This window comes from Passer domesticus, chromosome 13, assembly GCF_036417665.1.
Source record: "Passer domesticus isolate bPasDom1 chromosome 13, bPasDom1.hap1, whole genome shotgun sequence".
Lineage (NCBI taxonomy): Eukaryota > Metazoa > Chordata > Aves > Passeriformes > Passeridae > Passer > Passer domesticus.
The window spans coordinates 17,914,284-17,975,231 of record NC_087486.1 but is presented as its reverse complement, the minus strand read 5'-3'; the positions used below and the strand labels follow the sequence as shown (position 1 = coordinate 17,975,231).

The 60,948-nt window shown below is 52.4% G+C and overlaps 5 long non-coding RNA genes across 5 annotated transcripts; all 5 read left to right on the top strand.

The window, feature by feature from the left end:
* The first annotated feature begins 2,748 nt into the window (after positions 1-2,748).
* Positions 2,749-3,594, top strand: LOC135280404 (uncharacterized). Its single transcript, XR_010347347.1, has 3 exons — positions 2,749-2,850; positions 2,961-3,150; positions 3,425-3,594. It is a non-coding gene; the product is annotated as an uncharacterized LOC135280404 (long non-coding RNA).
* An 8,127-nt stretch (positions 3,595-11,721) lies between these two features.
* LOC135280296 (uncharacterized) lies at positions 11,722-13,360 on the top strand. The gene is made up of 3 exons (XR_010347306.1): positions 11,722-11,910; positions 12,185-12,268; positions 13,116-13,360. It is a non-coding gene; the product is annotated as an uncharacterized LOC135280296 (long non-coding RNA).
* An 11,190-nt stretch (positions 13,361-24,550) lies between these two features.
* On the top strand, positions 24,551-25,224 carry LOC135279857 (uncharacterized). The gene is made up of 2 exons (XR_010347025.1): positions 24,551-24,739; positions 25,014-25,224. It is a non-coding gene; the product is annotated as an uncharacterized LOC135279857 (long non-coding RNA).
* Positions 25,225-33,068: 7,844 nt separating this feature from the next.
* On the top strand, positions 33,069-33,988 carry LOC135279936 (uncharacterized). The gene is made up of 3 exons (XR_010347079.1): positions 33,069-33,199; positions 33,310-33,503; positions 33,778-33,988. It is a non-coding gene; the product is annotated as an uncharacterized LOC135279936 (long non-coding RNA).
* Positions 33,989-37,452: 3,464 nt separating this feature from the next.
* On the top strand, positions 37,453-38,331 carry LOC135279947 (uncharacterized). Its single transcript, XR_010347088.1, has 3 exons — positions 37,453-37,583; positions 37,694-37,887; positions 38,162-38,331. It is a non-coding gene; the product is annotated as an uncharacterized LOC135279947 (long non-coding RNA).
* Positions 38,332-60,948: the final 22,617 nt, after the last annotated feature.

Sequence of the window (60,948 nt, the reverse complement as noted above, 5' to 3'; positions counted from 1 at the left end):
CGAGGCTGGAGCTCCCTGGGGCTGCTGCCACGGCCACCCCACGGCTGGGGGTCCCTGTGCACAGGGGGTCCCACTGACACCACTGCTGGTGCAGGGCACTGCTGCTGCTCCTGGGCTGGGGCACAGCGGCGTCCCCAAGAGCTGAGCTGCCACCAGCACAGAGGGGGCTCTCACTGCACTGGCCCCTGCAGCCATGCCACCAAAGCAAGGCAGGAAACTTTCAGCCACCCTTCCTGCTGCAGCCACAGCCACTCCTGGCTCCAGAGCTGCCATCAGGCCACGGGGATGCAAAATCCACCTTCCCACTCTCAAGGCCATGGCAGCCTTGGCAACTATGGCACCTGCATCTGGGCTGCTGCAGGGGCTGATGTTTAAGCCTTGCAGCCTCCAAGGGCTCCGGGCTCTACTTCTGGGCCTGCCCTGCACTGCCCTGGGCCCGCATTGCTCAAGAGACAAAAGCCAAGCCAGGGGATCCTCATCCTGCCCAAATTGCTGAATTGACTGCACTCGTTAGGACCTTCTCCGCTTTCAAAGAACCTATTCATGTGATCACTGATTCGGCAGATGTCTATGGCCTAGTGCAGCAGTCCGAAAATTCCATTTTCAAAGGCATTTCTAACCCCAACTAGAGCATTTGCTTTCCCCTTTCATTTCTCTTTTGTCCCACAGACAACACCCACACTATATCATGTACACAAGGTCTCATACCACCCTTCCTGCATTTATAGTAGGCAATGCTAGAGCAGATGCCCCAGCAATGGTTGTCCAAACCTCCCTATGGAATGTTTCTGACCAGGCTAGGATCCGCCACCGCTTCTACCATCCAAACATTCCTGCACCGCTCAGCATCTTTAAAATTACCCAAGATCAGGCAAGACCCATGGCAAACACCTGCCCAAATTGTCAGCAACATGCCTTTGCTTCTGTCACAGCTGGAGTCAACCTAAGAGGACTAAAGAGTCTCCAGATCGGGCAATCACGCATCACACACCAAGCCCCTTTTGGGAGACTAAAATACAACCCCGTCTGAATTGACACCGACAACGCTGCGTTTTTCGCCTTTGCCCATGCTGGTGAGAAATCAAAAGGTGCTATAAAACGTTCCTTTTTAGCTTTTTCCACCTTCCCTGTTCCACAGGAAATGAAAACTGATCATGGTCCTGCTTATACCTCCCACTGATTCCAACCATTTTCTGACCAGTGGGCTATAAAACATGTCACAGCCATACCACACTCTGCCACAGGACACTCCATAGTCCAGAGGGCCCACTCTTCCATCCAAAGGATCCTTGATCAACAGAGACAGGGAGTCCACATATTATCTCCCATTGAGACACTGGCCAAGGCCCTTGATGTGCTCAACTTTTTCAACACCTCATTTATGGAGCCAACTCCCCCAGTCATCAGGCGATTGGCATTTAATTTCACTGCAGCCCAGTGAAAAGAAAAGCCACCTGTGTTGATCAAAGACCCTGAATCTAAAAAAATTATGGGCCCTTTCCCATTCATTACTTGGGGGAGAGGATGTGCTTGTGTCCCTACAGCAGCAGAGACATTGTATTCATTGTGTTGCTTATTTTATCCAGTTTTGCTCAACGCTTGCAAAAGTCCATGGCAGAAGCTTTCATTCTTGAAAACAAAAAGGGGGCACTTGTGGAGGCCCGGGGGCCTCTCATTGCAACTGTAATACCTTAGGGCAAAGGGGACCAAGGTGAAAGAGAGAAACCCCTCTGAATGCAGGGCTCTCACCCATGGCCACTTGCAGGCTCTTGCAATCTGCAGCTTTTGTTGCCATCACCCACTTCAACTGCCATTTTTTCCTTATAGCTACTCTCCAGAGAATGTTCTTCCCTCTCTTCTCCCCTGCAGGCCCTGGCTTCGCCCCTTCTCCCCCCCATATAAAACCCTCAGTCCCCAGCCTCATTTTCTCTCTGGCCCTGGACCCTCTTCCTCGCAATGCACAGCGTTTGGAGTTCCACACAAAGACCCGTCTCTGGCCTCGTTCATCAGCACTTGAAGCAAGTGTGCTCCGGCCTCTGGCAGTGCAGCTCGCTCACACGGGCTCACTGTGGACACGCCGCAATCACACAGTCATTGAGTGCAGCAGAGAACCTGGCCTCTAAAAGAAGTCATGAATCCCGCAGCCCACCCAAGCCAATGCCTTGCATGTCTTTACATTTTCCTTCTTTGCTCATCTCTCATGTCACTTTCCCCATTTCCTCTCTCTGGGACCTTGGCTTCACTCTCTCCTGCCTGCAGCTTCAGCCACATGTGTGACCCTGCTGGAAGAGCCTGACCCACAGGGAAGTGGGAGAGGACTCTCCGCCAGGAACTGAAGTGACAGAACAAGGGGGAATGAGATGAAACTGCAAGAGCTGGAATCCATTCCATGATGGGAAGAAGTTCTTTCCTGTCAGGGTGCTTGTCCCTGACACTGGGACCAGTGCAGAGAGGCTGTGCATACCCCATGCCAAGGAGCATCCAAGGCCACCTTGGACAGGGGCCGCAGCAACCTGCTCTGCTGGGAAGTTGCTCAGCTTGGAACCAGATGATCTTTAGGGTCCCTTCCAAGCCAAACCATTCAAGGATTTCATCATTCTACCATGCCCATCTCCCAGTGTGGCGCGGCCCTGAAACTTCTGTGACATCACAGCTCCCACAGTGTTCCAGGTGGAACGTCCAGCACCTGGAAACCAGCAGAGCAGACACTCTGCCTGCTGCCAGCGCTCAGTTGTCGCTCGCTCTGCGCTCTGCCCGTCAGCGCTGAGCTGTTGCTGCCGCCTGGGATTTTCCTGACGCCTGCTCTGGAGCGCCAATCCCAGCAGGATGAGCACTGCTGCTCCAGTGGAGGTACAGTGCCATTCCAGGGAAGGGGCAGCCTGCTTGAGCAGGCTGCAGCCACGTGGCAATGGATGGTGTGGGACAGGAAGCCCACTGTGAGATTTTGCTGTCTCTTGCAGACTGCCAGAAATGGTAGAGTGGAAATGGAAGTGGACATGGTGCTGGATGGGGAAGAAAGGATGGAGGTAGACACAGAAGAGCCACTTGAGGAGATGGAAGTCGAAGAGGAGGACAATATCGAGCAGATGGAAGTGGACGAGGAGGATGAGGAGGAGCCCATGGTCCTTGGATGAAGATGGAGCCCCACAAGTAAGACGGACAGATGCTCCCCATGCCCTGCCCACAGACACAGTGGCTGCCCTGACGCCAGGCTGGGGCTGGGCTGGATGGCCCCGCTCAGGGACACGCTGCCCGCAGGGGGCCTGGATTGTGCTGCCACAAGCACCAGCCCTGGCCTGCCCTGCACTTGCCTGGGGCCACAGCAGCCCTGCCAGCCCTGTCCCAGCTCCTGGGGGCCAGCTCCCAGCCCAGCTGGGCCCAGTGCTGGCAGCAGAGGCCAGCTTTGCTTCTTCCTTTCTTCCAGGCCTGATGCAGATGATGGCCACAGATATGACGCCTCTGTAAATATGTTTGAAAAGTGAGAAGAATTCTGTAAATATGGTCGTCGCTTAGAAGTTCTCTGTAAATATGTTTTGAAGACTGTTAGTCCATAGGATCCCAGGAAATATGAAAGGTGTTCTGGAAATCCTAGAATTTGCCGATCTTCAGCAAACAAATACTGCTTCTTTAGAAAACCTCACTTCTCTTTCTCATTCCTTCGTGCCGGGGTCGGCTGCCAGTGGTCTCTGCCCCAGCACGGGAAAAGGTGGTTCTGGGCAGGCCGCGCTTTCGAAGAAGGAGTCTGGACTCTTGCTTTTTGGTCTTCAGTTGACTTTATTGTTCCTTATCTCCAAAGTTTTTCTGTCTGTCCAGCCGAGGTCTGATCAGCAAGACAGCCAAGGGCACTCTCCCCCGCCCACGGGGTGGTTGTCTCTTTTCTAGTGAAAACTACATAGTAGATATTTACCTTTAATTTCCAATACTTTTCGCCCTTGTTGGCAAGTGCACTTTCTCTATGAACCAATGCACACATGCCAACATCATCCTGAACATGGATGCCAAGAAGAAGAAAGAAGAAGGACAGGGCACGCCCAAATTCCTCCACCTTGGGACTCCCGACCCATGCACAGAATTCTAAATCCCCCCTGTACAACATAGAAAACCCCCCTGTACAGTGCATTATAATTTCGTCCTTCACCCTGTGATTCCTACTACTGTGCTACTTAAACTTTTGTGGCCTGTAGTTCTTCATATAAGGTTGGCAATTTGCTCCATGAATTAAGATCGAATTTCCAGGTGTCTTTGGCTTCCTGCCAGGGTCTCCGAGCCCCTGCCAGGGCTTTGAGACATCCAGGACATCCAGAGAGATGCTCTGGGTTCCGACACTTTTGGGCACAGGAAGCATTTGCACAGTTGGGATTTCCACTTGTTCCGGGATCCCGGGGCTGGAGCTCCCTGGGGCTGCTGCCACGGCCACCCCGCGGCTGGGGGTCCCTGTGCACAGGGGGTCCCACTGACACCACTGCTGCCGCTGGGCACTGCTGCTGCTCCTGGGCTGGGGCACAGCCGCGTCCCCAAGAGCTGAGCTGTCACCAGCACAGAGGGGGCTCTCGCTGCACTGGCCCCTGCAGCCATGCCACCAAAGCAAGGCAGGAAACTTTCAGCCACCCTTCCTGCTGCAGCCACAGCCACTCCTGGCTCCAGAGCCGCCATCAGGCCACAGGGATGCAAAATCCACCTTCCCACTCTCAAGGCCTTGACAGCCTTGGCAACTATGGCACCTGCATCTGGGCTGCTGCAGGGGCTGATGTTTAAGCCTTGCAGCCTCCAAGGGCTCCGGGCTCTACTTCTGGGCCTGCCCTGCACTGCCCTGGGCCCGCATTGCTCAAGAGACAAAAGCCAAGCCAGGGGATCCTCATCCTGCCCAAATTGCTGAATTGACTGCACTCGTTAGGACCTTCTCCGCTTTCAAAGAACCTATTCATTTGATCACTGATTCGGCAGATGTCTAAGGCCTAGTGCAGCGGGCCGAAAATTCCATTTTCAAAGACATTTCTAACCCCAACTAGAGCATTTGCTTTCCCCTTTCATTTCTCTTTTGTCCCACAGACAACACCCACACTATATCATGTACACAAGGTCTCATACCACCCTTCCTGCATTTATAGTAGGCAATGCTAGAGCAGATGCCCCAGCAATGGTTGTCCAAACCTCCCTATGGAATGTTTTTGACCAGGCTAGGATCCGCCACCGCTTCTACCATCCAAACATTCCTGCACCGCTCAGCATCTTTAAAATTACCCAAGATCAGGCAAGACCCATGGCAAACACCTGCCCAAATTGTCAGCAACATGCCTTTGCTTCTGTCACAGCTGGAGTCAACCTAAGAGGACTAAAGAGTCTCCAGATCGGGCAATCACACATCACACACCAAGCCCCTTTTGGGAGACTAAAATACAACCCCGTCTGAATTGACACCGACAACGCTGCGTTTTTCGCCTTTGCCCATGCTGGTGAGAAATCAAAAGGTGCTATAAAACGTTCCTTTTTAGCTTTTTCCACCTTCCCTGTTCCACAGGAAATGAAAACTGATCATGGTCCTGCTTATACCTCCCACTGATTCCAACCATTTTCTGACCAGTGGGCTATAAAACATGTCACAGCCATACCACACTCTGCCACAGGACACTCCATAGTCCAGAGGGCCCACTCTTCCATCCAAAGGATCCTTGATCAACAGAGACAGGGAGTCCACATATTATCTCCCATTGAGACACTGGCCAAGGCCCTTGATGTGCTCAACTTTTTCAACACCTCATTTATGGAGCCAACTCCCCCAGTCATCAGGCGATTGGCATTTAATTTCACTGCAGCCCAGTGAAAAGAAAAGCCACCTGTGTTGATCAAAGACCCTGAATCTAAAAAAATTATGGGCCCTTTCCCATTCATTACTTGGGGGAGAGGATATGCTTGTGTCCCTACAGCAGCAGAGACATTGTATTCATTGTGTTGCTTATTTTATCCAGTTTTGCTCAACGCTTGCAAAAGTCCATGGCAGAAGCTTTCATTCTTGAAAACAAAAAGGGGGCACTTGTGGAGGCCCAGGGGCCTCTCATTGAAACTGTAATACCTTAGGGCAAAGGGGACCAAGGTGAAACAGAGAAACCCCTCTGAATGCAGGGCTCTCACCCATGGCCACTTGCAGCCTCTTGCAATCTGCAGCTTTTGTTGCCATCACCCACTTCAACTGCCATTTTTTCCTTATAGCTACTCTCCAGAGAATGTTCTTCCCTCTCTTGTCGCCTGCAGGCCCTGGCTTCGCCCCTTCTCCCCCCCATATAAAACCCTCAGTCCCCAGCCTCATTTTCTCTCTGGCCCTGGACCCTCTTCCTCGCAATGCACAGCGTTTGGAGTTCCACACAAAGACCCGTCTCTGGCCTCGTTCATCAGCACTTGAAGCAAGTGTGCTCCGGCCTCTGGCAGTGCAGCTCGCTCACACGGGCTCACTGTGGACACGCCGCAATCACACAGTCATTGAGTGCAGCAGAGAAGCTGGCCTCTAAAAGAAGTCATGAATCCCGCAGCCCACCCAACCCAATGCCTTGCATGTCTTTACATTTTCCTTCTTTGCTCATCTCTCATGTCACTTTCCCCATTTCCTCTCTCTGGGACCTTGGCTTCACTCTCTCCTGCCTGCAGCTTCAGCCCCATGTGTGACCCTGCAGGATCAGCCTGACCCACAGGGAAGTGGGAGAGGACTCTCCGCCAGGAACTGAAGTGACAGAACAAGGGGGAATGAGATGAAACTGCAAGAGCTGGAATCCATTCCATGATGGGAAGAAGTTCTTTCCTGTCAGGGTGCTTGTCCCTGACACTGGGACCAGTGCAGAGAGGCTGTGCATACCCCATGCCAAGGAGCATCCAAGGCCACCTTGGACAGGGGCCGCAGCAACCTGCTCTGCTGGGAAGTTGCTCAGCTTGGAACCAGATGATCTTTAGGGTCGCTTCCAAGCCAAACCATTCAAGGATTTCATCATTCTACCATGCCCATTTCCCAGTGTGGCGCGGCCCTGAAACTTCTGTGACATCACAGCTCCAACGGTGTACCAGGTGGAACGTCCAGCACCTGGAAACCAGCAGAGCAGACACTCTGCCTGCTGCCAGCGCTCAGTTGTCGCTCGCTCTGCGCTCTGCCCGTCAGCGCTCTCTTGCTGCTGCCGCCTGGGATTTTCCTGACGCCTGCTCTGGAGCGCCAATCCCAGCAGGATGAGCACTGCTGCTCCAGTGGAGGTACAGTGCCATTCCAGGGAGGGGGCAGCCTGCTTGAGCAGGCTGCAGCCACGTGGCAATGGATGGTGTGGGACAGGAAGCCCACTGTGAGATTTTGCTGTCTCTTGCAGACTGCCAGAGATGGTATAGAGGAAATGGAAGTGGACATGGTGCTGGATGGGGAAGAAAGGATGGAGGTAGACACAGAAGAGCCACTTGAGGAGATGGAAGTCGAAGAGGAGGACAATATCGAGCAGATGGAAGTGGACGAGGAGGATGAGGAGGAGCCCATGGTCCTTGGATGAAGATGGAGCCCCACAAGTAAGACGGGCAGATGCTCCCCATGCCCTGCCCACAGACACAGTGGCTGCCCTGACGCCAGGCTGGGGCTGGGCTGGATGGCCCCGCTCAGGGACACGCTGCCCGCAGGGGGCCTGGATTGTGCTGCCACAAGCACCAGCCCTGGCCTGCCCTGCACTTGCCTGGGGCCACAGCAGCCCTGCCAGCCCTGTCCCAGCTCCTGGGGGCCAGCTCCCAGCCCAGCTGGGCCCAGTGCTGGCAGCAGAGGCCAGCTTTGCTTCTTCCTTTCTTCCAGGCCTGATGCAGATGATGGCCACAGATATGACGCCTCTGTAAATATGTTTGAAAAGTGAGAAGAATTCTGTAAATATGTTCGTCGCTTAGAAGTTCTCTGTAAATATGTTTTGAAGACTGTTAGTCCATAGGATCCCAGGAAATATGAAAGGTGTTCTGGAAATCCTAGAATTTGCCGATCTTCAGCAAGTAAATACTGCTTCTTTAGAAAACCTCACTTCTCTTTCTCATTCCTTCGTGCCGGGGTCGGCTGCCAGTGGTCTCTGCCCCAGCACAGGAAAAGGTGGTTCTGGGCAGGCCGCGCTTTCGAAGAAGGAGTCTGGACTCTTGCTTTTTGGTCTTCAGTTGACTTTATTGTTCCTTATCTCCAAAGTTTTTCTGTCTGTCCAGCCGAGGTCTGATCAGCAAGACAGCCAAGGGCACTCTCCCCCGCCCACGGGGTGGTTGTCTCTTTTCTAGTGAAAACTACATAGTAGATATTTACCTTTAATTTCCAATACTTTTCGCCCTTGTTGGCAAGTGCACTTTCTCTATGAACCAATGCACACATGCCAACATCATCCTGAACATGGATGCCAAGAAGAAGAAAGAAGAAGGACAGGGCACGCCCAAATTCCTCCACCTTGGGACTCCCGACCCATGCACAGAATTCTAAATCCCCCCTGTACAACATAGAAAACCCCCCTGTACAGTGCATTATAATTTCGTCCTTCACCCTGTGATTCCTACTACTGTGCTACTTAAACTTTTGTGGCCTGTAGTTCTTCATATAAGGTTGGCAATTTGCTCCATGAATTAAGATCGAATTTCCAGGTGTCTTTGGCTTCCTGCCAGGGTCTCCGAGCCCCTGCCAGGGCTTTGAGACATCCAGGGCATCCAGAGAGATGCTCTGGGTTCCGACACTTTTGGGCACAGGAAGCATTTGCACAGTTGGGATTTCCACTTGTTCCGGGATCCCGGGCCTGGAGCTCCCTGGGGCTGCTGCCACGGCCACCCCACGGCTGGGGGTCCCTGTGCACAGGGGGTCCCACTGACACCACTGCTGGTGCAGGGCACTGCTGCTGCTCCTGGGCTGGGGCACAGCGGCGTCCCCAAGAGCTGAGCTGCCACCAGCACAGAGGGGGCTCTCACTGCACTGGCCCCTGCAGCCATGCCACCAAAGCAAGGCAGGAAACTTTCAGCCACCCTTCCTGCTGCAGCCACAGCCACTCCTGGCTCCAGAGCTGCCATCAGGCCACGGGGATGCAAAATCCACCTTCCCACTCTCAAGGCCATGGCAGCCTTGGCAACTATGGCACCTGCATCTGGGCTGCTGCAGGGGCTGATGTTTAAGCCTTGCAGCCTCCAAGGGCTCCGGGCTCTACTTCTGGGCCTGCCCTGCACTGCCCTGGGCCCGCATTGCTCAAGAGACAAAAGCCAAGCCAGGGGATCCTCATCCTGCCCAAATTGCTGAATTGACTGCACTCGTTAGGACCTTCTCCGCTTTCAAAGAACCTATTCATGTGATCACTGATTCGGCAGATGTCTATGGCCTAGTGCAGCAGTCCGAAAATTCCATTTTCAAAGGCATTTCTAACCCCAACTAGAGCATTTGCTTTCCCCTTTCATTTCTCTTTTGTCCCACAGACAACACCCACACTATATCATGTACACAAGGTCTCATACCACCCTTCCTGCATTTATAGTAGGCAATGCTAGAGCAGATGCCCCAGCAATGGTTGTCCAAACCTCCCTATGGAATGTTTCTGACCAGGCTAGGATCCGCCACCGCTTCTACCATCCAAACATTCCTGCACCGCTCAGCATCTTTAAAATTACCCAAGATCAGGCAAGACCCATGGCAAACACCTGCCCAAATTGTCAGCAACATGCCTTTGCTTCTGTCACAGCTGGAGTCAACCTAAGAGGACTAAAGAGTCTCCAGATCGGGCAATCACGCATCACACACCAAGCCCCTTTTGGGAGACTAAAATACAACCCCGTCTGAATTGACACCGACAACGCTGCGTTTTTCGCCTTTGCCCATGCTGGTGAGAAATCAAAAGGTGCTATAAAACGTTCCTTTTTAGCTTTTTCCACCTTCCCTGTTCCACAGGAAATGAAAACTGATCATGGTCCTGCTTATACCTCCCACTGATTCCAACCATTTTCTGACCAGTGGGCTATAAAACATGTCACAGCCATACCACACTCTGCCACAGGACACTCCATAGTCCAGAGGGCCCACTCTTCCATCCAAAGGATCCTTGATCAACAGAGACAGGGAGTCCACATATTATCTCCCATTGAGACACTGGCCAAGGCCCTTGATGTGCTCAACTTTTTCAACACCTCATTTATGGAGCCAACTCCCCCAGTCATCAGGCGATTGGCATTTAATTTCACTGCAGCCCAGTGAAAAGAAAAGCCACCTGTGTTGATCAAAGACCCTGAATCTAAAAAAATTATGGGCCCTTTCCCATTCATTACTTGGGGGAGAGGCTGTGCTTGTGTCCCTACAGCAGCAGAGACATTGTATTCATTGTGTTGCTTATTTTATCCAGTTTTGCTCAACGCTTGCAAAAGTCCATGGCAGAAGCTTTCATTCTTGAAAACAAAAAGGGGGCACTTGTGGAGGCCCGGGGGCCTCTCATTGCAACTGTAATACCTTAGGGCAAAGGGGACCAAGGTGAAAGAGAGAAACCCCTCTGAATGCAGGGCTCTCACCCATGGCCACTTGCAGGCTCTTGCAATCTGCAGCTTTTGTTGCCATCACCCACTTCAACTGCCATTTTTTCCTTATAGCTACTCTCCAGAGAATGTTCTTCCCTCTCTTCTCCCCAGCAGGCCCTGGCTTCGCCCCTTCTCCCCCCCATATAAAACCCTCAGTCCCCAGCCTCATTTTCTCTCTGGCCCTGGACCCTCTTCCTCGCAATGCACAGCGTTTGGAGTTCCACACAAAGACCCGTCTCTGGCCTCATTCATCAGCACTTGAAGCAAGTGTGCTCCGGCCTCTGGCAGTGCAGGTCGCTCACACGGGCTCACTGTGGACACGCCGCAATCACACAGTCATTGAGTGCAGCAGAGAAGCTGGCCTCTAAAAGAAGTCATGAATCCCACAGCCCACCCAACCCAATGCCTTGCATGTCTTTACATTTTCCTTCTTTGCTCATCTCTCATGTCACTTTCCCCATTTCCTCTCTCTGGGACCTTGGCTTCACTCTCTCCTGCCTGCAGCTTCAGCCACATGTGTGACCCTGCTGGAAGAGCCTGACCCACAGGGAAGTGGGAGAGGACTCTCCGCCAGGAACTGAAGTGACAGAACAAGGGGGAATGAGATGAAACTGCAAGAGCTGGAATCCATTCCATGATGGGAAGAAGTTCTTTCCTGTCAGGGTGCTTGTCCCTGACACTGGGACCAGTGCAGAGAGGCTGTGCATACCCCATGCCAAGGAGCATCCAAGGCCAGCTTGGACAGGGGCCGCAGCAACCTGCTCTGCTGGGAAGTTGCTCAGCTTGGAACCAGATGATCTTTAGGGTCCCTTCCAAGCCAAACCATTCAAGGATTTCATCATTCTACCATGCCCATCTCCCAGTGTGGCGCGGCCCTGAAACTTCTGTGACATCACAGCTCCCACAGTGTTCCAGGTGGAACGTCCAGCACCTGGAAACCAGCAGAGCAGACACTCTGCCTGCTGCCAGCGCTCAGTTGTCGCTCGCTCTGCGCTCTGCCCGTCAGCGCTGAGCTGTTGCTGCCGCCTGGGATTTTCCTGACGCCTGCTCTGGAGCGCCAATCCCAGCAGGATGAGCACTGCTGCTCCAGTGGAGGTACAGTGCCATTCCAGGGAAGGGGCAGCCTGCTTGAGCAGGCTGCAGCCACGTGGCAATGGATGGTGTGGGACAGGAAGCCCACTGTGAGATTTTGCTGTCTCTTGCAGACTGCCAGAGACATTGTGGAGGAGATGCAAGTGGACATGGTGCTGAATGAGGATGAAAGGATGGAGGTGGACGTGGAAGAGTAGGTTGAGGAGATGGAAGTAGACGAGGAGGATGACATCGAGGAGATGGACGTTGTTGAGGAGGATAAGGAGGAGCCCATGGTCCTTGGATGAAGATGGAGCCTCACAAGTAAGACGGGCAGATGCTCCCCATGCCCTGCCCACAGACACAGTGGCTGCCCTGACGCCAGCCTGGGGCTGGGCTGGATGGCCCCGCTCAGGGACACGCTGCCCGCAGGGGGCCTGGATTGTGCTGCCACAAGCACCAGCCCTGGCCTGCCCTGTACTTGCCTGGGGCCACACCAGCCCTGCCAGCCCTGTCCCAGCTCCTGGGGGCCAGCTCCCAGCCCAGCCTGGCCCAGTGCTGGCAGCAGAGGCCAGCTTTGCTTCTTTCTTCCTTCCAGGTCTGATGGAGATGATGGCCGTACATATTACGCCTCTGTATATATGTTTAAATAGTTAGAAGATTTTTGTAAATATGTTCTTAGGTTAGTAGTTCTTTGTAGATATGTTTTGAAGACTGTTAGTCCATAGGATCCCATGTAAATATGTGCTTGATTGTTGTTGTCATAAGGATTGTTGTAATGAAAATTGTTCTGTAAATCCTCGTGTTTGCCGATCTTCGGCAAATAAATACTGTTTCTTTATAAAACCTCACTTCTCTTTCTCATTCTTTTGGGCACTGTCAGAACCCCGGACGTCCCCCTGACCATCCTAAATGATTCCAGCCCCAGCCAGGGGGCTTTAAAACCCTGGCAGGGGCTTCGGAGTCCCTGGCATGTAGCCAAAGACCCCTGTGGCTTTGAATTTAACCCATAAAGCAAGTTACCACCTTTATGTCAAGAATTAAAAGTCACAAAAATTTAGATAGTCTAGTAATAGTAATCACAAAGTGAACAGAAAACCTTTAGAGCACTGTACACAGAGGTTTTGAACCTTGTACCAAAGAGTTTGGAATTCTCTACATAGAAGTCAAAGGTTCTAAGATAGAAAAATTTGGGCGTACCCTGTCCTTCCTCTTTCTTCTCCCTAGCATCCATATGAAAGATGATGTTAGCATTCACAAATTGGTTTCAAGTAGAAAGTCACTATCTAACATAAGTAATAGGTATTAAAACATTATTGTAAACATAGTATATGTGATGGACAATTCTATAAGTTAAAGCCATTGAAAGTGTTACTGTTAAACATGAAGTTTCAATAAGTTAAGTGTGTTAATTATGTTGTTGTTAAAATGTCAAACCTCTAATGTTACTGTTGATTTGAAGCTGTAATAAGCAAAGTTGTTGTTACAAAGTTGAACCTGTTAGTTACCTCCACTGTTAATCCCCGCAGTTCACACCCACCCTTGTTACCGCGGTCAAGTGCTGCCTCCACTGCTCTCTAAAATGGCGCCGAGGAAACCTCTCTGGGAAATATGCAAATCAAGAGAAAGTCAAGGGAATCTAACTATAGACCTTGAAACCGACAAACTAAACTAAAATTCAAGAAACTAAGTGAATGGTTCTGCTGGCAAAAAGTACTGCTATTCAATTAGTGAGGTTTTAAAAATCGCTGTAACCTCAACAGAACAAAGTTGAAGTGAGGACCCTAGACTCTGAGCCAGACAGTTGACTTCCTGGGCACGCTCGTGAGGACGGAAGCCCCAGTTCTGCTGTGCAGCAAAACTGCGTCACCTCCTCCTCTGCGTCGCTACCGGGAGCAGTGGCGATGTGCGCGACCCCTCGGGCCCCCACCCAGAGCTGATCACTTAATAAAGGCATTAAAAAGGAGAAAGATCTCCTGCTCGATTCATTTCAGTATACGCAGTTCTTAATATAAAAGATAACACCAACGCGAGAGGCAAAAAGAGTACCTTCAGTTGACCTGCTGAACAAAACTCAGCAGGCCAGACAAAAAATGTTTTAGACAAAATATAAAAATCAACCTTAAGAGCGTGAACCACAAACTTCTCAACTCTTCTTTTGACAGCTAACTTAGAAAAAAGAGACTTTTAACATACCTTGAAATACTCTCAACCAAACAAAACCCAAGAGGCACAGGCAGCGTTTGCACAGTTGGGATTTCCACTTGTTCTGAATCGACGCCGACAACGGTGTGGTTTTCGCCTTTGCCCATGCTGGTGAGAAATCAAAAGGTGCTATAAAACGTTCCTTTTTAGCTTTTTCCACCTTCCCTGTTCCACAGGAAATGAAAACTGATCATGGTCCTGCTTATACCTCCCACTGATTCCAACCATTTTCTGACCAGTGGGCTGCAAAACATTTCACAGCCATACCACACTCTGCCACAGGACACTCCATAGTCCAGAGGGCCCACTCTTCCATCCAAAGGATCCTTGATCAACAGAGACAGGGAGTCCACATATTATCTCCCATTGAGACACTGGCCAAGGCCCTTGATGTGCTCAACTTTTTCAACACCTCATTTATGGAGCCAACTCCCCCAGTCATCAGGCGATTGGCATTTAATTTCACTGCAGCCCAGTGAAAAGAAAAGCCACCTGTGTTGATCAAAGACCCTGAATCTAAAAAAATTATGGGCCCTTTCCCATTCATTACTTGGGGGAGAGGATATGCTTGTGTCCCTACAGCAGCAGAGACATTGTATTCATTGTGTTGCTTATTTTATCCAGTTTTGCTCAACGCTTGCAAAAGTCCATGGCAGAAGCTTTCATTCTTGAAAACAAAAAGGGGGCACTTGTGGAGGCCCAGGGGCCTCTCATTGCAACTGTAATACCTTAGGGCAAAGGGGACCAAGGTGAAAGAGAGAAACCCCTCTGAATGCAGGGCTCTCACCCATGGCCACTTGCAGGCTCTTGCAATCTGCAGCTTTTGTTGCCATCACCCACTTCAACTGCCATTTTTTCCTTATAGCTACTCTCCAGAGAATGTTCTTCCCTCTCTTGTCGCCTGCAGGCCCTGGCTTCGCCCCTTCTCCCCCCCATATAAAACCCTCAGTCCCCAGCCTCATTTTCTCTCTGGCCCTGGACCCTCTTCCTCGCAATGCACAGCGTTTGGAGTTCCACACAAAGACCCGTCTCTGGCCTCGTTCATCAGCACTTGAAGCAAGTGTGCTCCGGCCTCTGGCAGTGCAGGTCGCTCACACGGGCTCACTGTGGACACGCCGCAATCACACAGTCATTGAGTGCAGCAGAGAAGCTGGCCTCTAAAAGAAGTCATGAATCCCGCAGCCCACCCAAGCCAATGCCTTGCATGTCTTTACATTTTCCTTCTTTGCTCATCTCTCATGTCACTTTCCCCATTTCCTCTCTCTGGGACCTTGGCTTCACTCTCTCCTGCCTGCAGCTTCAGCCACATGTGTGACCCTGCTGGAAGAGCCTGACCCACAGGGAAGTGGGAGAGGACTCTCCGCCAGGAACTGAAGTGACAGAACAAGGGGGAATGAGATGAAACTGCAAGAGCTGGAATCCATTCCATGATGGGAAGAAGTTCTTTCCTGTCAGGGTGCTTGTCCCTGACACTGGGACCAGTGCAGAGAGGCTGTGCATACCCCATGCCAAGGAGCATCCAAGGCCACCTTGGACAGGGGCCGCAGCAACCTGCTCTGCTGGGAAGTTGCTCAGCTTGGAACCAGATGATCTTTAGGGTCCCTTCCAAGCCAAACCATTCAAGGATTTCATCATTCTACCATGCCCATCTCCCAGTGTGGCGCGGCCCTGAAACTTCTGTGACATCACAGCTCCCACAGTGTTCCAGGTGGAACGTCCAGCACCTGGAAACCAGCAGAGCAGACACTCTGCCTGCTGCCAGCGCTCAGTTGTCGCTCGCTCTGCGCTCTGCCCGTCAGCGCTGAGCTGTTGCTGCCGCCTGGGATTTTCCTGACGCCTGCTCTGGAGCGCCAATCCCAGCAGGATGAGCACTGCTGCTCCAGTGGAGGTACAGTGCCATTCCAGGGAAGGGGCAGCCTGCTTGAGCAGGCTGCAGCCACGTGGCAATGGATGGTGTGGGACAGGAACCCCACTGTGAGATTTTGCTGTCTCTTGCAGACTGCCAGAAATGGTAGAGTGGAAATGGAAGTGGACATGGTGCTGGATGGGGAAGAAAGGATGGAGGTAGACACAGAAGAGCCACTTGAGGAGATGGAAGTCGAAGAGGAGGACAATATCGAGCAGATGGAAGTGGACGAGGAGGATGAGGAGGAGCCCATGGTCCTTGGATGAAGATGGAGCCCCACAAGTAAGACGGACAGATGCTCCCCATGCCCTGCCCACAGACACAGTGGCTGCCCTGACGCCAGCCTGGGGCTGGGCTGGATGGCCCCGCTCAGGGACACGCTGCCCGCAGGGGGCCTGGATTGTGCTGCCACAAGCACCAGCCCTGGCCTGCCCTGCACTTGCCTGGGGCCACAGCAGCCCTGCCAGCCCTGTCCCAGCTCCTGGGGGCCAGCTCCCAGCCCAGCTGGGCCCAGTGCTGGCAGCAGAGGCCAGCTTTGCTTCTTCCTTTCTTCCAGGCCTGATGCAGATGATGGCCACAGATATGACGCCTCTGTAAATATGTTTGAAAAGTGAGAAGAATTCTGTAAATATGGTCGTCGCTTAGAAGTTCTCTGTAAATATGTTTTGAAGACTGTTAGTCCATAGGATCCCAGGAAATATGAAAGGTGTTCTGGAAATCCTAGAATTTGCCGATCTTCAGCAAACAAATACTGCTTCTTTAGAAAACCTCACTTCTCTTTCTCATTCCTTCGTGCCGGGGTCGGCTGCCAGTGGTCTCTGCCCCAGCACGGGAAAAGGTGGTTCTGGGCAGGCCGCGCTTTCGAAGAAGGAGTCTGGACTCTTGCTTTTTGGTCTTCAGTTGACTTTATTGTTCCTTATCTCCAAAGTTTTTCTGTCTGTCCAGCCGAGGTCTGATCAGCAAGACAGCCAAGGGCACTCTCCCCCGCCCACGGGGTGGTTGTCTCTTTTCTAGTGAAAACTACATAGTAGATATTTACCTTTAATTTCCAATACTTTTCGCCCTTGTTGGCAAGTGCACTTTCTCTATGAACCAATGCACACATGCCAACATCATCCTGAACATGGATGCCAAGAAGAAGAAAGAAGAAGGACAGGGCACGCCCAAATTCCTCCACCTTGGGACTCCCGACCCATGCACAGAATTCTAAATCCCCCCTGTACAACATAGAAAACCCCCCTGTACAGTGCATTATAATTTCGTCCTTCACCCTGTGATTCCTACTACTGTGCTACTTAAACTTTTGTGGCCTGTAGTTCTTCATATAAGGTTGGCAATTTGCTCCATGAATTAAGATCGAATTTCCAGGTGTCTTTGGCTTCCTGCCAGGGTCTCCGAGCCCCTGCCAGGGCTTTGAGACATCCAGGGCATCCAGAGAGATGCTCTGGGTTCCGACACTTTTGGGCACAGGAAGCATTTGCACAGTTGGGATTACCACTTGTTCCGGGATCCCGGGCCTGGAGCTCCCTGGGGCTGCTGCCACGGCCACCCCGCGGCTGGGGGTCCCTGTGCACAGGGGGTCCCACTGACACCACTGCTGGTGCAGGGCACTGCTGCTGCTCCTGGGCTGGGGCACAGCCGCGTCCCCAAGAGCTGAGCTGTCACCAGCACAGAGGGGGCTCTCGCTGCACTGGCCCCTGCAGCCATGCCACCAAAGCAAGGCAGGAAAGTTTCAGCCACCCTTCCTGCTGCAGCCACAGCCACTCCTGGCTCCAGAGCTGCCATCAGGCCACGGGGATGCAAAATCCACCTTCCCACTCTCAAGGCCTTGACAGCCTTGGCAACTATGGCACCTGCATCTGGGCTGCTGCAGGGGCTGATGTTTAAGCCTTGCAGCCTCCAAGGGCTCCGGGCTCTACTTCTGGGCCTGCCCTGCACTGCCCTGGGCCCGCATTGCTCAAGAGACAAAAGCCAAGCCAGGGGATCCTCATCCTGCCCAAATTGCTGAATTGACTGCACTCGTTAGGACCTTCTCCACTTTCAGAGAACCTATTCATTTGATCACTGATTCGGCAGATGTCTAAGGCCTAGTGCAGCAGGCCGAAAATTCCATTTTCAAAGACATTTCTAACCCCAACTAGAGCATTTGCTTTCCCCTTTCATTTCTCTTTTGTCCCACAGACAACACCCACACTATATCATGTACACAAGGTCTCATACCACCCTTCCTGCATTTATAGTAGGCAATGCTAGAGCAGATGCCCCAGCAATGGTTGTCCAAACCTCCCTATGGAATGTTTTTGACCAGGCTAGGATCCGCCACCGCTTCTACCATCCAAACATTCCTGCACCGCTCAGCATCTTTAAAATTACCCAAGATCAGGCAAGATCCATGGCAAACACCTGCCCAAATTGTCAGCAACATGCCTTTGCTTCTGTCACAGCTGGAGTCAACCTAAGAGGACTAAAGAGTCTCCAGATCGGGCAATCACGCATCACACACCAAGCCCCTTTTGGGAGACTAAAATATATCCCCGTCTGAATTGACACCGACAACGCTGCGTTTTTCGCCTTTGCCCATGCTGGTGAGAAATCAAAAGGTGCTATAAAACGTTCCTTTTTAGCTTTTTCCACCTTCCCTGTTCCACAGGAAATGAAAACTGATCATGGTCCTGCTTATACCTCCCACTGATTCCAACCATTTTCTGACCAGTGGGCTATAAAACATGTCACAGCCATACCACACTCTGCCACAGGACACTCCATAGTCCAGAGGGCCCACTCTTCCATCCAAAGGATCCTTGATCAACAGAGACAGGGAGTCCACATATTATCTCCCATTGAGACACTGGCCAAGGCCCTTGATGTGCTCAACTTTTTCAACACCTCATTTATGGAGCCAACTCCCCCAGTCATCAGGCGATTGGCATTTAATTTCACTGCAGCCCAGTGAAAAGAAAAGCCACCTGTGTTGATCAAAGACCCTGAATCTAAAAAAATTATGGGCCCTTTCCCATTCATTACTTGGGGGAGAGGCTGTGCTTGTGTCCCTACAGCAGCAGAGACATTGTATTCATTGTGTTGCTTATTTTATCCAGTTTTGCTCAACGCTTGCAAAAGTCCATGGCAGAAGCTTTCATTCTTGAAAACAAAAAGGGGGCACTTGTGGAGGCCCGGGGGCCTCTCATTGCAACTGTAATACCTTAGGGCAAAGGGGACCAAGGTGAAAGAGAGAAACCCCTCTGAATGCAGGGCTCTCACCCATGGCCACTTGCAGGCTCTTGCAATCTGCAGCTTTTGTTGCCATCACCCACTTCAACTGCCATTTTTTCCTTATAGCTACTCTCCAGAGAATGTTCTTCCCTCTCGTCTCCCCAGCAGGCCCTGGCTTCGCCCCTTCTCCCCCCCATATAAAACCCTCAGTCCCCAGCCTCATTTTCTCTCTGGCCCTGGACCCTCTTCATGGCAATGCACAGCGTTTGGAGTTCCACACAAAGACCCGTCTCTGGCCTCATTCATCAGCACTTGAAGCAAGTGTGCTCCGGCCTCTGGCAGTGCAGGTCGCTCACACGGGCTCACTGTGGACACGCCGCAATCACACAGTCATTGAGTGCAGCAGAGAAGCTGGCCTCTAAAAGAAGTCATGAATCCCACAGCCCACCCAAGCCAATGCCTTGCATGTCTTTACATTTTCCTTCTTTGCTCATCTCTCATGTCACTTTCCCCATTTCCTCTCTCTGGGACCTTGGCTTCACTCTCTCCTGCCTGCAGCTTCAGCCACATGTGTGACCCTGCTGGAAGAGCCTGACCCACAGGGAAGTGGGAGAGGACTCTCCGCCAGGAACTGAAGTGACAGAACAAGGGGGAATGAGATGAAACTGCAAGAGCTGGAATCCATTCCATGATGGGAAGAAGTTCTTTCCTGTCAGGGTGCTTGTCCCTGACACTGGGACCAGTGCAGAGAGGCTGTGCATACCCCATGCCAAGGAGCATCCAAGGCCAGCTTGGACAGGGGCCGCAGCAACCTGCTCTGCTGGGAAGTTGCTCAGCTTGGAACCAGATGATCTTTAGGGTCCCTTCCAAGCCAAACCATTCAAGGATTTCATCATTCTACCATGCCCATTTCCCAGTGTGGCGCGGTCCTGAAACTTCTGTGACATCACAGCTCCCACAGTGTTCCAGGTGGAACGTCCAGCACCTGGAAACCAGCAGAGCAGACACTCTGCCTGCTGCCAGCGCTCAGTTGTCGCTCGCTCTGCGCTCTGCCCGTCAGCGCTGAGCTGTTGCTGCCGCCTGGGATTTTCCTGACGCCTGCTCTGGAGCACCAACCCCAGCAGGATGAGCACTGCTGTGCCAGTGGAGGTACAGTGCCATTCCAGGGAAGGGGCAGCCTGCTTGAGCAGGCTGCAGCCACGTGGCAATGGATGGTGTGGGACAGGAACCCCACTGTGAGATTTTGCTGTCTCTTGCAGACTGCCAGAAATGGTAGAGTGGAAATGGAAGTGGACATGGTGCTGGATGGGGAAGAAAGGATGGAGGTAGACACAGAAGAGCCACTTGAGGAGATGGAAGTCGAAGAGGAGGACAATATCGAGCAGATGGAAGTGGACGAGGAGGATGAGGAGGAGCCCATGGTCCTTGGATGAAGATGGAGCCCCACAAGTAAGACGGACAGATGCTCCCCATGCCCTGCCCACAGACACAGTGGCTGCCCTGACGCCAGCCTGGGGCTGGGCTGGATGGCCCCGCTCAGGGACACGCTGCCCGCAGGGGGCCTGGATTGTGCTGCCACAAGCACCAGCCCTGGCCTGCCCTGCACTTGCCTGGGGCCACAGCAGCCCTGCCAGCCCTGTCCCAGCTCCTGGGGGCCAGCTCCCAGCCCAGCTGGGCCCAGTGCTGGCAGCAGAGGCCAGCTTTGCTTCTTCCTTTCTTCCAGGCCTGATGCAGATGATGGCCACAGATATGACGCCTCTGTAAATATGTTTGAAAAGTGAGAAGAATTCTGTAAATATGTTCGTCGCTTAGAAGTTCTCTGTAAATATGTTTTGAAGACTGTTAGTCCATAGGATCCCAGGAAATATGAAAGGTGTTCTGGAAATCCTAGAATTTGCCGATCTTCAGCAAACAAATACTGCTTCTTTAGAAAACCTCACTTCTCTTTCTCATTCCTTCGTGCCGGGGTCGGCTGCCAGTGGTCTCTGCCCCAGCACGGGAAAAGGTGGTTCTGGGCAGGCCGCGCTTTCGAAGAAGGAGTCTGGACTCTTGCTTTTTGGTCTTCAGTTGACTTTATTGTTCCTTATCTCCAAAGTTTTTCTGTCTGTCCAGCCGAGGTCTGATCAGCAAGACAGCCAAGGGCACTCTCCCCCGCCCACGGGGTGGTTGTCTCTTTTCTAGTGAAAACTACATAGTAGATATTTACCTTTAATTTCCAATACTTTTCGCCCTTGTTGGCAAGTGCACTTTCTCTATGAACCAATGCACACATGCCAACATCATCCTGAACATGGATGCCAAGAAGAAGAAAGAAGAAGGACAGGGCACGCCCAAATTCCTCCACCTTGGGACTCCCGACCCATGCACAGAATTCTAAATCCCCCCTGTACAACATAGAAAACCCCCCTGTACAGTGCATTATAATTTTGTCCTTCACCCTGTGATTCCTACTACTGTGCTACTTAAACTTTTGTGGCCTGTAGTTCTTCATATAAGGTTGGCAATTTGCTCCATGAATTAAGATCGAATTTCCAGGTGTCTTTGGCTTCCTGCCAGGGTCTCCGAGCCCCTGCCAGGGCTTTGAGACATCCAGGGCATCCAGAGAGATGCTCTGGGTTCCGACACTTTTGGGCACAGGAAGCATTTGCACAGTTGGGATTTCCACTTGTTCCGGGATCCCGGGGCTGGAGCTCCCTGGGGCTGCTGCCACGGCCACCCCGCGGCTGGGGGTCCCTGTGCACAGGGGGTCCCACTGACACCACTGCTGGTGCAGGGCACTGCTGCTGCTCCTGGGCTGGGGCACAGCCGCGTCCCCAAGAGCTGAGCTGTCACCAGCACAGAGGGGGCTCTCGCTGCACTGGCCCCTGCAGCCATGCCACCAAAGCAAGGCAGGAAAGTTTCAGCCACCCTTCCTGCTGCAGCCACAGCCACTCCTGGCTCCAGAGCTGCCATCAGGCCACGGGGATGCAAAATCCACCTTCCCACTCTCAAGGCCTTGACAGCCTTGGCAACTATGGCACCTGCATCTGGGCTGCTGCAGGGGCTGATGTTTAAGCCTTGCAGCCTCCAAGGGCTCCGGGCTCTACTTCTGGGCCTGCCCTGCACTGCCCTGGGCCCGCATTGCTCAAGAGACAAAAGCCAAGCCAGGGGATCCTCATCCTGCCCAAATTGCTGAATTGACTGCACTCGTTAGGACCTTCTCCGCTTTCAAAGAACCTATTCATTTGATCACTGATTCGGCAGATGTCTAAGGCCTAGTGCAGCAGGCCGAAAATTCCATTTTCAAAGACATTTCTAACCCCAACTAGAGCATTTGCTTTCCCCTTTCATTTCTCTTTTGTCCCACAGACAACACCCACACTATATCATGTACACAAGGTCTCATACCACCCTTCCTGCATTTATAGTAGGCAATGCTAGAGCAGATGCCTCAGCAATGGTTGTCCAAACCTCCCTATGGAATGTTTTTGACCAGGCTAGGATCCGCCACCGCTTCTACCATCCAAACATTCCTGCACCGCTCAGCATCTTTAAAATTACCCAAGATCAGGCAAGATCCATGGCAAACACCTGCCCAAATTGTCAGCAACATGCCTTTGCTTCTGTCACAGCTGGAGTCAACCTAAGAGGACTAAAGAGTCTCCAGATCGGGCAATCACGCATCACACACCAAGCCCCTTTTGGGAGACTAAAATACATCCCCGTCTGAATTGACACCGACAACGCTGCGTTTTTCGCCTTTGCCCATGCTGGTGAGAAATCAAAAGGTGCTATAAAACGTTCCTTTTTAGCTTTTTCCACCTTCCCTGTTCCACAGGAAATGAAAACTGATCATGGTCCTGCTTATACCTCCCACTGATTCCAACCATTTTCTGACCAGTGGGCTATAAAACATGTCACAGCCATACCACACTCTGCCACAGGACACTCCATAGTCCAGAGGGCCCACTCTTCCATCCAAAGGATCCTTGATCAACAGAGACAGGGAGTCCACATATTATCTCCCATTGAGACACTGGCCAAGGCCCTTGATGTGCTCAACTTTTTCAACACCTCATTTATGGAGCCAACTCCCCCAGTCATCAGGCGATTGGCATTTAATTTCACTGCAGCCCAGTGAAAAGAAAAGCCACCTGTGTTGATCAAAGACCCTGAATCTAAAAAAATTATGGGCCCTTTCCCATTCATTACTTGGGGGAGAGGCTGTGCTTGTGTCCCTACAGCAGCAGAGACATTGTCTTCATTGTGTTGCTTATTTTATCCAGTTTTGCTCAACGCTTGCAAAAGTCCATGGCAGAAGCTTTCATTCTTGAAAACAAAAAGGGGGCACTTGTGGAGGCCCGGGGGCCTCTCATTGCAACTGTAATACCTTAGGGCAAAGGGGACCAAGGTGAAAGAGAGAAACCCCTCTGAATGCAGGGCTCTCACCCATGGCCACTTGCAGGCTCTTGCAATCTGCAGCTTTTGTTGCCATCACCCACTTCAACTGCCATTTTTTCCTTATAGCTACTCTCCAGAGAATGTTCTTCCCTCTCTTCTCCCCTGCAGGCCCTGGCTTCGCCCCTTCTCCCCCCCATATAAAACCCTCAGTCCCCAGCCTCATTTTCTCTCTGGCCCTGGACCCTCTTCCTCGCAATGCACAGCGTTTGGAGTTCCACACAAGGACCCGTCTCTGGCCTCATTCATCAGCACTTGAAGCAAGTGTGCTCCGGCCTCTGGCAGTGCAGCTCGCTCACACGGGCTCACTGTGGACACGCCGCAATCACACAGTCATTGAGTGCAGCAGAGAAGCTGGCCTCTAAAAGAAGTCATGAATCCCGCAGCCCACCCAACCCAATGCCTTGCATGTCTTTACATTTTCCTTCTTTGCTCATCTCTCATGTCACTTTCCCCATTTCCTCTCTCTGGGACCTTGGCTTCACTCTCTCCTGCCTGCAGCTTCAGCCACATGTGTGACCCTGCTGGAAGAGCCTGACCCACAGGGAAGTGGGAGAGGACTCTCCGCCAGGAACTGAAGTGACAGAACAAGGGGGAATGAGATGAAACTGCAAGAGCTGGAATCCATTCCATGATGGGAAGAAGTTCTTTCCTGTCAGGGTGCTTGTCCCTGACACTGGGACCAGTGCAGAGAGGCTGTGCATACCCCATGCCAAGGAGCATCCAAGGCCACCTTGGACAGGGGCCGCAGCAACCTGCTCTGCTGGGAAGTTGCTCAGCTTGGAACCAGAGGATCTTTAGGGTCCCTTCCAAGCCAAACCATTCAAGGATTTCATCATTCTACCATGCCCATTTCCCAGTGTGGCGCGGCCCTGAAACTTCTGTGACATCACAGCTCCCACAGTGTTCCAGGTGGAACGTCCAGCACCTGGAAACGACCACAGCACACACTCTGCCTGCTGCCAGCGCTCAGTTGTCGCTCGCTCTGCGCTCTGCCTGTCAGCGCTCTCTTGCTGCTGCCGCCTGGGATTTTCCTGACGCCTGCTCTGGAGCGCCAATCCCAGCAGGATGAGCACTGCTGCTCCAGTGGAGGTACAGTGCCATTCCAGGGAAGGGGCAGCCTGCTTGAGCAGTCTGCAGCCACGTGGCAATGGATGGTGTGGGACAGGAAGCCCACTGTGAGATTTTGCTGTCTCTTGCAGACTGCCAGAAATGGTAGAGTGGAAATGGAAGTGGACATGGTGCTGGATGGGGAAGAAAGGATGGAGGTAGACACAGAAGAGCCACTTGAGGAGATGGAAGTCGAAGAGGAGGACAATATCGAGCAGATGGAAGTGGACGAGGAGGATGAGGAGGAGCCCATGGTCCTTGGATGAAGATGGAGCCCCACAAGTAAGACGGACAGATGCTCCCCATGCCCTGCCCACAGACACAGTGGCTGCCCTGACGCCAGCCTGGGGCTGGGCTGGATGGCCCCGCTCAGGGACACGCTGCCCGCAGGGGGCCTGGATTGTGCTGCCACAAGCACCAGCCCTGGCCTGCCCTGCACTTGCCTGGGGCCACAGCAGCCCTGCCAGCCCTGTCCCAGCTCCTGGGGGCCAGCTCCCAGCCCAGCTGGGCCCAGTGCTGGCAGCAGAGGCCAGCTTTGCTTCTTCCTTTCTTCCAGGCCTGATGCAGATGATGGCCACAGATATGACGCCTCTGTAAATATGTTTGAAAAGTGAGAAGAATTCTGTAAATATGTTCGTCGCTTAGAAGTTCTCTGTAAATATGTTTTGAAGACTGTTAGTCCATAGGATCCCAGGAAATATGAAAGGTGTTCTGGAAATCCTAGAATTTGCCGATCTTCAGCAAATAAATACTGCTTCTTTAGAAAACCTCACTTCTCTTTCTCATTCCTTCGTGCCGGGGTCGGCTGCCAGTGGTCTCTGCCCCAGCACGGGAAAAGGTGGTTCTGGGCAGGCCGCGCTTTCGAAGAAGGAGTCTGGACTCTTGCTTTTTGGTCTTCAGTTGACTTTATTGTTCCTTATCTCCAAAGTTTTTCTGTCTGTCCAGCCGAGGTCTGATCAGCAAGACAGCCAAGGGCACTCTCCCCCGCCCACGGGGTGGTTGTCTCTTTTCTAGTGAAAACTACATAGTAGATATTTACCTTTAATCTCCAATACTTTTCGCCCTTGTTGGCAAGTGCACTTTCTCTATGAACCAATGCACACATGCCAACATCATCCTGAACATGGATGCCAAGAAGAAGAAAGAAGAAGGACAGGGCACGCCCAAATTCCTCCACCTTGGGACTCCCGACCCATGCACAGAATTCTAAATCCCCCCTGTACAACATAGAAAACCCCCCTGTACAGTGCATTATAATTTTGTCCTTCACCCTGTGATTCCTACTACTGTGCTACTTAAACTTTTGTGGCCTGTAGTTCTTCATATAAGGTTGGCAATTTGCTCCATGAATTAAGATCGAATTTCCAGGTGTCTTTGGCTTCCTGCCAGGGTCTCCGAGCCCCTGCCAGGGCTTTGAGACATCCAGGGCATCCAGAGAGATGCTCTGGGTTCCGACACTTTTGGGCACAGGAAGCATTTGCACAGTTGGGATTTCCACTTGTTCCGGGATCCCGGGGCTGGAGCTCCCTGGGGCTGCTGCCACGGCCACCCCGCGGCTGGGGGTCCCTGTGCACAGGGGGTCCCACTGACACCACTGCTGGTGCAGGGCACTGCTGCTGCTCCTGGGCTGGGGCACAGCGGCGTCCCCAAGAGCTGAGCTGCCACCAGCACAGAGGGGGCTCTCACTGCAGTGGCCCCTGCAGCCATGCCACCAAAGCAAGGCAGGAAACTTTCAGCCACGCTTCCTGCTGCAGCCACAGCCACTCCTGGCTCCAGAGCCGCCATCAGGCCACAGGGATGCAAAATCCACCTTCCCACTCTCAAGGCCTTGACAGCCTTGGCAACTATGGCACCTGCATCTGGGCTGCTGCAGGGGCTGATGTTTAAGCCTTGCAGCCTCCAAGGGTTCCGGGCTCTGCTTCTGGGCCTGCCCAGCACTGCCCTGGGCCCGCATTGCTCAAGAGACAAAAGCCAAGCCAGGGGATCCTCATCCTGCCCAAATTGCTGAATTGACTGCACTCGTTAGGACCTTCTCCGCTTTCAAAGAACCTATTCATTTAATCACTGATTCGGCAGATGTCTAAGGCCTAGTGCAGCGGGCCGAAAATTCCATTTTCAAAGACATTTCTAACCCCAACTAGAGCATTTGCTTTCCCCTTTCATTTCTCTTTTGTCCCACAGACAACACCCACACTATATCATGTACACAAGGTCTCATACCACCCTTCCTGCATTTATAGTAGGCAATGCTAGAGCAGATGCCTCAGCAATGGTTCTCCAAACCTCCCTATGGAATGTTTCTGACCAGGCTAGGTTCCGCCACCGCTTCTACCATCCAAACATTCCTGCACCGCTCAGCATCTTTAAAATTACCCAAGATCAGGCAAGACCCATGGCAAACACCTGCCCAAATTGTCAGCAACATGCCTTTGCTTCTGTCACAGCTTGAGTCAACCTAAGAGGACTAAAGAGTCTCCAGATCGGGCAATCACGCATCACACACCAAGCCCCTTTTGGGAGACTAAAATATATCCCCGTCTGAATCGACGCCGACAACGCTGCGGTTTACGCCTTTGCCCATGCTGGTGAGAAATTAAAAGGTGCTATAAAACGTTCCTTTTTAGCTTTTTCCACCTTCCCTGTTCCACAGGAAATGAAAACTGATCATGGTCCTGCTTATACCTCCCACTGATTCCAACCATTTTCTGACCAGTGGGCTATAAAACATGTCACAGCCATACCACACTCTGCCACAGGACACTCCATAGTCCAGAGGGCCCACTCTTCCATCCAAAGGATCCTTGATCAACAGAGACAGGGAGTCCACATATTATCTCCCATTGAGACACTGGCCAAGGCCCTTGATTTGCTCAACTTTTTCGACACCTCATTTATGGAGCCAACTCCCCCAGTCATCAGGCGATTGGCATTTAATTTCACTGCAGCCCAGTGAAAAGAAAAGCCACCTGTGTTGATCAAAGACCCTGAATCTAAAAAAATTATGGGCCCTTTCCCATTCATTACTTGGGGGAGAGGATATGCTTGTGTCCCTACAGCAGCAGAGACATTGTATTCATTGTGTTGCTTATTTTATCCAGTTTTGCTCAACGCTTGCAAAAGTCCATGGCAGAAGCTTTCATTCTTGAAAACAAAAAGGGGGCAGTTGTGGAGGCCCGGGGGCCTCTCATTGCAACTGTAATACCTTAGGGCAAAGGGGACCAAGGTGAAAGAGAGAAACCCCTCTGAATGCAGGGCTCTCACCCATGGCCACTTGCAGGCTCTTGCAATCTGCAGCTTTTGTTGCCATCACCCACTTCAACTGCCATTTTTTCCTTATAGCTACTCTCCAGAGAATGTTCTTCCCTCTCTTGTCCCCTGCAGGCCCTGGCTTCGCCCCTTCTCCCCCCCATATAAAACCCTCAGTCCCTAGCCTCATTTTCTCTCTGGCCCTGGACCCTCTTCCTCGCAATGCACAGCGTTTGGAGTTCCACACAAAGACCCGTCTCTGGCCTCATGCATCAGCACTTGAAGCAAGTGTGCTCCGGCCTCTGGCAGTGCAGCTCGCTCACACGGGCTCACTGTGGACACGCCGCAATCACACAGTCATTGAGTGCAGCAGAGAAGCTGGCCTCTAAAAGAAGTCATGAATCCCGCAGCCCACCCAAGCCAATGCCTTGCATGTCTTTACATTTTCCTTCTTTGCTCATCTCTCATGTCACTTTCCCTATTTCCTCTCTCTGGGACCTTGGCTTCACTCTCTCCTGCCTGCAGCTTCAGCCACATGTGTGACCCTGCTGTAAGAGCCTGACCCACAGGGAAGTGGGAGAGGACTCTCCGCCAGGAACTGAAGTGACAGAACAAGGGGGAATGAGATGAAACTGCAAGAGCTGGAATCCATTCCATGATGGGAAGAAGTTCTTTCCTGTCAGGGTGCTTGTCCCTGACACTGGGACCAGTGCAGAGAGGCTGTGCATACCCCATGCCAAGGAGCATCCAAGGCCACCTTGGACAGGGGCCGCAGCAACCTGCTGTGCTGGCAGCTTGCTCAGCTTGGAACCAGATGATCTTTAGGGTCCCTTCCTAGCCAAACCATTCAAGGATTTCATCATTCTACCATGCCCATCTCCCAGTGTGGCGCGGCCCTGAAACTTCTGTGACATCATAGCTCCCACAGTGTTCCAGGTGGAACGTCCAGCACCTGGAAACCAGCAGAGCAGACACTCTGCCTGCTGCCAGCGCACAGTTGTCGCTCGCTCTGCGCTCTGCCCGTCAGCGCTCTCTTGCTGCTGCTGCCTGGGATTTTCCTGACGCCTGCTCTGGAGCGCCAATCCCAGCAGGATGAGCACTGCTGCTCCAGTGGAGGTACAGTGCCATTCCAGGGAAGGGGCAGCCTGCTTGAGCAGGCTGCAGCCACGTGGCAATGGATGGTGTGGGACAGGAAGCCCACTGTGAGATTTTGCTGTCTCTTGCAGACTGCCAGAAATGGTAGAGTGGAAATGGAAGTGGACATGGTGCTGGATGGGGAAGAAAGGATGGAGGTAGACACAGAAGAGCCACTTGAGGAGATGGAAGTCGAAGAGGAGGACAATATCGAGCAGATGGAAGTGGACGAGGAGGATGAGGAGGAGCCCATGGTCCTTGGATGAAGATGGAGCCCCACAAGTAAGACAGGCAGATGCTCCCCATGCCCTGCCCACAGACACAGTGGCTGCCCTGACGCCAGGCTGGGGCTGGGCTGGATGGCCCCGCTCAGGGACACGGTGCCCGCAGGGGGCCTGGATTGTGCTGCCACAAGCACCAGCCCTGGCCTGCCCTGCACTTGCCTGGGGCCACAGCAGCCCTGCCAGCCCTGTCCCAGCTCCTGGGGGCCAGCTCCCAGCCCAGCTGGGCCCAGTGCTGGCAGCAGAGGCCAGCTTTGCTTCTTCCTTTCTTCCAGGCCTGATGCAGATGATGGCCACAGATATGACGCCTCTGTAAATATGTTTGAAAAGTGAGAAGAATTCTGTAAATATGTTCGTCGCTTAGAAGTTCTCTGTAAATATGTTTTGAAGACTGTTAGTCCATAGGATCCCAGGAAATATGAAAGGTGTTCTGGAAATCCTAGAATTTGCCGATCTTCAGCAAACAAATACTGCTTCTTTAGAAAACCTCACTTCTTTTTCTCATTCCTTCGTGCCGGGGTCGGCTGCCAGTGGTCTCTGCCCCAGCACGGGAAAAGGTGGTTCTGGGCAGGCCGCGCTTTCGAAGAAGGAGTCTGGACTCTTGCTTTTTGGTCTTCAGTTGACTTTATTGTTCCTTATCTCCAAAGTTTTTCTGTCTGTCCAGCCGAGGTCTGATCAGCAAGACAGCCAAGGGCACTCTCCCCCGCCCACGGGGTGGTTGTCTCTTTTCTAGTGAAAACTACATAGTAGATATTTACCTTTAATTTCCAATACTTTTCGCCCTTGTTGGCAAGTGCACTTTCTCTATGAACCAATGCACACATGCCAACATCATCCTGAACATGGATGCCAAGAAGAAGAAAGAAGAAGGACAGGGCACGCCCAAATTCCTCCACCTTGGGACTCCCGACCCATGCACAGAATTCTAAATCCCCCCTGTACAACATAGAAAACCCCCCTGTACAGTGCATTATAATTTCGTCCTTCACCCTGTGATTCCTACTACTGTGCTACTTAAACTTTTGTGGCCTGTAGTTCTTCATATAAGGTTGGCAATTTGCTCCATGAATTAAGATCGAATTTCCAGGTGTCTTTGGCTTCCTGCCAGGGTCTCCGAGCCCCTGCCAGGGCTTTGAGACATCCAGGGCATCCAGAGAGATGCTCTGGGTTCCGACACTTTTGGGCACAGGAAGCATTTGCACAGTTGGGATTTCCACTTGTTCCGGGATCCCGGGGCTGGAGCTCCCTGGGGCTGCTGCCACGGCCACCCCACGGCTGGGGGTCCCTGTGCACAGGGGGTCCCACTGACACCACTGCTGCCGCTGGGCACTGCTGCTGCTCCTGGGCTGGGGCACAGCCGCGTCCCCAAGAGCTGAGCTGCCACCAGCACAGAGGGGGCTCTCACTGCAGTTATCCCTGCAGCCATGCCACCAAAGCAAGGCAGGAAACTTTCAGCCACCCTTCCTGCTGCAGCCACAGGCACTCCTGGCTCCAGAGCCGCCATCAGGCCACAGGGATGCAAAATCCACCTTCCCGCTCTCAAGGCCTTGACAGCCTTGGCAACTATGGCACCTGCATCTGGGCTGCTGCAGGGGCTGATGTTTAAGCCTTGCAGCCTGCAAGGGTTCCGGGCTCTGCTTCTGGGCCTGCCCAGCACTGCCCTGGGCCCGCATTGCTCAAGAGACAAAAGCCAAGCCAGGGGATCCTCATCCTGCCCAAATTGCTGAATTGACTGCACTCGTTAGGACCTTCTCCGCTTTCAAAGAACCTATTCATTTGATCACTGATTCGGCAGATGTCTAAGGCCTAGTGCAGCGGGCCGAAAATTCCATTTTCAAAGACATTTCTAACCCCAACTAGAGCATTTGCTTTCCCCTTTCATTTCTCTTTTGTCCCACAGACAACACCCACACTATATCATGCACACAAGGTCTCATACCACCCTTCCTGCATTTATAGTAGGCAATGCTAGAGCAGATGCCTCAGCAATGGTTCTCCAAACCTCCCTATGGAATGTTTCTGACCAGGCTAGGTTCCGCCACCGCTTCTACCATCCAAACATTCCTGCACCGCTCAGCATCTTTAAAATTACCCAAGATCAGGCAAGACCCATGGCAAACACCTGCCCAAATTGTCAGCAACATGCCTTTGCTTCTGTCACAGCTGGAGTCAACCTAAGAGGACTAAAGAGTCTCCAGATCGGGCAATCACGCATCACACACCAAGCCCCTTTTGGGAGACTAAAATATATCCCCGTCTGAATCGACGCCGACAACGCTGCGGTTTACGCCTTTGCCCATGCTGGTGAGAAATTAAAAGGTGCTATAAAACGTTCCTTTTTAGCTTTTTCCACCTTCCCTGTTCCACAGGAAATGAAAACTGATCATGGTCCTGCTTATACCTCCCACTGATTCCAACCATTTTCTGACCAGTGGGCTATAAAACATGTCACAGCCATACCACACTCTGCCACAGGACACTCCATAGTCCAGAGGGCCCACTCTTCCATCCAAAGAATCCTTGATCAACAGAGACAGGGAGTCCACATATTATCTCCCATTGAGACACTGGCCAAGGCCCTTGATGTGCTCAACTTTTTCAACACCTCATTTATGGAGCCAACTCCCCCAGTCATCAGGCGATTGGCATTTAATTTCACTGCAGCCCAGTGAAAAGAAAAGCCACCTGTGTTGATCAAAGACCCTGAATCTAAAAAAATTATGGGCCCTTTCCCATTCATTACTTGGGGGAGAGGATATGCTTGTGTCCCTACAGCAGCAGAGACATTGTATTCATTGTGTTGCTTATTTTATCCAGTTTTGCTCAACGCTTGCAAAAGTCCATGGCAGAAGCTTTCATTCTTGAAAACAAAAAGGGGGCACTTGTGGAGGCCCGGGGGCCTCTCATTGCAACTGTAATACCTTAGGGCAAAGGGGACCAAGGTGAAAGAGAGAAACCCCTCTGAATGCAGGGCTCTCACCCATGGCCACTTGCAGCCTCTTGCAATCTGCAGCTTTTGTTGCCATCACCCACTTCAACTGCCATTTTTTCCTTATAGCTACTCTCCAGAGAATATTCTTCCCTCTCTTCTCCCCTGCAGGCCCTGGCTTCGCCCCTTCTCCCCCCCATATAAAACCCTCAGTCCCCAGCCTCATTTTCTCTCTGGCCCTGGACCCTCTTCCTCGCAATGCACAGCGTTTGGAGTTCCACACAAAGACCCGTCTCTGGCCTCATTCATCAGCACTTGAAGCAAGTGTGCTCCGGGCTCTGGCAGTGCAGGTCGCTCACACGGGCTCACTGTGGACACGCCGCAATCACACAGTCATTGAGTGCAGCAGAGAAGCTGGCCTCTAAAAGAAGTCATGAATCCCGCAGCCCACCCAACCCAATGCCTTGCATGTCTTTACATTTTCCTTCTTTGCTCATCTCTCATGTCACTTTCCCCATTTCCTCTCTCTGGGACCTTGGCTTCACTCTCTCCTGCCTGCAGCTTCAGCCACATGTGTGACCCTGCTGGAAGAGCCTGACCCACAGGGAAGTGGGAGAGGACTCTCCGCCAGGAACTGAAGTGACAGAACAAGGGGGAATGAGATGAAACTGCAAGAGCTGGAATCCATTCCATGATGGGAAGAAGTTCTTTCCTGTCAGGGTGCTTGTCCCTGACACTGGGACCAGTGCAGAGAGGCTGTGCATACCCCATGCCAAGGAGCATCCAAGGCCACCTTGGACAGGGGCCGCAGCAACCTGCTCTGCTGGGAAGTTGCTCAGCTTGGAACCAGATGATCTTTAGGGTCCCTTCCAAGCCAAACCATTCAAGGATTTCATCATTCTACCATGCCCATCTCCCAGTGTGGCGCGGCCCTGAAACTTCTGTGACATCACAGCTCCCACAGTGTTCCAGGTGGAACGTCCAGCACCTGGAAACCAGCAGAGCAGACACTCTGCCTGCTGCCAGCGCTCAGTTGTCGCTCGCTCTGCGCTCTGCCTGTCAGCGCTCTCTTGCTGCTGCCGCCTGGGATTTTCCTGACGCCTGCTCTGGAGCGCCAATCCCAGCAGGATGAGCACTGCTGTGCCAGTGGAGGTACAGTGCCATTCCAGGGAAGGGGCAGCCTGCTTGAGCAGGCTGCAGCCACGTGGCAATGGATGGTGTGGGACAGGAAGCCCACTGTGAGATTTTGCTGTCTCTTGCAGACTGCCAGAGATGGTAGAGATAGAGGAAATGGAAGTGGACATGGTGCTGGATGGGGAAGAAAGGATGGAGGTAGACACAGAAGAGCCACTTGAGGAGATGGAAGTCGAAGAGGAGGACAATATCGAGCAGATGGAAGTGGACGAGGAGGATGAGGAGGAGCCCATGGTCCTTGGATGAAGAAGGAGCCCCACAAGTAAGACGGACAGATGCTCCCCATGCCCTGCCCACAGACACAGTGGCTGCCCTGACGCCAGCCTGGGGCTGGGCTGGATGGCCCCGCTCAGGGACACGGTGCCCGCAGGGGGCCTGGATTGTGCTGCCACAAGCACCAGCCCTGGCCTGCCCTGCACTTGCCTGGGGCCACAGCAGCCCTGCCAGCCCTGTCCCAGCTCCTGGGGGCCAGCTCCCAGCCCAGCTGGGCCCAGTGCTGGCAGCAGAGGCCAGCTTTGCTTCTTCCTTTCTTCCAGGCCTGATGCAGATGATGGCCACAGATATGACGCCTCTGTAAATATGTTTGAAAAGTGAGAAGAATTCTGTAAATATGTTCGTCGCTTAGAAGTTCTCTGTAAATATGTTTTGAAGACTGTTAGTCCATAGGATCCCAGGAAATATGAAAGGTGTTCTGGAAATCCTAGAATTTGCCGATCTTCAGCAAATAAATACTGCTTCTTTAGAAAACCTCACTTCTCTTTCTCATTCCTTCGTGCCGGGGTCGGCTGCCAGTGGTCTCTGCCCCAGCACGGGAAAAGGTGGTTCTGGGCAGGCCGCGCTTTCGAAGAAGGAGTCTGGACTCTTGCTTTTTGGTCTTCAGTTGACTTTATTGTTCCTTATCTCCAAAGTTTTTCTGTCTGTCCAGCCGAGGTCTGATCAGCAAGACAGCCAAGGGCACTCTCCCCCGCCCACGGGGTGGTTGTCTCTTTTCTAGTGAAAACTACATAGTAGATATTTACCTTTAATTTCCAATACTTTTCGCCCTTGTTGGCGAGTGCACTTTCTCTATGAACCAATGCACACATGCCAACATCATCCTGAACATGGATGCCAAGAAGAAGAAAGAAGAAGGACAGGGCACGCCCAAATTCCTCCACCTTGGGACTCCCGACCCATGCACAGAATTCTAAATCCCCCCTGTACAACATAGAAAACCCCCCTGTACAGTGCATTATAATTTTGTCCTTCACCCTGTGATTCCTACTACTGTGCTACTTAAACTTTTGTGGCCTGTAGTTCTTCATATAAGGTTGGCAATTTGCTCCATGAATTAAGATCGAATTTCCAGGTGTCTTTGGCTTCCTACCAGGGTCTCCGAGCCCCTGCCAGGGCTTTGAGACATCCAGGGCATCCAGAGAGATGCTCTGGGTTCCGACACTTTTGGGCACAGGAAGCATTTGCACAGTTGGGATTTCCACTTGTTCCGGGATCCCGGGCCTGGAGCTCCCTGGGGCTGCTGCCACGGCCACCCCGCGGCTGGGGGTCCCTGTGCACAGGGGGTCCCACTGACACCTCTGCTGCCGCTGGGCACTGCTGCTGCTCCTGGGCTGGGGCACAGTGGCGTCCCCAAGAGCTGAGCTGCCACCAGCACAGAGGGGGCTCTCACTGCAGTGGCCCCTGCAGCCATGCCACCAAAGCAAGGCAGGAAACTTTCAGCCACCCTTCCTGCTGCAGCCACAGGCACTCCTGGCTCCAGAGCCGCCATCAGGCCACAGGGATGCAAAATCCACCTTCCCGCTCTCAAGGCCTTGACAGCCTTGGCAACTATGGCACCTGCATCTGGGCTGCTGCAGGGGCTGATGTTTAAGCCTTGCAGCCTCCAAGGGTTCCGGGCTCTGCTTCTGGGCCTGCCCAGCACTGCCCTGGGCCCGCATTGCTCAAGAGACAAAAGCCAAGCCAGGGGATCCTCATCCTGCCCAAATTGCTGAATTGACTGCACTCGTTAGGACCTTCTCCGCTTTCAAAGAACCTATTCATTTGATCACTGATTCGGCAGATGTCTAAGGCCTAGTGCAGCGGGCCGAAAATTCCATTTTCAAAGACATTTCTAACCCCAACTAGAGCATTTGCTTTCCCCTTTCATTTCTCTTTTGTCCCACAGACAACACCCACACTATATCATGCACACAAGGTCTCATACCACCCTTCCTGCATTTATAGTAGGCAATGCTAGAGCAGATGCCTCAGCAATGGTTCTCCAAACCTCCCTATGGAATGTTTCTGACCAGGCTAGGTTCCGCCACCGCTTCTACCATCCAAACATTCCTGCACCGCTCAGCATCTTTAAAATTACCCAAGATCAGGCAAGACCCATGGCAAACACCTGCCCAAATTGTCAGCAACATGCCTTTGCTTCTGTCACAGCTGGAGTCAACCTAAGAGGACTAAAGAGTCTCCAGATCGGGCAATCACGCATCACACACCAAGCCCCTTTTGGGAGACTAAAATATATCCCCGTCTGAATCGACGCCGACAACGCTGCGGTTTACGCCTTTGCCCATGCTGGTGAGAAATTAAAAGGTGCTATAAAACGTTCCTTTTTAGCTTTTTCCACCTTCCCTGTTCCACAGGAAATGAAAACTGATCATGGTCCTGCTTATACCTCCCACTGATTCCAACCATTTTCTGACCAGTGGGCTATAAAACATGTCACAGCCATACCACACTCTGCCACAGGACACTCCATAGTCCAGAGGGCCCACTCTTCCATCCAAAGAATCCTTGATCAACAGAGACAGGGAGTCCACATATTATCTCCCATTGAGACACTGGCCAAGGCCCTTGATGTGCTCAACTTTTTCAACACCTCATTTATGGAGCCAACTCCCCCAGTCATCAGGCGATTGGCATTTAATTTCACTGCAGCCCAGTGAAAAGAAAAGCCACCTGTGTTGATCAAAGACCCTGAATCTAAAAAAATTATGGGCCCTTTCCCATTCATTACTTGGGGGAGAGGATATGCTTGTGTCCCTACAGCAGCAGAGACATTGTATTCATTGTGTTGCTTATTTTATCCAGTTTTGCTCAACGCTTGCAAAAGTCCATGGCAGAAGCTTTCATTCTTGAAAACAAAAAGGGGGCACTTGTGGAGGCCCGGGGGCCTCTCATTGCAACTGTAATACCTTAGGGCAAAGGGGACCAAGGTGAAAGAGAGAAACCCCTCTGAATGCAGGGCTCTCACCCATGGCCACTTGCAGCCTCTTGCAATCTGCAGCTTTTGTTGCCATCACCCACTTCAACTGCCATTTTTTCCTTATAGCTACTCTCCAGAGAATATTCTTCCCTCTCTTCTCCCCTGCAGGCCCTGGCTTCGCCCCTTCTCCCCCCCATATAAAACCCTCAGTCCCCAGCCTCATTTTCTCTCTGGCCCTGGACCCTCTTCCTCGCAATGCACAGCGTTTGGAGTTCCACACAAAGACCCGTCTCTGGCCTCATTCATCAGCACTTGAAGCAAGTGTGCTCCGGGCTCTGGCAGTGCAGGTCGCTCACACGGGCTCACTGTGGACACGCCGCAATCACACAGTCATTGAGTGCAGCAGAGAAGCTGGCCTCTAAAAGAAGTCATGAATCCCGCAGCCCACCCAACCCAATGCCTTGCATGTCTTTACATTTTCCTTCTTTGCTCATCTCTCATGTCACTTTCCCCATTTCCTCTCTCTGGGACCTTGGCTTCACTCTCTCCTGCCTGCAGCTTCAGCCACATGTGTGACCCTGCTGGAAGAGCCTGACCCACAGGGAAGTGGGAGAGGACTCTCCGCCAGGAACTGAAGTGACAGAACAAGGGGGAATGAGATGAAACTGCAAGAGCTGGAATCCATTCCATGATGGGAAGAAGTTCTTTCCTGTCAGGGTGCTTGTCCCTGACACTGGGACCAGTGCAGAGAGGCTGTGCATACCCCATGCCAAGGAGCATCCAAGGCCACCTTGGACAGGGGCCGCAGCAACCTGCTCTGCTGGGAAGTTGCTCAGCTTGGAACCAGATGATCTTTAGGGTCCCTTCCAAGCCAAACCATTCAAGGATTTCATCATTCTACCATGCCCATCTCCCAGTGTGGCGCGGCCCTGAAACTTCTGTGACATCACAGCTCCCACAGTGTTCCAGGTGGAACGTCCAGCACCTGGAAACCAGCAGAGCAGACACTCTGCCTGCTGCCAGCGCTCAGTTGTCGCTCGCTCTGCGCTCTGCCTGTCAGCGCTCTCTTGCTGCTGCCGCCTGGGATTTTCCTGACGCCTGCTCTGGAGCGCCAATCCCAGCAGGATGAGCACTGCTGTGCCAGTGGAGGTACAGTGCCATTCCAGGGAAGGGGCAGCCTGCTTGAGCAGGCTGCAGCCACGTGGCAATGGATGGTGTGGGACAGGAAGCCCACTGTGAGATTTTGCTGTCTCTTGCAGACTGCCAGAGATGGTAGAGATAGAGGAAATGGAAGTGGACATGGTGCTGGATGGGGAAGAAAGGATGGAGGTAGACACAGAAGAGCCACTTGAGGAGATGGAAGTCGAAGAGGAGGACAATATCGAGCAGATGGAAGTGGACGAGGAGGATGAGGAGGAGCCCATGGTCCTTGGATGAAGAAGGAGCCCCACAAGTAAGACGGACAGATGCTCCCCATGCCCTGCCCACAGACACAGTGGCTGCCCTGACGCCAGCCTGGGGCTGGGCTGGATGGCCCCGCTCAGGGACACGGTGCCCGCAGGGGGCCTGGATTGTGCTGCCACAAGCACCAGCCCTGGCCTGCCCTGCACTTGCCTGGGGCCACAGCAGCCCTGCCAGCCCTGTCCCAGCTCCTGGGGGCCAGCTCCCAGCCCAGCTGGGCCCAGTGCTGGCAGCAGAGGCCAGCTTTGCTTCTTCCTTTCTTCCAGGCCTGATGCAGATGATGGCCACAGATATGACGCCTCTGTAAATATGTTTGAAAAGTGAGAAGAATTCTGTAAATATGTTCGTCGCTTAGAAGTTCTCTGTAAATATGTTTTGAAGACTGTTAGTCCATAGGATCCCAGGAAATATGAAAGGTGTTCTGGAAATCCTAGAATTTGCCGGTCTTCAGCAAATAAATACTGCTTCTTTAGAAAACCTCACTTCTCTTTCTCATTCCTTCGTGCCGGGGTCGGCTGCCAGTGGTCTCTGCCCCAGCACGGGAAAAGGTGGTTCTGGGCAGGCCGCGCTTTCGAAGAAGGAGTCTGGACTCTTGCTTTTTGGTCTTCAGTTGACTTTATTGTTCCTTATCTCCAAAGTTTTTCTGTCTGTCCAGCCGAGGTCTGATCAGCAAGACAGCCAAGGGCACTCTCCCCCGCCCACGGGGTGGTTGTCTCTTTTCTAGTGAAAACTACATAGTAGATATTTACCTTTAATTTCCAATACTTTTCGCCCTTGTTGGCAAGTGCACTTTCTCTATGAACCAATGCACACATGCCAACATCATCCTGAACATGGATGCCAAGAAGAAGAAAGAAGAAGGACAGGGCACGCCCAAATTCCTCCACCTTGGGACTCCCGACCCATGCACAGAATTCTAAATCCCCCCTGTACAACATAGAAAACCCCCCTGTACAGGGCATTATAATTTCGTCCTTCACCCTGTGATTCCTACTACTGTGCTACTTAAACTTTTGTGGCCTGTAGTTCTTCATATAAGGTTGGCAATTTGCTCCATGAATTAAGATCGAATTTCCAGGTGTCTTTGGCTTCCTACCAGGGTCTCCGAGCCCCTGCCAGGGCTTTGAGACATCCAGGGCATCCAGAGAGATGCTCTGGGTTCCGACACTTTTGGGCACAGGAAGCATTTGCACAGTTGGGATTACCACTTGTTCCGGGATCCCGGGCCTGGAGCTCCCTGGGGCTGCTGCCACGGCCACCCCGCGGCTGGGGGTCCCTGTGCACAGGGGGTCCCACTGACACCACTGCTGCCGCTGGGCACTGCTGCTGCTCCTGGGCTGGGGCACAGTGGCGTCCCCAAGAGCTGAGCTGCCACCAGCACAGAGGGGGCTCTCACTGCAGTGGCCCCTGCAGCCATGCCACCAAAGCAAGGCAGGAAACTTTCAGCCACCCTTCCTGCTGCAGCCACAGGCACTCCTGGCTCCAGAGCCGCCATCAGGCCACAGGGATGCAAAATCCACCTTCCCACTCTCAAGGCCTTGACAGCTTTGGCAACTATGGCACCTGCATCTGGGCTGCTGCAGGGGCTGATGTTTAAGCCTTGCACCTCCAAGGGCTCCGGGCTCTACTTCTGGGCCTGCCCTGCACTGCCCTGGGCCTGCATTGCTCAAGAGACAAAAGCCAAGCCAGGGGATCCTCATCCTGCCCAATTGCTGAATTGACTGCACTCGTTAGGACCTTCTCCGCTTTCAAAGAACCTATTCATTTAATCACTGATTCGGCAGATGTCTAAGGCCTAGTGCAGCTGGCCGAAAATTCCATTTTCAAAGACATTTCTAACCCCAACTAGAGCATTTGCTTTCCCCTTTCATTTCTCTTTTGTCCCACAGACAACACCCACACTATATCATGTACACAAGGTCTCATACCACCCTTCCTGCATTTATAGTAGGCAATGCTAGAGCAGATGCCTCAGCAATGGTTCTCCAAACCTCCCTATGGAATGTTTCTGACCAGGCTAGGATCCGCCACCGCTTCTACCATCCAAACATTCCTGCACCGCTCAGCATCTTTAAAATTACCCAAGATCAGGCAAGATCCATGGCAAACACCTGCCCAAATTGTCAGCAACATGCCTTTGCTTCTGTCACAGCTGGAGTCAACCTAAGAGGACTAAAGAGTCTCCAGATCGGGCAATCACGCATCACACACCAAGCCCCTTTTGGGAGACTAAAATATATCCCCGTCTGAATTGACGCCGACAACGCTGCGGTTTTCGCCTTTGCCCATGCTGGTGAGAAATCAAAAGGTGCTATAAAACGTTCCTTTTTAGCTTTTTCCACCTTCCCTGTTCCACAGGAAATGAAAACTGATCATGGTCCTGCTTATACCTCCCACTGATTCCAACCATTTTCTGACCAGTGGGCTATAAAACATGTCACAGCCATACCACACTCTGCCACAGGACACTCCATAGTCCAGAGGGCCCACTCTTCCATCCAAAGGATCCTTGATCAACAGAGACAGGGAGTCCACATATTATCTCCCATTGAGACACTGGCCAAGGCCCTTGATGTGCTCAACTTTTTCAACACCTCATTTATGGAGCCAACTCCCCCAGTCATCAGGCGATTGGCATTTAATTTCACTGCAGCCCAGTGAAAAGAAAAGCCACCTGTGTTGATCAAAGACCCTGAATCTAAAAAAATTATGGGCCCTTTCCCATTCATTACTTGGGGGAGAGGATATGCTTGTGTCCCTACAGCAGCAGAGACATTGTATTCATTGTGTTGCTTATTTTATCCAGTTTTGCTCAACGCTTGCAAAAGTCCATGGCAGAAGCTTTCATTCTTGAAAACAAAAAGGGGGCAGTTGTGGAGGCCCGGGGGCCTCTCATTGCAACTGTAATACCTTAGGGCAAAGGGGACCAAGGTGAAAGAGAGAAACCCCTCTGAATGCAGGGCTCTCACCCATGGCCACTTGCAGCCTCTTGCAATCTGCAGCTTTTGTTGCCATCACCCACTTCAACTGCCATTTTTTCCTTATAGCTACTCTCCAGAGAATATTCTTCCCTCTCTTCTCCCCTGCAGGCCCTGGCTTCGCCCCTTCTCCCCCCCATATAAAACCCTCAGTCCCCAGCCTCATTTTCTCTCTGGCCCTGGACCCTCTTCCTCGCAATGCACAGTGTTTGGGGTTCCACACAAAGACCCGTCTCTGGCCTCATGCATCAGCACTTGAAGCAAGTGTGCTCCGGCCTCTGGCAGTGCAGCTCGCTCACACGGGCTCACTGTGGACACGCCGCAATCACACAGTCATTGAGTGCACCAGAGAAGCTGGCCTCTAAAAGAAGTCATGAATCCCCCAGCCCACCCAAGCCAATGCCTTGCATGTCTTTACATTTTCCTTCTTTGCTCATCTCTCATGTCACTTTCCCCATTTCCTCTCTCTGGGACCTTGGCTTCACTCTCTCCTGCCTGCAGCTTCAGCCACATGTGTGACCCTGCTGGAAGAGCCTGACCCACAGGGAAGTGGGAGAGGACTCTCCGCCAGGAACTGAAGTGACAGAACAAGGGGGAATGAGATGAAACTGCAAGAGCTGGAATCCATTCCATGATGGGAAGAAGTTCTTTCCTGTCAGGGTGCTTGTCCCTGACACTGGGACCAGTGCAGAGAGGCTGTGCATACCCCATGCCAAGGAGCATCCAAGGCCACCTTGGACAGGGGCCGCAGCAACCTGCTGTGCTGGGAAGTTGCTCAGCTTGGAACCAGATGATCTTTAGGGTCCCTTCCAAGCCAAACCATTCAAGGATTTCATCATTCTACCATGTTCATCTCCCAGTGTGGCGCGGCCCTGAAACTTCTGTGACATCACAGCTCCCACAGTGTTCCAGGTGGAACGTCCAGCACCTGGAAACCAGCAGAGCAGACACTCTGCCTGCTGCCAGCGCTCAGTTGTCGCTCGCTCTGCGCTCTGCCTGTCAGCGCTCTCTTGCTGCTGCCGCCTGGGATTTTCCTGACGCCTGCTCTGGAGCGCCAATCCCAGCAGGATGAGCACTGCTGTGCCAGTGGAGGTACAGTGCCATTCCAGGGAAGGGGCAGCCTGCTTGAGCAGGCTGCAGCCACGTGGCAATGGATGGTGTGGGACAGGAAGCCCACTGTGAGATTTTGCTGTCTCTTGCAGACTGCCAGAGATGGTAGAGATAGAGGAAATGGAAGTGGACATGGTGCTGGATGGGGAAGAAAGGATGGAGGTAGACACAGAAGAGCCACTTGAGGAGATGGAAGTCGAAGAGGAGGACAATATCGAGCAGATGGAAGTGGACGAGGAGGATGAGGAGGAGCCCATGGTCCTTGGATGAAGATGGAGCCCCACAAGTAAGACGGACAGATGCTCCCCATGCCCTGCCCACAGACACAGTGGCTGCCCTGACGCCAGCCTGGGGCTGGGCTGGATGGCCCCGCTCAGGGACACGCTGCCCGCAGGGGGCCTGGATTGTGCTGCCACAAGCACCAGCCCTGGCCTGCCCTGCACTTGCCTGGGGCCACAGCAGCCCTGCCAGCCCTGTCCCAGCTCCTGGGGGCCAGCTCCCAGCCCAGCTGGGCCCAGTGCTGGCAGCAGAGGCCAGCTTTGCTTCTTCCTTTCTTCCAGGCCTGATGCAGATGATGGCCACAGATATGACGCCTCTGTAAATATGTTTGAAAAGTGAGAAGAATTCTGTAAATATGTTCGTCGCTTAGAAGTTCTCTGTAAATATGTTTTGAAGACTGTTAGTCCATAGGATCCCAGGAAATATGAAAGGTGTTCTGGAAATCCTAGAATTTGCCGATCTTCAGCAAATAAATACTGCTTCTTTAGAAAACCTCACTTCTCTTTCTCATTCCTTCGTGCCGGGGTCGGCTGCCAGTGGTCTCTGCCCCAGCACGGGAAAAGGTGGTTCTGGGCAGGCCGCGCTTTCGAAGAAGGAGTCTGGACTCTTGCTTTTTGGTCTTCAGTTGACTTTATTGTTCCTTATCTCCAAAGTTTTTCTGTCTGTCCAGCCGAGGTCTGATCAGCAAGACAGCCAAGGGCACTCTCCCCCGCCCACGGGGTGGTTGTCTCTTTTCTAGTGAAAACTACATAGTAGATATTTACCTTTAATTTCCAATACTTTTCGCCCTTGTTGGCAAGTGCACTTTCTCTATGAACCAATGCACACATGCCAACATCATCCTGAACATGGATGCCAAGAAGAAGAAAGAAGAAGGACAGGGCACGCCCAAATTCCTCCACCTTGGGACTCCCGACCCATGCACAGAATTCTAAATCCCCCCTGTACAACATAGAAAACCCCCCTGTACAGTGCATTATAATTTCGTCCTTCACCCTGTGATTCCTACTACTGTGCTACTTAAACTTTTGTGGCCTGTAGTTCTTCATGTAAGGTTGGCAATTTGCTCCATGAATTAAGATCGAATTTCCAGGTGTCTTTGGCTTCCTACCAGGGTCTCCGAGCCTCTACCAGGGCTTTGAGACATCCAGGGCATCCAGAGAGATGCTCTGGGTTCCGACACTTTTGGGCACAGGAAGCATTTGCACAGTTGGGATTTCCACTTGTTCTGGGATCCCGGGCCTGGAGCTCCCTGGGGCTGCTGCCACGGCCACCCCGCGGCTGGGGGTCCCTGTGCACAGGGGGTCCCACTGACACCACTGCTGGTGCAGGGCACTGCTGCTGCTCCTGGGCTGGGGCACAGCCGCGTCCCCAAGAGCTGAGCTGTCACCAGCACAGAGGGGGCTCTCACTGCACTGGCCCCTGCAGCCATGCCACCAAAGCAAGGCAGGAAACTTTCAGCCACCCTTCCTGCTGCAGCCACAGCCACTCCTGGCTCCAGAGCTGCCATCAGGCCACAGGGATGCAAAATCCACCTTCCCGCTCTCAAGGCCATGGCAGCCTTGGCAACTGTGGCACCTGCATCTGGGCTGCTGCAGGGGCTGATATTTAAGGCTTGCAGCCTCCAAAGGCTCCGGGCTCTGCTTCCCAGCCTGCCCTGCACTGCCCTGGGCCCGCATTGCTCAAGAGACAAAAGCCAAGCCAGGGGATCCTCATCCTGCCCAAATTGCTGAATTGACTGCACTCGTTAGGACCTTCTCCGTTTTCAAAGAACCTATTCATTTGATCACTGATTCGGCAGATGTCTATGGCCTAGTGCAGCAGGCCGAAAATTCCATTTTCAAAGACATTTCTAACCCCAACTAGAGCATTTGCTTTCCCCTTTCATTTCTCTTTTGTCCCACAGACAACACCCACACTATATCATGTATACAAGGTCTCATACCACCCTTCCTGCATTTATAGTAGGCAATGCTAGAGCAGATGCCTCAGCAATGGTTCTCCAAACCTCCCTATGGAATGTTTCTGACCAGGCTAGGATCCGCCACCGCTTCTACCATCCAAACATTCCTGCACCGCTCAGCATCTTTAAAATTACCCAAGAGCAGGCAAGATCCATGGCAAACACCTGCCCAAATTGTCAGCAACATGCCTTTGCTTCTGTCACAGCTGGAGTCAACCTAAGAGGACTAAAGAGTCTCCAGATCGGGCAATCACACATCACACACCAAGCCCCTTTTGGGAGACTAAAATACATCCCCGTCTGAATCGACGCCGACAACGCTGCGTTTTTCGCCTTTGCCCATGCTGGTGAGAAATCAAAAGGTGCTATAAAACGTTCTTTTTTAGCTTTTTCCACCTTCCCTGTTCCACAGGAAATGAAAACTGATCATGGTCCTGCTTATACCTCCCACTGATTCCAGCCATTTTCTGACCAGTGGGCTATAAAACATGTCACAGCCATACCACACTCTGCCACAGGACACTCCATAGTCCAGAGGGCCCACTCTTCCATCCAAAGGATCCTTGATCAACAGAGACAGGGAGTCCACATATTATCTCCCATTGAGACACTGGCCAAGGCCCTTGATGTGCTCAACTTTTTCAACACCTCATTTATGGAGCCAACTCCCCCAGTCATCAGGCGATTGGCATTTAATTTCACTGCAGCCCAGTGAAAAGAAAAGCCACCTGTGTTGATCAAAGACCCTGAATCTAAAAAAATGATGGGCCCTTTCCCATTCATTACTTGGGGTAGAGGATACGCTTGTGTCTCTACAGCAGCAGAGACATTGTATTCATTGTGTTGCTTATTCTATCCAGTTTTGCTCAACGCTTGCAAAAGTCCATGGCAGAAGCCTTCATTCTTGAAAACAAAAAGGGGGCACTTGTGGAGGCCCAGGGGCCTCTCATTGCAACTGTAATACCTTAGGGCAAAGGGGACCAAGGTGAAACAGAGAAACCCCTCTGAATGCAAGGCTCTCACCCATGGCCACTTGCAGCCTCTTGCAATCTGCAGCTTTTCTTGCTATCACCCACTTCAACTGCCATTTTTTCCTTATAGCTACTCTCCAGAGAATGTTCTTCCCTCTCTTCTCCCCTGCTGGTCCTGGCTTTGCCCCTTCTCTCCCCCATATAAAACCCTCAGTCCCCAGCCTCATTTTCTCTCCGTCCCTGGACCCTCTTCATGGCAATGCACAGTGTTTGGAGTTGCACACAAAGACCCGTCTCTGGCCTCGTTCATCAGCACTTGAAGCAAGTGTGCTCCGGCCTCTGGCAGTGCAGCTCGCTCACACGGGCTCACTGTGGACACGCCGCAATCACACAATCATTGAGTGCACCAGAGAACCTGGCCTCTAATCAAAGGCATGAATCCCACAAATCACACGACCCAATGCCTTGCATGTCTCTACATTTTCCTTCTTCTCTCATCTCTCATGTCACTTTCCCCATTTCCTCTCTCTGCCAGCTTGGCTTCTCTCTCTCTCCTGGCTGCAAGCACATGTGTGGGACCATGCCGGAACACCCTGACCTACAGGGAAGTGGGAGAGGACTCTTTGTCAGCAACTGAAGTGACAGAACAAGGGGGAATGGGATCCAACTGCAAGAGCTGGAATCCATTCCATGATGGGAAGAAGTTCTTTCCTCTCAGGGTGCTTGTCCCTGACACTGGGACCAGTGCAGAGAGGCTGTGCATACCCCATGGCCACGAACATCCAAGGCCAGCTTGGACAGGGGCCGCAGCAACCTGCTGTGCTGGCAGCTTGCTCAGCTTGGAACCAGATGATCTTTAGGGTCCCTTCCTAGCCAAAGCATTCAAGGATTTGATCATTCCATCATGCGTATCTCCCAGTGTGGAGCGGCCCTGAATCTTCTGTGACATCACATCTCCCACAGTGTTCCAGGTGGAACGTCCAGCACGTGGAAACCAGCAGAGCAGACACTCTGCCTGCTGCCAGTGGTCAGTTGGCGCTCGCTCTGCGCTCTGCCCGTCAGCGCTCTCTTGCTGCTGCCGCCTGGGATTTTCCTGACGCCTCCTCTGGAGCACCAATCCCAGCAGGATGAGCACTGCTGCTCCAGTGGAGGTACAGTGCCATTCCAGGGAGGGGCCACCTTGCTTGAGCAGGCTGCAGCCATGTGGGAATGGGTGCTGTGGGACAGGAACCCCACTGTCAGATTGTGCTGTCTCTTGCAGACTGCCAGAGACACTGAGGAGGAGATGCAAGTGGACATGGTGCTAGGTGAGGAAGAAAGGATGGAGGTAGACATAGAAGAACCACTTGAGGACATGGAAGTCGACATGGAGGATAACATTGAGGAGATGGAAGTCGAAGAGGAGAACACTGAGGAGATGGAAGTTGACGAGAACGATGAGGAGGAGCCCATGGTCCTTGGATGAAGATGGAGCCCCACAAGTAAGACAGGCAGATGCTCCCCATGCCCTGCCCACAGACACAGTGGCTGCCCTGACGCCAGCCTGGGGCTGGGCTGGATGGCCCCGCTCAGGGACACGCTGCCCGCAGCGGGCCTGGATTGTGCTGCCACAAGCACCAGCCCTGGCCTGCCCTGCACTTGCCTGGGGCCACACCAGCCCTGCCAGCCCTGTCCCAGCTCCTAGGGCCCGGCTCCCAGCCCAGCTGGGCCCAGTGCTGGCAGCAGAGGCCAGCTTTGCTTCTTTCTTCCTTCCAGGACAGATGGAGATGATGGCTGGAGATATGACGGCGGTGTATATATGTTGGAAAAGTTAGAAGATTACTGTAAATATGTTCACATGTTAGTAGTTCTCTGTAAATATGTTTTGAAGATTGTTACTCCATAGGATCCCATGTAAATATGTTCAGTAGATCGTTGGTGTTGTTATAAGGATTGTTGTAATGAAAAGTGTTCTGTAAATCCTAGAGTTTGCCAATCTTTGGCAAATAAATACTGCTTCTTTTTAAAACCTCGCTTCTCTTTGCCATTCCTTTGAGCACAGGCAGCCTTTGCACAGTTGGGATTTCCACTTGTTCCGGGATCCCGGGGCTGGAGCTCCCTGGGGCTGCTGCCACGGCCACCCCGCGGCTGGGGGTCCCTGTGCACAGGGGGTCCCACTGACACCACTGCTGGTGCAGGGCACTGCTGCTGCTCCTGGGCTGGGCCACAGCGGCGTCCCCAAGAGCTGAGCTGCCACCAGCACAGAGGGGGCTCTCACTGCAGTTATCCCTGCAGCCATGCCACCAAAGCAAGGCAGGAAACTTTCAGCCACCCTTCCGGCTGCAGCCACAGGCACTCCTGGCTCCAGAGCCGCCATCAGGCCACAGGGATGCAAAATCCACCTTCCCGCTCTCAAGGCCATGGCAGCCTTGGCTACTCTGGCACCTGCATCTGGGCTGCTGCAGGGGCTGATATTTAAGGCTTGCAGCCTCCAAAGCCTCCGGGCTCTGCTTCCCACCCTGCTCTGCACTGCCCTGGCTCCGCATTGCTCAAGAGACAAAAGCCAAGCCAGGGGATCCTCATCCTGCCCAAATTGCTGAATTGACTGCAGTCCTTAGGACCTTCTCCACTTTCAGAGAACCTATTCATTTGATCACTGATTCGGCAGATGTCTATGGCCTAGTGCAGCAGGCCGAAAATTCCATTTTCAAAGACATTTCTAACCCCAACTAGAGCATTTGATTTCCCCTTTCATTATTCTTTTGTCCCACAGACAACACCCACACTATATCACGCACACAAGATCTCATACCACCCTTCCTGCATTTATAGTAGGCAATGCTAAAGCAGATGCCCCAGCAATGGTTGTCCAAACCTCCCTATGGAATCTTTTTGACCAGGCTAGGACCCGCCACCACTTCTACCATCCAAACATTCCTGCACCGCTCAGCATCTTTAAAATTACCCAAGATCAGGCAAGATCCATGGCAAACACCTGCCCAAATTGTCAGCAACATGCCTTTGCTTCTGTCACAGCTGCACTCAATCCAAGAGGACTAAAGACTCTCCAGATCGGGCAATCACACATCACACACCAAGCCCCTTCTGGGAGACTAAAATACAACCCCGTCTCAATCCACACCGACAACGCTGCGGTTTCCGCCTTTGCCCGTGCTGGTGAGAAATGAAAAGATGCTATAAAACGTTACATTTTAGCTTTTTCTACCTTCCCAGCTCCACAGGAAATGAAAACTGATCATGGTCCTTCTTATACCTCCCACTGATTCCAACCATTTTCTGACCAGTGGGGTACAAAACATGTCACAGCCATACCACACTCTGCCACAGGACACTCCATAGTCCAGAGGGCCCACTCTTCCATCCAAAGGATCCTTGATCAACAGAGACAGGGAGTCCACATATTATCTCCCATTGAGACACTGGCCAAGGCCCTTGATGTGCTCAACTTTTTCGACACCTCATTTATGGAGCCAACTCCCCCAGTCATCAGGTCTTTTGCATTTCATGTGACTGCAGCCCAGTGAAAAGAAAAGCCGCCTGTGTTGATCAAAGACCCTGAATCCAAAGAAATTATGGGCCCTTTCCCATTCATTACTTGGGGGAGAGGATATGCTTGTGTCTCTACAGCAGCAGGCCCAAGACGGATCCCAGCAAAAACATAAAACTCTTCTGCAAATGGCGAGGCAAACACCAGAGCCACCATCAGAAGAACAGAATGAAAGCCTGAGAGAGCAGCAGCCTGGAAAAGAAGAAGAAGGACAGAAGAAGATCTCCTAAGCAGCGTGGACCACACAGACCAACACCAAGAGAGCTCAGACACCACTAAGCGGGGTATATCACTTAACATTTGGAAAAACTATATTGTAGCATTTATATTTGATTCTTCTAAGAAGCTGAGTTCAAACCATTGCCTTACAGAAGAGGAAGTTTAGTGGGACCAGAATTTAAGTTTCACATTGCAATCTCCCTATCTCTTTACTTTCAGGCCACCCAAGCCTCCACCCACTTCTAAATTAGCTAAAGTCAAAGGATGCTGTCCTTTGTTGCCGCTGCAGCAGGCAGCCGCAAGCAGCAAAGCTCCTCACTATGCCACGTGCCTTCAGCTGGCTGCTTCCACAGCCAAGCCACAATTTCTTGCCCATGGCCACGCTTGTCAACCTCTTCTCACATAGGGACTCAGTATAGCAGAGCGTCCAGCTGCTCAAAGACCAAATCAACAAGATCCAGACAAAAGGCAACAACGACTGGCTCACTGGACTTTTGAAAGACTGGGGCATGAAAGGCTGGCTTTCACCTTTACTTAAGACTGTTTTGTGGACTTTGTTTCTTGTATTCATTGTGTTGCTTATTCTATCCAGTTTTGCTCAACGCTTGCAAAAGTCCATGGCAGAAGCCTTCATTCTTGAAAACAAAAAGGGGGCACTTGTGGAGGCCCAGGGGCCTCTCATTGCAACTGTAATACCTTAGGGCAAAGGGGACCAAGGTGAAACAGAGAAACCCCTCTGAATGCAAGGCTCTCACCCATGGCCACTTGCAGCCTCTTGCAATCTGCAGCTTTTCTTGCTATCACCCACTTCAACTGCCATTTTTCCTGATAGCTACTCTCCAGAGAATGTTCTTCCCTCTCTTCTCCCCTGCTGGTCCTGGCTTTGCCCCTTCTCCCCCCCCCATATGAAACCCTCAGTCCCCAGCCTCATTTTCTCTCTGGCCCTGGACCCTCTTCATCACCATGCACAGTGTTTGGAGTTGCACACAAAGACCCGTCTCTGGCCTCATTCATCAGCACTTGAAGCAAGTGTGCTCCGGCCTCTGGGAGTGCAGGTCGCTCACACGGGCTCACTGTGGACACGCCGCAATCACACAGTCATTGAGTGCACCAGAGAACCTGGCCTCTAATCAAAGGCATGAATCCCACAGCCCACCCAAACCAATGCCTTGCATGTCTCTATTTTTTCCTTCTTCTCTCATCTCTCATGTCACTTTCCCCATTTCCTCTCTCTGCCAGCTTGGCTTCTCTCTCTCCTGGCTGCAGCTTCAGCCACATGTGTGACCCTGCAGGAACAGGCTGACCCACAGGGAAGTGGGACAGGACTCTTTGTCAGCAACTGAAGTGACAGAACAAGGGCGAATGGGATCCAACTGCAAGAGCTGGAATCCATTCCATGATGGGAAGAAGTTCTTTCCTCTCAGGGTGCTTGTCCCTGACACTGGGACCAGTGCAGAGAGGCTGTGCATACCCCATGGCCACGAACATCCAAGGCCAGCTTGGACAGGGGCCGAGACAACCTGCTGTGCTGGCAGCTTGCTCAGCTAGGAACCAGATGATCTTTAGGGTCCCTTCCAAGCCAAACCCTTCAAGGATTTCATCATTCCACCATGCCCATCTCCCAGTGTGGAGCGGCCCTGAAACTTCTGTGACATCACAGCTCCCACAGTGTTCCAGGTGGAACGTCCAGCACGTGGAAACCAGCAGAGCAGACACTCTGCCTGCTGCCAGTGGTCAGTTGGCGCTCGCTCTCATCTCTGCCCATCACTACTGAGCTGTTGCTGCCGCCTGGGCTTTTCCTGCTGCCTGCTCTGGAGCGCCAATCCCAGCAGGATGAGCACTGCTGTGCCAGTGGAGGTACAGTGCCATTCCAGGCAGAAAGCAGCCTGCTTGAGCAGGCTGCAGCCACGTGGCAATGGATGGTGTGGGACAGGAAGCCCACTGCGAGATTTTGCTGTCTCTTGCAGACTGCCAGAGACATTGTGGAGGAGATGCAAGTGGACATGGTGCAGGATGAGGAAGAAAGGATGGAGGTGGATGTGGAAGAGTTGGTGGAGGAGATGGAAGTAGACGTGGAGGATGACATCGAGGAGATGGAAGTTGGCGAGAAGGATGAGGAGGAGCCCATGGTCCTTGGATGAAGATGGAGCCCCACAAGTAAGACGGGCAGATGCTCCCCATGCCCTGCCCACAGACACAGTGGCTGCCCTGACGCCAGGCTGGGGCTGGGCTGGATGGCCCCGCTCAGGGACACGCTGCCCGCAGCGGGCCTGGATTGTGCTGCCACAAGCACCAGCCCTGGCCTGCCCTGCACTTGCCTGGGGCCACAGCAGCCCTGCCAGCCCTGTCCCAGCTCCTAGGGCCCGGCTCCCAGCCCAGCTGGGCCCAGTGCTGGCAGCAGAGGCCAGCTTTGCTTCTTTCTTCCTTCCAGGACAGATGGAGATGATGGCTGGAGATATGACGGCGGTGTATATATGTTGGAAAAGTTAGAAGATTACTGTAAATATGTTCACATGTTAGTAGTTCTCTGTAAATATGTTTTGAAGATTGTTACTCCATAGGATCCCATGTAAATATGTTCAGTAGATCGTTGTTGTTGTTATAAGGATTGTTGTAATGAAAAGTGTTCTGTAAATCCTAGAGTTTGCCAATCTTTGGCAAATAAATACTGCTTCTTTTTAAAACCTCGCTTCTCTTTGCCATTCCTTTGAGCACAGGCAGCCTTTGCACAGTTGGGATTTCCACTTGTTCCAGGATCCCGGGGCTGGAGCTCCCTGGGGCTGCTGCCACGGCCACCCCACGGCTGGGGGTCCCTGTGCACAGGGGGTCCCACTGACACCACTGCTGCCGCTGGGCACTGCTGCTGCTCCTGGGCTGGGGCACAGCGGCGTCCCCAAGAGCTGAGCTGCCACCAGCACAGAGGGGGCTCTCACTGCAGTTATCCCTGCAGCCATGCCACCAAAGCAAGGCAGGAAACTTTCAGCCACCCTTCCTGCTGCAGCCACAGGCACTCCTGGCTCCAGAGTCGCCATCAGGCCACAGGGATGCAAAATCCACCTTCCCGCTCTCAAGGCCATGGCAGCCTTGGCAACTGTGGCACCTGCATCTGGGCTGCTGCAGGGGCTGATGTTTAAGGCTTGCAGCCTCCAAAGGCTCCGGGCTCTGCTTCCCAGCCTGCCCTGCACTGCCCTGGCTCCGCATTGCTCAAGAGACAAAAGCCAAGCCAGGGGATCCTCATCCTGCCCAAATTGCTGAATTGACTGCACTCGTTAGGACCTTCTCCACTTTCAGAGAACCTATTCATTTGATCACTGATTCAGCAGATGTCTATGGCCTAGTGCAGCAGGCTGAAAATTCAATTTTCAAAGACATTTCTAACCCCAACTAGAGCATTTGATTTCCCCTTTCATTATTCTTTTGTCCCACAGACAACACCCACACTATATCACGCACACAAGATCTCATACCACCCTTCCTGCATTTATAGTAGGCAATGCTAAAGCAGATGCCCCAGCAATGGTTGTCCAAACCTCCCTATGGAATCTTTTTGACCAGGCTAGGACCCGCCACCACTTCTACCATCCAAACATTCCTGCACCGCTCAGCATCTTTAAAATTACCCAAGATCAGGCAAGATCCATGGCAAACACCTGCCCAAATTGTCAGCAACATGCCTTTGCTTCTGTCACAGCTGCACTCAATCCAAGAGGACTAAAGACTCTCCAGATCGGGCAATCACACATCACACACCAAGCCCCTTTTGGGAGACTAAAATACAACCCCGTCTCAATCCACACCGACAACGCTGCGGTTTTCGCCTCTGCCCATGCTGGTGAGAAATCAAAAGATGCTGTAAAACGTTCCTTTTTAGCCTATTCCACCTTCCCAGTTCCACAGGAAATTAAAACTGATCATGGTCCTGCTTATACCTCCCACTGATTCCAACCATTTTCTGACCAGTGGGCTGCAAAACATGTCACAGCCATACCACACTCTGCCACAGGACACTCCATAGTCCAGAGGGCCCACTCTTCCATCCAAAGGATCCTTGATCAACAGAGACAGGAATTCCACATATTATCTCCCATTGAGACACTGGCCAAGGCCCTTGATGTGCTCAACTTTTTCGACACCTCATTTATGGAGCCAACTCCCCCAGTCACCAGGCCTTTTGCATTTCATGTGACTGCAGCCCAGTTAAAAGAAAAGCCGCCTGTGTTGATCAAAGACCCTGAATCCAAAGAAATTATGGGCCCTTTCCCATTCATTACTTGGGGGAGAGGATACGCTTGTGTCTCTACAGCAGCAGGCCCAACATGGATCCCAGCAAAAAACATCAAACCCTTCTGCCAATGGCCAGGCAAACACCAGAGCCACCATCAGAAGAACGGAATGAAAGCCTAAGAGAGACAGCAGCAGCCTGGAAAAGAAGAAGAAGAAGGACAGAAGAAGATCTCCTAAGCAGCGTGGACCACACAGACCAACACCAAGAGAGCTCAGACACCACTAAGCGGGATATATCACTTAACATTTGGAAAAACTATATTGTAGCATTTATATTTGATTCTTCTAAGAAGCTGAGTTCAAACCATTGCCTTACAGAAGAGGAAGTTTAGTGGGACCAGAATTTAAGTTTCACATTGCAATCTCCCTATCTCTTTACTTTCAGGCCACCCAAGCCTCCACCCACTTCTAAATTAGCTAAAGTCAAAGGATGCTGTCCTTTGTTGCCGCTGCAGCAGGCAGCCGCAAGCAGCAAAGCTCCTCACTATGCCACGTGCCTTCAGCTGGCTGCTTCCACGGCCAAGCCACAATTTCTTGCCCATGGCCACGCTTGTCAACCTCTTCTCACATAGGGACTCAGTATAGCAGAGCGTCCAGCTGCTCAAAGACCAAATCAACAAGATCCAGACAAAAGGCAACAACGTCTGGCTCACTGGACTTTTGAAAGACTGGGGCATGAAAGGCTGGCTTTCACCTTTACTTAAGACTGTTTTGTGGACTTTGTTTCTTGTATTCATTGTGTTGCTTATTCTATCCAGTTTTGCTCAACGCTTGCAAAAGTCCATGGCAGAAGCCTTCATTCTTGAAAACAAAAAGGGGGCACTTGTGGAGGCCCAGGGGCCTCTCATTGCAACTGTAATACCTTAGGGCAAAGGGGACCAAGGTGAAACAGAGAAACCCCTCTGAATGCAAGGCTCTCACCCATGGCCACTGCAGCCTCTTGCAATCTGCAGCTTTTCTTGCTATCACCCACTTCAACTGCCATTTTTCCTTATAGCTACTCTCCAGAGAATGTTCTTCCCTCTCTTCTCCCCTGCTGGTCCTGGCTTTGCCCCTTCTCCCCCCCCCATATGAAACCCTCAGTCCCCAGCCTCATTTTCTCTCTGGCCCTGGACCCTCTTCATCACCATGCACAGTGTTTGGAGTTGCACACAAAGACCCGTCTCTGGCCTCATTCATCAGCACTTGAAGCAAGTGTGCTCCGGCCTCTGGGAGTGCAGGTCGCTCACACGGGCTCACTGTGGACACGCCGCAATCACACAGTCATTGAGTGCACCAGAGAACCTGGCCTCTAATCAAAGGCATGAATCCCACAGCCCACCCAAACCAATGCCTTGCATGTCTCTATTTTTTCCTTCTTCTCTCATCTCTCATGTCACTTTCCCCATTTCCTCTCTCTGCCAGCTTGGCTTCTCTCTCTCCTGGCTGCAGCTTCAGCCACATGTGTGACCCTGCAGGAACAGGCTGACCCACAGGGAAGTGGGACAGGACTCTTTGTCAGCAACTGAAGTGACAGAACAAGGGCGAATGGGATCCAACTGCAAGAGCTGGAATCCATTCCATGATGGGAAGAAGTTCTTTCCTCTCAGGGTGCTTGTCCCTGACACTGGGACCAGTGCAGAGAGGCTGTGCATACCCCATGGCCACGAACATCCAAGGCCAGCTTGGACAGGGGCCGAGACAACCTGCTGTGCTGGCAGCTTGCTCAGCTTGGAACCAGATGATCTTTAGGGTCCCTTCCTAGCCAAAGCATTCAAGGATTTCATCATTCCACCATGCCCATCTCCCAGTGTGGAGTGGCCCTGAATCTTCTGTGACATCACAGCTCCCACAGTGTTCCAGGTGGAACGTCCAGCACGTGGAAACCAGCAGAGCAGACACTCTGCCTGCTGCCAGTGGTCAGTTGGCGCTCGCTCTGATCTCTGCCCGTCACTACTGAGCTGTTGCTGCCGCCTGGGCTTTTCCTGCTGCCTGCTCTGGAGCGCCAATCCCAGCAGGATGAGCACTGCTGTGCCAGTGGAGGTACAGTGCCATTCCAGGCAGAAAGCAGCCTGCTTGAGCAGGCTGCAGCCACGTGGCAATGGATGGTGTGGGACAGGAAGCCCACTGTGAGATTTTGCTGTCTCTTGCAGACTGCCAGAGACATTGTGGAGGAGATGCAAGTGGACATGGTGCAGGATGAGGAAGAAAGGATGGAGGTGGATGTGGAAGAGTTGGTGGGGGAGATGGAAGTAGACGTGGAGGATGACATCGAGGAGATGGAAGTTGACGAGAAGGATGAGGAGGAGCCCATGGTCCTTGGAGGAAGATGGAGCCCCACAAGTAAGACGGGCAGATGCTCCCCATGCCCTGCCCACAGACACAGTGGCTGCCCTGACGCCAGCCTGGGGCTGGGCTGGATGGCCCCGCTCAGGGACACGCTGCCCGCAGGGGGCCTGGATTGTGCTGCCACAAGCACCAGCCCTGGCCTGCCCTGCACTTGCCTGGGGCCACACCAGCCCTGCCAGCCCTGTCCCAGCTCCTGGGGCCCTGATCCCAGCCCAGCTGGGCTCAGTGCTGGCAGCAGACTCCTACTTTGCTTCTTCCTTTCTTCCAGGACTGATGGAGAAGATGGCTGTAGATATTACGGCGCTGTATATATGTTTGAAATAGTAGAAGATTTCTGTAAATATGTTCACCTTGGAAATTCGCTGTAAATATGTTTTAAAGATTGTTAGTCCCTAGGATCCCATGTAAATAAATCCTCTAGATTGTTATTGTTGTTGTTGTTATTACAAGGATTGTTTTAATGAAAGGTGTTCTGTAAACCCCAGAGTTTGCCAATCTTTGGCAAAAAAATACTGCTTCTTTTTAAAACCTCACTTCTCTTTGTCATTCCTTTGGGCACAGGAAGCATTTGCACACTTGGGATTTCCACTTGTTCCGGGATCCCGGGGCTGGAGCTCCCTGGGGCTGCTGCCACGGCCACCCCACGGCTGGGGGTCCCTGTGCACAGGGGGTCCCACTGACACCACTGCTGGTGCAGGGCACTGCTGCTGCTCCTGGGCTGGGGCACAGCGGCGTCCCCAAGAGCTGAGCTGCCACCAGCACAGAGGGGGCTCTCACTGCAGTTGTCCCTGCAGCCATGCCACCAAAGCAAGGCAGGAAACTTTCAGCCACCCTTCCTGCTGCAGCCACAGGCACTCCTGGCTTCAGAGCCGCCATCAGGCCACAGGGATGCAAAATCCACCTTCCCGCTCTCAAGGCCATGGCAGCCTTGGCTACTCTGGCACCTGCATCTGGGCTGCTGCAGGGGCTGATGTTTAAGGCTTGCAGCCTCCAAAGGCTCCGGGCTCTGCTTCCCACCCTGCTCTGCACTGCCCTGGCTCCGCATTGCTCAAGAGACAAAAGCCAAGCCAGGGGATCCTCATCCTGCCCAAATTGCTGAATTGACTGCAGTCCTTAGGACCTTCTCCACTTTCAAAGAACCTATTCATTTGATCACTGATTCGTCAGATATCTATGGCCTAGTGCAGCAGGCCGAAAATTCCATTTTCAAAGACATTTCTAACCCCAACTAGAGCATTTGCTTTCCCCTTTCATTTCTCTTTTGTCCCACAGACAACACCCACACTATATCATGCACACAAGATCTTATACCACCCTTCCTGCATTTATAGTAGGCAATGCTAAAGCAGATGCCCCAGCAATGGTTGTCCAAATCTCCCTAGGGAATGTTTTTGACCAGGCTAGGACTCGCCACCACTTCTACCATCCAAACATTCCTGCACCGCTCAGCATCTTTAAAATTACCCAAGATCAGGCAAGATCCATGGCAAACACCTGCCCAAATTGTCAGCAACATGCCTTTGCTTCTGTCACAGCTGCACTCAATCCAAGAGGACTAAAGACTCTCCAGACCGGGCAATCACACATCACACACCAAGCCCCTTTTGGGAGACTAAAATACAACCCCGTCTCAATCCACACCAACAACGCTGCAGTTTTCGCCTCTGCCCATGCTGGTGAGAAATCAAAAGATGTTGTAAAACGTTCCTTTTTAGCCTATTCCACCTTCCCAGTTCCACAGGAAATTAAAACTGATCATGGTCCTGCTTATACCTCCCACTGATTCCAACCATTTTCTGACCAGTGGGCTGCAAAACATTTCACAGCCATACCACACTCTGCCACGGGACACTCCATAGTCCAGAGGGCCCACTCTTCCATCCAAAGGATCCTTGATCAACAGAGACAGGGAGTCCACATATTATCTCCCATTGAGACACTGGCCAAGGCCCTTGATGTGCTCAACTTTTTCGACACCTCATTTATGGAGCCAACTCCCCCAGTCACCAGGCCTTTTGCATTTCATGTGACTGCAGCCCAGTTAAAAGAAAAGCCGCCTGTGTTGATCAAAGACCCTGAATCCAAAGAAATTATGGGCCCTTTCCCATTCATTACTTGGGGGAGAGGATATGCTTGTGTCTCTACAGCAGCAGGCCCAAGACGGATCCCAGCAAAAACATAAAACTCTTCTGCAAATGGCGAGGCAAACACCAGAGCCACCATCAGAAGAACAGAATGAAAGCCTGAGAGAGCAGCAGCCTGGAAAAGAAGAAGAAGGACAGAAGAAGATCTCCTAAGCAGCGTGGACCACACAGACCAACACCAAGAGAGCTCAGACACCACTAAGCGGGATATATCACTTAACATTTGGAAAAACTATATTGTAGCATTTATATTTGATTCTTCTAAGAAGCTGAGTTCAAACCATTGCCTTACAGAAGAGGAAGTTTAGTGGGACCAGAATTTAAGTTTCACATTGCAATCTCCCTATCTCTTTACTTTCAGGCCACCCAAGCCTCCACCCACTTCTAAATTAGCTAAAGTCAAAGGATGCTGTCCTTTGTTGCCGCTGCAGCAGGCAGCCGCAAGCAGCAAAGCTCCTCACTATGCCACGTGCCTTCAGCTGGCTGCTTCCACGGCCAAGCCACAATTTCTTGCCCATGGCCACGCTTGTCAACCTCTTCTCACATAGGGACTCAGTATAGCAGAGCGTCCAGCTGCTCAAAGACCAAATCAACAAGATCCAGACAAAAGGCAACAACGTCTGGCTCACTGGACTTTTGAAAGACTGGGGCATGAAAGGCTGGCTTTCACCTTTACTTAAGACTGTTTTGTGGACTTTGTTTCTTGTATTCATTGTGTTGCTTATTCTATCCAGTTTTGCTCAACGCTTGCAAAAGTCCATGGCAGAAGCCTTCATTCTTGAAAACAAAAAGGGGGCACTTGTGGAGGCCCAGGGGCCTCTCATTGCAACTGTAATACCTTAGGGCAAAGGGGACCAAGGTGAAACAGAGAAACCCCTCTGAATGCAAGGCTCTCACCCATGGCCACTTGCAGCCTCTTGCAATCTGCAGCTTTTCTTGCTATCACCCACTTCAACTGCCATTTTTCCTTATAGCTACTCTCCAGAGAATGTTCTTCCCTCTCTTCTCCCCTGCTGGTCCTGGCTTTGCCCCTTCTCCCCCCCCCATATGAAACCCTCAGTCCCCAGCCTCATTTTCTCTCTGGCCCTGGACCCTCTTCATCACCATGCAGTGTTTGGAGTTGCACACAAAGACCCGTCTCTGGCCTCATTCATCAGCACTTGAAGCAAGTGTGCTCCGGCCTCTGGGAGTGCAGGTCGCTCACACGGGCTCACTGTGGACACGCCGCAATCACACAGTCATTGAGTGCACCAGAGAACCTGGCCTCTAATCAAAGGCATGAATCCCACAGCCCACCCAAACCAATGCCTTGCATGTCTCTATTTTTTCCTTCTTCTCTCATCTCTCATGTCACTTTCCCCATTTCCTCTCTCTGCCAGCTTGGCTTCTCTCTCTCCTGGCTGCAGCTTCAGCCACATGTGTGACCCTGCAGGAACAGGCTGACCCACAGGGAAGTGGGACAGGACTCTTTGTCAGCAACTGAAGTGACAGAACAAGGGCGAATGGGATCCAACTGCAAGAGCTGGAATCCATTTGATGATGGGAAGAAGTTCTTTCCTCTCAGGGTGCTTGTCCCTGACACTGGGACCAGTGCAGAGAGGCTGTGCATACCCCATGGCCACCAACATCCAAGGCCAGCTTGGACAGGGGCCGAGACAACCTGCTGTGCTGGCAGCTTGCTCAGCTAGGAACCAGATGATCTTTAGGGTCCCTTCCAAGCCAAACCCTTCAAGGATTTCATCATTCCACCATGCCCATCTCCCAGTGTGGAGCGGCCCTGAAACTTCTGTGACATCACAGCTCCCACAGTGTTCCAGGTGGAACGTCCAGCACGTGGAAACCAGCAGAGCAGACACTCTGCCTGCTGCCAGTGGTCAGTTGGCGCTCGCTCTGATCTCTGCCCATCACTACTGAGCTGTTGCTGCCGCCTGGGCTTTTCCTGCTGCCTGCTCTGGAGCGCCAATCCCAGCAGGATGAGCACTGCTGTGCCAGTGGAGGTACAGTGCCATTCCAGGCAGAAAGCAGCCTGCTTGAGCAGGCTGCAGCCACGTGGCAATGGATGGTGTGGGACAGGAAGCCCACTGCGAGATTTTGCTGTCTCTTGCAGACTGCCAGAGACATTGTGGAGGAGATGCAAGTGGACATGGTGCAGGATGAGGAAGAAAGGATGGAGGTGGATGTGGAAGAGTTGGTGGAGGAGATGGAAGTAGACGTGGAGGATGACATCGAGGAGATGGAAGTTGACGAGAAGGATGAGGAGGAGCCCATGGTCCTTGGATGAAGATGGAGCCCCACAAGTAAGACGGGCAGATGCTCCCCATGCCCTGCCCACAGACACAGTGGCTGCCCTGACGCCAGCCTGGGGCTGGGCTGGATGGCCCCGCTCAGGGACACGCTGCCCGCAGGGGGCCTGGATTGTGCTGCCACAAGCACCAGCCCTGGCCTGCCCTGCACTTGCCTGGGGCCACACCAGCCCTGCCAGCCCTGTCCCAGCTCCTGGGGCCCTGATCCCAGCCCAGCTGGGCTCAGTGCTGGCAGCAGACTCCTACTTTGCTTCTTCCTTTCTTCCAGGACTGATGGAGAAGATGGCTGTAGATATTACGGCGCTGTATATATGTTTGAAATAGTAGAAGATTTCTGTAAATATGTTCACCTTGGAAATTCGCTGTAAATATGTTTTGAAGATTGTTAGTCCCTAGGATCCCATGTAAATAAATCCTCTAGATTGTATTGTTGTTGTTGTTATTACAAGGATTGTTGTAATGAAAGGTGTTCTGTAAACCCTAGAGTTTGCCAATCTTTGGCAAAAAAATACTGCTTCTTTTTAAAACCTCACTTCTCTTTGTCATTCCTTTGGGCACAGGAAGCATTTGCACACTTGAGATTTCCACTTGTTCCGGGATCCCGGGGCTGGAGCTCCCTGGGGCTGCTGCCACGGCCACCCCACGGCTGGGGGTCCCTGTGCACAGGGGGTCCCACTGACACCACTGCTGGTGCAGGGCACTGCTGCTGCTCCTGGGCTGGGGCACAGCGGCGTCCCCAAGAGCTGAGCTGCCACCAGCACAGAGGGGGCTCTCACTGCAGTTATCCCTGCAGCCATGCCACCAAAGCAAGGCAGGAAACTTTCAGCCACCCTTCCTGCTGCAGCCACAGGCACTCCTGGCTCCAGAGTCGCCATCAGGCCACAGGGATGCAAAATCCACCTTCCTGCTCTCAAGGCCATGGCAGCC